The 72,089-nt window shown below is 43.4% G+C and overlaps 3 protein-coding genes across 12 annotated transcripts; all 3 read left to right on the top strand.

Moving 5' to 3' along the window:
* The first annotated feature begins 7,476 nt into the window (after positions 1–7,476).
* Positions 7,477–18,221, top strand: LOC109877181 (zinc finger protein 239-like). 7 transcript variants are annotated; one of them, XM_031811251.1, is made up of 3 exons: positions 7,477–7,591; positions 14,997–15,168; positions 16,487–18,221. In XM_031811251.1, exons 1-3 carry the CDS (start codon positions 7,583–7,585, stop codon positions 17,629–17,631), a joined length of 1,326 nt encoding a protein of 441 aa, XP_031667111.1. In that variant the 5' UTR covers positions 7,477–7,582; the 3' UTR covers positions 17,632–18,221. The 7 variants fall into 7 exon arrangements, with proteins under 7 accessions (XP_031667111.1, XP_031667114.1, XP_031667110.1 ...); XM_031811254.1 differs by having other exon boundaries at positions 7,478–7,591; positions 14,997–15,156; XM_031811250.1 differs by lacking the exon at positions 7,477–7,591 and adding an exon at positions 12,835–12,981.
* Positions 18,222–26,397: 8,176 nt separating this feature from the next.
* Positions 26,398–36,821, top strand: LOC116358902 (B-cell receptor CD22-like). 3 transcript variants are annotated; one of them, XM_031811245.1, is made up of 10 exons: positions 26,398–26,461; positions 32,118–32,188; positions 32,375–32,626; positions 32,770–33,135; positions 33,527–33,781; positions 34,495–34,755; positions 34,951–35,041; positions 35,115–35,169; positions 35,301–35,537; positions 35,728–36,821. In XM_031811245.1, the coding sequence occupies exons 2-10, from the start codon at positions 32,134–32,136 to the stop codon at positions 35,734–35,736; spliced, it is 1,581 nt and encodes a 526-aa protein (XP_031667105.1). In that variant the 5' UTR covers positions 26,398–26,461; positions 32,118–32,133; the 3' UTR covers positions 35,737–36,821. The 3 variants fall into 3 exon arrangements, with proteins under 3 accessions (XP_031667105.1, XP_031667104.1, XP_031667103.1); XM_031811244.1 differs by having other exon boundaries at positions 36,332–36,821; XM_031811243.1 differs by having other exon boundaries at positions 35,301–36,821.
* Positions 36,822–57,029: 20,208 nt separating this feature from the next.
* Positions 57,030–59,635, top strand: LOC116358904 (sialic acid-binding Ig-like lectin 12). 2 transcript variants are annotated; one of them, XR_004206519.1, is made up of 6 exons: positions 57,030–57,134; positions 57,273–57,613; positions 57,743–58,073; positions 58,171–58,237; positions 58,352–59,399; positions 59,436–59,635. XR_004206519.1 is itself a non-coding variant. In XM_031811256.1 (5 exons), coding segments are annotated over exons 1-5 (969 nt in total). In that variant the 5' UTR covers positions 57,030–57,132; the 3' UTR covers positions 58,580–59,635. The 2 variants fall into 2 exon arrangements, 1 of the variants encoding a protein (XP_031667116.1); XM_031811256.1 differs by having other exon boundaries at positions 58,352–59,635.
* Positions 59,636–72,089: the final 12,454 nt, after the last annotated feature.

A 72,089-nucleotide genomic window follows, 5' to 3' on the forward strand; every position in this document is an offset into this window, starting at 1 on the left:
TATCAAATTAAATGTGAGTCTTTTGTACATGTTCATATTTTCAATGTATTTATTGTTGACGCTTTTACTAATGAGTTTGCTCAGAGCGTGATGAGGAGAGGCAAATATACTTGTATGGGAGTCCAGACGGCAGCATTAACGTTTGCCTTGTATTTGTATCCATTCCATGCAGTCATTAAAAGAGAGACAACCGGCAGAATTGTGTCCAGAGCCTCGTCTTCCACCTACACCTTACAAGAACACAATGCAGAACGGTACTGGTACAGAACCGGTTACAACTAGTTTTCATAGTCTTTGATCCACCACATTCCTGTGGACTGTTAATGGCTGGACAAAGAAATCCCAACCAGTTTTACCGTCATGTTTTTTCTTCCAACCGCAAAGTAACTTACTACTTTATTAAGTGTAGGAATCTGTGTCTCTTACTTAATTATCTCTCATTCCTCGTAAAGTGTGTACTTATTCACCTCCACTGATTTGAAAGTCAGATTATCCATTACATGACCAGACACTAACGATGAAAATACGTCTTCTGTGGGGTTTATCAGCGGTAGGCAACCAACATTATGATGCATTAAGCCATCTCCTGTGCTGGAGTGTGGGCCAGCGACAGGGATCGAGGAACTAAATCCTTTCTTGCCTGCCCTGTTTCTCTTAAAAAATACAAATATTTGTGACTGTATCTAACAATGTTCTACTCAGTATGCTTATCAAACTCAATTCCTCTACCCCTTTCTCCCTCATACTGGATCAATCTCTGTTTCCCTATCATACTGCCCACACTGTATCAGTACATTCTCCACTGTCTCTGTTTCCCTATCATACTGCCCACACTGTATCAGTACATTCTCCACTGTCTCTGTTTCCCTATCATACTGTCCACACTGTATCAGTACATTCTCCACTGTCTCTGTTTCCCTATCATACTGCCCACACTGTATCAGTACATTCTCCACTGTCTCTGTTTCCCGATCATACTGCCCACACTGTATCAGTACATTCTCCACTGTCTCTGTTTCCCTATCATACTGCCCACACTGTATCAGTACATTCTCCACTGTCTCTGTTTCCCTATCATACTGCCCACACTGTATCAGTACATTCTCCACTGTCTCTGTTTCCTGGAGGTAATCACATCTTCCTGTTGAATGATTTCCTATCACATTTAATAACTTATGCAGCTGGCTGTGTCCTACTCTTAGCCTTGTAAGGAAAGCCTCCTCTCTTATGTCCATTCCTACCATCCTCCCCTACTTTACTCTGTACCTGGAGTAGGGGTGGCAGGTAGCCTAGTGGTTTATAGCGTTGGGCCAGTAACCTGAGCCGACTAGGTGAAAAATCTGTCAATGTACCTTAGAGCAACTTAACCCTAATTGATCCTGTAAGTCGCTCTAGATAAGAGTTTCTGCTAAATGACTAAAATATAAACAATGAATAGAGGCCTGCCCTTATTGTCACTGCTCCACTGCTCCTGCCATCTCTGCACCACCACTGCCCATATAATTCCCTCAGCTTCTGCTTTTCTCATGGCACCTCCACTTCCTGTCTCCTATGGGCCTGTTTAGCTAGCACATCTACTTCCTCATTCCCTTCCACCCCCACATGGGCCGGGATCCAAGCAAAACTTATATGGACACCCATCTGTCTCACCCGGGCATGAATTTGAATTCCTTCATATAGCAGGCCTTGTCTGCTATGTGAGCTAAATGATTGCAGACTCATCAACACAGCACATCAGTCAGAACATATAACTATGCTTGACTTCCTCCAACCACTGCAAGGCCAACAGTACGACCATCAGCTCAGCCAGGTGGTCTGTAATACGTCTCCTGACAGCCACCTCACTTTCCTGTTCATCAAAGGCTGGTCCAGTCTGACCTGTCCTTGGGTCTTTTGATCCATCTGTATTTATGGGCAAAAAATACTGATTTCCAGTTTCCAGTTGCCTTTTAAAGAACTGTCATGGATCAACCCCCTCCCTGTCTTTCTGTACTCTCTCCAACACGTGTAAATCAACTACTGGAGGTGGGAGGAGCCATGGTGGACTCACAGTGATAGGTACCGTGGGGCTTAAGTCCCTGCCATACAATCCCATCTGCCTCGCCTGGTTCTCACCCACCCATCCAAAGCTATTATTCTGTCCACGTTCATTCTCCTAACTTTTCTGTAGCATCTCTTGTGGGGTGAGACATATCATGTTCCTATAAATTAGCCCAATAATTAATTCCCAGCGATTGCCTTCTAATATGTAATGGCAGTGAAAATGCATTTCTTAAATGTAAGGCAGTCGTTACCACAGCCACAAAGTCAAACATGTATGTCGTGGAAGTTCACGGAAACAAACATTCACTTTTTTATTTTAAGGTTAGGGTGAGTCATAAGGTTAACAGTGTGGTTAGGTTTAAGATGACATTTTAAGTAGATACATTTTTGAAATAGTCGTGGTTCAAGACTTTGTGGCTGTCGTAACTAATGTCAACCTGGCAATACTGTTGTTTTTTTCTCCAAGTTGCTGGCATGTCACGTGTCCTACTTTTATCAGTACAATCGTAACAACCTAATAATTACGAAATGTATATTCAATCATTTACGTCACAAGTCGCCTCTTCCTCTGTTTTGAAAGGAAATTACTGGTATAATAAATATGGTGGAAACTCTTGACTAGCCCATGCCTCCACCAACCCAATGCTATTAGATTTGGGGGAAGTAGGTAACAATTGAACATTTGAGGAAAAAAGAGATTCTAGGGATTCCCAAATAGACTAAATGAATACAATATTTGGTTTAATGATAAACTATGTTTAATATTTCTTGCCACCAACAGGACAAATCTAGGCCGTTCCCCTCGACCCTCCCGTAGTCCCCAGGTCAAACATCTCCTGGTACCGCTTAATGCTGGTTCTGGTCGACTGCAGGAAAACACTGGGGCAGAGTGGAACTGAGAGAGGAGGAGAAGATAAGGAAGATGGAGATTTGATTTCATTAAGTAAGAACCATGGTGTGTAGATTAGACTACAGTCTGCTTCTGAAACGATAGCGGAGGTGCATAAGGATGGCGGCCTGCATTACTTACCACAAATTACTAATTTTGCTGAGTTCGCTGTATTCTACATTTCTCTCCTGTGTCTACGCGTCATCAGGGATGTGTTCGTTCCGCCAATTCTGTTAAAATGTTTCTTGAACAGAAGTAAACAAAAAGAAATTGGGATGAACATACCTGAAATTGTTGGCAAATGTTGGACTAAGTATTACACCCTATAGATAATTAGCAGTAGAGTGTTAACTGTCCTGTTGCGTAATAATCACATTTTGGAACAGTGAGTGCATTCTGACATCACGTGCATAAAACTCACGCTGGTGGCGACCGTTAGATATATTTTAAATGTTTCATTCCACTCATTTTTAAAAGTGTAACTTGGTCCAAAAATATTTTTCACCTAATTTTAACATTCTGTCAACTTAAGAAAACATGTTTTTTATTAAGACATTGAATTCAAATATTCCTATACTATGTGCCAAATAAAGTAACAGGGTTGACAGTAACAGGGGACTACTAAAAACAACAAAACAAAGGTGTTACCATGGTTATGTACGCTATATGGATATGTCCAATATATTGGTATCACTCCGCTGCGGAGGTGAGGACTTACAGATTCACACCCGTGTACACCTGTGTCATGACAGGGGTCCGCCCCAATATATAGAACCCATGGCCGCGACACACGTTCTCTACATTATTTTTGAGGAGCCTCTAGCACCGTGATCCATGGCGTGGAATGGCGTGATCCATATAGCTCCCATGACCGCGGTTACATACGTTACCTTCATTATGTTTCACTATATTGGATCACTCCAATATACTGGTATACCCGTACCAGATTTAGTCGGTGCTAGAGGGACCCTGCCAGCCAACGGCGAATTCCCAGCGCGGGAACGAGACGCAGGGGCCGTCAATGTGGAAGGTGGGTTCCGGCACAGTCCCCGGAAGGGGAGGCGATGGCCAGGACCACTGAACCAACTGCAGAGAGAGGTGCCACATTTAGCCGATATTACCTAGCAAAGGTGCAAGAGGAAGCCCAGCTGGCTGCAGAAACGATATCAGCGAGCGGCCCTCCTCTCAGTAGAGCCCAGGATGCAGCCACACCTCTTATTGAATGTGCCACCACAGATCCCAGCACTGGCCTGCCAGCCAGGCGGTATGCTGTCGTAATCGTGTCCACGATCCAGTGAGAGAGCCTCTGCTTTGATAACCCAGTCCCCAGGACTCTCACCATAGCAGAAAAAGAGCTGGTCTGTTGTTCTCACTGCCCGTGTCCACTCCACATAGGCAGCCAGAGCCCGCGCAGGGCACAGCATGCCGGAGGGAGGGCCAGGCTCTTCCGCCACTCCCGGGGGGTCGTAAGCAGACAGGATAAAAGGGATGTCCATCTGGTAGCACTCAGAACATACTGAAAGAGCTTGGAGCTCTCTTCATGGAAGTTATTGCTACCATGAAAGCCACCTTCGTAGAGATGTGTTTCAGGGAGGCAGACTCCAATGGTTCGAAAGACGACTTTGCCAAAGCTGCCAAGACCACATCCAGATCCCAGCTCGCCATTGAGCGCGTCCTAGCTGGACGCAGGCATAAACCTGGAGACCAAGGGATGGCGCCCCACTGGCCTGTCTATCCACCACACATGGCAGGCAGATATAGCGGCCAAATACCCTCAGTGTAGAGGCTGCTAAGCCCTCATCCAAGCGAGGCTGCAGGTATTGGAGGACATACTGCACCCCGCGTGATCTCAGTAGCATAGTCGCGTTGGTAAGGCGGTCAAGAGAGCAGAGGTACCCATATGTGGCTTTCAAGTCCGCATCAAAGATCCTGGGGGGTCCCGGCTTCTGTCGCGGGTTCCGCTCTATAATCTCCTGGTCCGGGAGGACCATGGCAGCTATCATGGTGTGGTACTCCCAGAGGCAGAGGGACAGTACGCCCGCAACAACTCCATGGTCCAGTCTCTGCTGTGAGTCAGAGAGCCCCCTGGAGAGGGGGCAAGGCCTTGCGGAACTCAGCAGAGATGGGGACAGATGGAAAGTCATCACTGGCCACCAGTTTGATGTCCAGTGCAGTGGCTACCTGAGTGAATAGGCTTCGTGATGAAGCCCTGCTGAAGGCTTCTGATGGCCTGTCAGCCTGGTAGCCCTGCCCACTGTGGTTAGGAGTACCAGCATCGTCGTCCAGGAACAGCCTATCACTGGCCAAAAGGTAAAAGCTGTCGTCGAAATCGACGCTATCAACCTCCTGACGCAGGGCATTCACCCTCTGTTCAAGGTGGCCCCAGTGGTCCGACTCCTGCCCCCATCCAGGCCTGGCAGCAGATGGGCACTGCCTGCGGTGGCTCCGGCCACACTTCCTGGGAGGGTTACTGGACCCAGTAGAGGGACTAACAGCTCGCTGGCACACCACTCCTGAGGGAGCTCGTCCCCAGCCTGAGACCGAGCCTGGCCGACGCACTCGTGCATGTCCTCCAATCGCGCCAGGCGTAGGCGTTCTGAGAACACACAAAACAGGCACCCAGTAGGGTGCTCCACCGCCCTCTCCTTGTGGCTCAAACCCAGGTAGTGCATATACTAGTGCTCCTACAATGAGTGTGTTTACATGCACACTTATCATTTGACGTTAAACTAGTTGTGGCAGTAGGCCGAGTATGGCATTAGTCACCTAAACACCTTACTCTGCTTATCTTAATTGGCTTAAGTTGACAATCGAAGTGACGCTGTTCAAAACACCTGGTTTTCTGAGCAATTTTTCTATATATTAGGCCACGTAAAGGCCTTCATCAGATTCATAGAGGCATATTTAATCTGCACATGTTCTAGTACAAGCAGCGCAAGCTTCCTCCTTTTGCTCGAGTGCAGTGAGTTCAGGGAAACTGAAAGTATACATCTTAGAAATAGTTTTCACATACAAACTTAATATGTCTGAAATCAGAATCAAATATGGTAATCAAAAATAACATGGACGCTGTGGTAGTACGTTTATTTTGATGGGACATTGATAAATGTCGATGTTGTTACCCTGTGTCCCAATACTCAGTGTTATAGTCCTGGTCCTGAGAATAGAGACCAGGATATGTTGTTACCCTGGGTCCCAATACTCAGTGTTATAGTCCTGGTCCTGAGAATAGAGACCAGGATATGTTGTTACCCTGGGTCCCAATACTCAGTGTTGTAGTCCTGGTCCTGAGAATAGAGACCAGGATATGTTGTTACCCTGTGTCCCAATACTCAGTGTTATAGTCCTGGTCCTGAGAATAGAGACCAGGATATGTTGTTACCCTGGGTCCCAATACTCAGTGTTGTAGTCCTGGTCCTGAGAATAGAGACCAGGATATGTTGTTACCCTGTGTCCCAATACTCAGTGTTATAGTCCTGGTCCTGAGAATAGAGACCAGGATATGTTGTTACCCTGTGTCCCAATACTCAGTGTTGTAGTCATGGTCCTGAGAATAGAGACCAGGATATGTTGTTACCCTGTGTCCCAATACTCAGTGTTGTAGTCATGGTCCTGAGAATAGAGACCAGGATATGTTGTTACCCTGTGTCCCAATACTCAGTGTTATAGTCCTGGTCCTGAGAATAGAGACCAGGATATGTTGTTACCCTGTGTCCCAATACTCAGTGTTATAGTCCTGGTCCTGAGAATAGAGACCAGGATATGTTGTTACCCTGTGTCCCAATACTCAGTGTTGTAGTCATGGTCCTGAGAATAGAGACCAGGATATGTTGTTACCCTGTGTCCCAATACTCAGTGTTATAGTCCTGGTCCTGAGAATAAAACAGGTTTAAAACAACAACAGAGAAACACGTGTCTTGCAGTGCTCCACATCTGTTATGATAGAGACTTTTTCCTGCTTAATGGAAGTATCAGGTGTAGTTTTTCACCAGTTATAAAGTGTGTTTGTTGTCTCTCTTTATGATTCCAGGCTGCATGGAGGGAGATGCAACAACAGCCTTGAGAACATCTGGACTCAAATTGAACTCTGTTCCAAGTTGCTGTCAGGTAAAAGCAGACGATAGCAGACATACAGGATACTTTTGGAAGGGGGTGTTGTTGAACATTTTCTTGACTTTACTCAATCTGTATAGTTTTGGTAAAATCTTATCGAGGAACTTTCTGAAGTAAGATTAGCCTGGGGCAGCAGGTAGCCTAGTGGTTAGACCGTTGGGCCAGTAACCGAAAGGTTGCTAAATCGAATCCCGAGCCGACAAGGTAAACAACTTCAGTTCTGCCCTTGAACAAGGCAGTTATCCCACTGTTCCTCTGCCGTCATTGTAAATAAAAATGTGTTCTTATCTGACTTGCCTAGTTAAATAAAGATGTGAGACGTTATGCTGTCATAACGTAATCAAGCTTGGATATTTCAATAGATGTTTGATTGCTCTGGTCTAGGGGTGCATCAGTTGCAGACTTGAGACAGGAATTCTCCCCCTGCAACCCCCTAATCCTTATCTGAACTCTGTGAGAACATAGTAACTGTACTGTATGTAGCCTACCCATTTCTTGGCTTAGTAAGAAACACTGAAGAAAACAATAGCTTCCACGATGGATCCGGTAAGTCTGGTTTACTTTTAACAGTATAGGCCTGCTGTGCTGTGCTTTGCTTTTGGTTATTTATTGTATACAAGTTATATACATAGACAGAAGGGTGTTAGTTATAAATACAGTATATTTGACTGTAGTTTAGTTAAGAAGAAAGACTTACACAGTGGTGTGAAGTACTTAATTAAACAATATTTTAAAGTACCACATAATTCGTTTTTTGGGGTATCTGTACTTTACTATTTATATATTTGAAAACTTTTACTTTACTACATTCCTGTAGAAAATGATGTACTTTTTACTCCTTAAATGTACTCGTTACATTTCGAATGCTTAGCAGGACCGGAAAATGGTTCAATTCACACACTTATCAAGAGAACATCCCTGGTCCTCCCTACTGCCTCTGATCTAGTGGACTCACTAAATACAAATACTTTTTTGTAAATTATGTCTGAGTGTTGGAGTGTGCCCCTGCCTATCCGTAAATAATTTAAAAAACAATACATTTGTGCCTTCCGGTTTGCTTTGTATAAAGACATTTGAATTATTCATACTTATACTTGAACAATTACATTTACCTTTGATACTTAAGTATATTTCAAACCAAATACTTTTACAAATACTTTTACTCAAGTAGCTTTAACTGTGTGACTTTTACTTGAGTCATTTTCTATTATGGTATCTTTACTTTGACTCAAGTATGACTATTGGGTACTTTTTCCACCACTGGACTTACGTTTATTTTTGACCGGAGAATTACTTGTGAATTAGGTTTGATGCACCCATTGCAAAGACTTGCATAAATAGCTATTTTTTCCTATTTGTGCTGGTAGTGAACAGCAGCTGCCATTGTATCAGCAGCGAAAGACCGGAACATTTCATTCCCAGACACTCCCTCACGAGAGAGAGGCCTGTTGAGATCCTCCCTCTTTGTGCATCTGTTCCAAGTGGCTGCCAGGTAAAAGTAGACGATAACAGACAACAGGATTCTTAGTGAAAGGGGTGTTGTTGAACATTTTCTTAACTTTACTCGACTTTTATTGATCACGTAAAATGTTATCCAGGAACTTTCTGAAGTAATACTAGGCTACACGTTTATTTGTTCTAACTTACGTTTGGATATTTAAATAGATGTTTGATTGCTCTGGTCTAGGGGCGCATCAGTTGCAGTCTTGAGAATCGAATTTTCTCTCGGCAACTCATTACTAGCTGTCATTAGCAGAACACTACAACAAAGTTGTCAAACTGTACCCTACAACATTTCATGCCATACAAAGAAACAATGGCTTCCGCAATGGATCAGGTAAATCTGGTTTTAACATATGCCCGCTGTGTTGTATAAAATGTATAGGACTAGTTTTCATCACCTTTTATCCTCCACATTCCTGTGTTCGGTTTAAACTGCTGGACAAAAATAAACATGATTGTAAAACTTGTTAGGATATTTTTTCCCTCAGCAAAGTAACGTTAATCTACAGCTATATCATGTTTGGAAATCTGTCATATTACCTAATATATCTCTACTTCCTCCCAAAATGTGCACTTGTTCACCTCCACTGATTTGAAAGTCAGATTATCCATTATATGACTAGATACTCACTCTGACAATGAAAATACATATTCTTCTTTGGGGTTTATCGGTGGTTGGCATCCAACTTTATGGTACATTACACCACCTACTGTACTGGAGTGTGGGCCAGCAACTAAATCCTATCAACTTTATGGTACATTACACCACCTACTGTACTGGAGTGTGGGCCAACAACTAAATCCTATCAACTTTATGGTACATTACACAACCTACTGTACTGGAGTGTGGGCCAGCAACAAAATCCTATCAACTTTATGGTACATTACACCACCTACTGTACTGGAGTGTGGGCCAGCAACAAAATCCTATCAACTTTATGGTACATTACACCACCTACTGTACTGGAGTGTGGGCCAGCAACTAAATCCTATCATCTTTATGGTACATTACACCACCTACTGTACTGGAGTGTGGGCCAGCAACTAAATCCTATCAACTTTATGGTACATTACACCACCTACTGTACTGGAGTGTGGGTCAGCAACTAAATCCTATCAACTTTATGGTACATTACACCACCTACTGTACTGGAGGGTGGGCCAGCAACTAAATCCTATCAACTTTATGGTACATTACACCACCTACTGTACTGGAGTGTGGGCCAGCAACTAAATCCTATCAACTTTATGGTACATTACACCACCTACTGTACTGGAGTGTGGGCCAGCAACTAAATCCTATCAACTTTATGGTACATTACACCACCTACTGTACTGGAGTGTGGGCCAGCAACTAAATCCTATCAACTTTATGGTACATTACACCACCTACTGTACTGGAGTGTGGGCCAGCAACTAAATCCTATCAACTTTATGGTACATTACACCACCTACTGTACTGGAGTGTGGGCCAGCAACTAAATCCTATCAACTTTATGGTACATTACACCACCTACTGTACTGGAGGGTGGGCCAGCAACTAAATCCTATCAACTTTATGGTACATTACACCACCTACTGTACTGGAGTGTGGGCCAGCAACAAAATCCTATCAACTTTATGGTACATTACACCACCTACTGTACTGGAGGGTGGGCCAGCAACTAAATCCTATCAACTTTATGGTACATTACACCACCTACTGTACTGGAGTGTGGGCCAGCAACTAAATCCTATCAACTTTATGGTACATTACACCACCTACTGTACTGGAGTGTGGGCCAGCAACTAAATCCTATCAACTTTATGGTACATTACACCACCTACTGTACTGGAGGGTGGGCCAGCAACTAAATCCTATCAACTTTATGGTACATTACACCACCTACTGTACTGGAGGGTGGGCCAGCAACTAAATCCTATCAACTTTATGGTACATTACACCACCTACTGTACTGGAGGGTGGGCCAGCAACTAAATCCTATCTCCCAGCCCCGTTCTCTTAAAAGTATCAATATTTACGACTGTATCTAACAATGTTCTTCTTATTAAACTCAATTCCTGCTTGCACACGCTGGAGAGAATCCTTACTCCTGTCTTTGTGGTGTCAGAGAAATGCTATAGGAAGAGAGACTTTTCAAACAATATATTTATTGTAAGATATGCAAAAATGAAGCAATCAACCATCACTAAGAATAGTCCGTGTTGAAAACTCAATGAACAGAGCTGTCTTTTGCCTTTTTTTGAAAGTACATCCTTTTTTATCTTTGACAGTTAGCAGATGTTCAGAAACAGGCACTGGAAACAGATTTGTATGAAGTAATTTAGCTGGTCTGTGTAGATCATGATGGCAGATATCGCCACCACTCACTCTTCCTCCCTGCACTTCCCACATAGCTACATTCCTGCTGATTGTAAACAGCGGAGGTCACATACTGTGGTAGCACCCAAACAGCTCATACATCTGTACGCTCAGAGTTATGACTAAGTCACACAAGACAAGCCTGTATCAGCAAAGAATATTAGCATATAACAATAGACAATTCCCTCAGTAATATAGTAACATATAACAATAGACAATTATCTAAGTAAAAACAGTATAGTATGTCTAATTTAACAGTATAGTAGAATAATATAAAACTATAATATTAAAATGTCCACCACAGTGGAAGGAGTCAGTGATAAAACACCAGAAAGCACACGTGTGTCACAACTTCCACCGACGTTGGTCCCCTCTTGTTCGGGTGGCGTTTGGCGTTCGACGTCACCGACCTTCTAGCCATCGCCAATCCACTTTTAATTTAGTCTTGTCTTCCATCAGTGATGACTCTTGCACTGAGATGCTGAACCTTAGAACGCTACGCCACTCAGGACCAATCTATTACACCATCCATCCACCAGACTAGAATAGACCTACACATAGTCTGTCTGAAATGGCATCCTATTACCTATATACTGTCAGGTGACATTTCAGATGCAGCCATCCCCTCTAACAGTTAGAAGTCAAACAAATGATGTCAGGAACTCCAAATGTCATTAAGTCGCTATTGTGGATTGTCCATGCAATGACGTCTCACAAATCATCATCGCCATGGTGATGCTCCATGACATCATTTATTTGGTCGGTTGAAGTGTTGTAGAGGAGTGGGTGTAGCAGTACTACACTCTTAGAAAGAAAGGTGCTATCTAGAACCTGAAAGGGTTCTTCGGCTGTCCCCATAGGAGAACCCTTTGAAGAACCCTTTTGTGTTTCAGTTAGAACCTCTTTGGTTCCAGGTAGAACTCTTTAGGATTCCATGTAGAACCCTTTCAACAGACCAGATGCTTTTTAACTTTCTGTGGAGAAACCGAACTCGTCACATTAGGAAACTGTTGCATTGAACACATGAGTATGGTGGGCTGAATTTTCTGGACATTCCTACCTTAAATAATACTTTTAAGATCAATTTGATAAAACACTACATAAGAAGACCTACTTCTATGTGAAACTTTATTCCTCATCATGCCTTTTCTACTTTTGGTGGCCTTAACTTCATGTTGGTTTGCTATTGACAAAGTTCCAGTGAAGCTCTGCTTTTCATCAGCAGGTTTTCTAGTCATGAACCGTCATTTAGAAGCATAATTTCTCTCCACACGTATATTATATCTGGAATAATCAGCACATATTGTGTAACAATAAATCTTTGTTTTTAGAATATTGGTTCAGAAATAATATCCTATCCTTATCACTTGACAAGATCCCTATTTATATAGAGTCTCAATTCCCTCAGGTGTTGCTTTATTATTCAGGAACATGTTAAGACCCTCAGAACCTTCCTTCGATTACAGCTGTTGACTCAATAGTAGTAAAGATTCGTTTTTGTTTTGGTCTGTTCAACAACAGAGTGATACTTGCCTTGTATCAACAGGATTTTGTATCTATCTATCACCCTATGTAATTCCTTATTGGAATTGTTTTATTGATCATATTTGTTGTCTCACACAAACGTACTGACTAACACAATTAAGGACGTTTATTATAAAAATCAATTTATATTATCCTGCCAACCACTATATGAAGAAGTTTTAAAAAAGAAACACATTCAAATTGTACCGTTTGAAATGACCAGAAACCGTGTTGAATCTTTTTTTTATGGTATTCAAGTAAAGAATGTGGCAAGACATCAGTAGATTTATAATGGAACATATTCATGAAGATTTTACACAATTATGGAGAGATGTACTGCATGAATTCTTCACCGACGATATAAATAATTTGGATAGATATTTTTCTTCTTCGTTCACTCGCCTTACAGTAGGTGGCGGTAATACTCCAATAGGTGTAGTCTGCCATAAAACCTTAAAGCACAAGACAACAGGAAATTGTTGACGAGAACAGCTAGGGTCGAACAGTTCATATCATACAAGAAACAGTAGCTTCCACAATGGATCGGGTAAGTCTGGTTTTAACATTATATGTCCGCTGTGTTGTATAAAATGTCTAGGCCTAGTTTATCATCATATTTGAACCTCCACATTGCTGTGTTCTGTTTGGAGCGGCAGGTAGCCTAGTGGTTAGAGCGTTGGGTCAGTAACCTAATCCCCGAGCTGACCAGATAAACACCTGTCGTTCTGTCCCTGAACAAGGCAGTTAACCAAGTTTGTATGTATTATGGATCCCCATTAGCTACAAAGGCAGCAGCTACTCTTCCTGGGGTCCAGCAAAATTAAGGCAGTAAATACAATCATGTTTAGCCAGTTATGGTAAACTGTAGCTAGTGTCGTGGAAATATTTGGGCAATCATATTTCACAAATCCTGGAGCCTGTGAGTTTAAGTAGATTTTTTTATTACTTCATAATTGTTGGTAAAATTATGATTAAATGACTGAACACATCATTTTAAATGGAACTGTAACTAAGTAAACTTATACTCTGTTTTATTATATCTGATTAACAATATGAGATCATAAGAAGGGATTGTGTGACACAGACAAGGAGTAATTAAAGTTAATGAACACCATTCCAACTAGGAAGAAAGAAGTGAACTGTGTAAACAGATAAGGTCGTTAACCTATGGTTGAACCGACGAAACGGACCTCTGGGGTTTTTAGAGAAGACCGTGAGTGCATTCCTAGGTTTTCTGTTAATTAGAACTGTCATCTAAGTGGTGATTGATAATGTTGAGGGGTCTAAATGTAACAGTACTCGTCTTGCGTTGTGTACAATCAGTCATCGACACGGAACTCCAACATGTAGCACCAGTCATGTAGCTTTATTCTGATAAGAACGACACAAAATTGCACGTCATGCAATGCACGTCTCACCATCCAACTCTGCACTCACGCACTGTACAAAATATTGGTGTAACAGTATAACTTTAGACCGTCCACTCGCCCATACCCGGGCGCGAACCAGGGACCCTCTGCACACATCAACAAAAGTCACCCACGAAGCATCGTTACCCATCGCTCCACAAAACCCGCGGCCCTACACCTGAAAAGGGCAGTTAACCCACTGTTCCTAGGCCGCCGTTGTAAATACGAATATGTGACTTGCCTAGTTAAATTAAGATTACATAAAGAAATGGACCAGCTTGGCTTTGTGCCAAGCCATGTAATAAAGTCTATATAAATGTAATGTTCCGGTATGCTCGACGCTAGCTGGGTACGTTAGCTTACTAGGTACATTGATAGCTTTAGGTTGGTTGTTTTTATGTTAAACTTCAAGATTTACACCAAGGACGTTGCCTCTCGGATCATCACTCTCCCTCGCTTGGGCAAGGGACATTTAAGGCACTCGGATGTAAAACGCAATTCAAGGGTTGAGGGTTTAGCCGAAGGCTGTTGAGTTTGAAACGCAGCTGGAAGGCAATCGGGAAGATGCAAGATCAGGTGGGACCATTATAGGCAATGAGAGGGCAGATATGCGTGTTGCCACAAAGTCAAACGTCTATATCGTATTTGTATTAAGTTTAGGCATAAAGGTAGTGTTTTCAATGTTAGGGTTAAAATCTATTTAAAAAATATCAGTTGTAGAAATGGGTGTGTTCTATGGCTTTGTTTGTGGTAACTAGTGACAACCAGGCACTACTTCCATACAAAGTGTTTTTTTCCTCAAAGTTGCCTGGATGTGACGTGTCCTACTTTTACCAATACACTCCTAACAACCTACTCGTTACGAAAATGTATATATGATCAAATAAGCCAGAAGCCAGATTTTGGGCCCAGTTATCCCTCTTGCTTCTCCTCTTCCGTGCTGTTCGATAGGAAATGACTGCTATAAAGAAATATGGTGGAAACTAGCCTATACCCACCAATCCAATGCTCTTAGATTTGTGGTTTATAGTGAACGATTGAACATTTCAGGTAAAAGGGGATATTCCAGGGATGCACCCAAATCAGAGGTTTAGACTGAATTAATACAATATTTGGTTTAATGATCAACTGTAAAACTTCTTGTGGCCAACAGGACAAAGTTAGCCCGTCCCCCTCCACCCTCCAGGAGTCCCCAGGTCGACCCCCTCTCCGAACTTTACTGCTGGTTCTGGTCGACTGCAGGAAAACACCGGGACAGAGTGGAACTGAGAGACTAGAAGGGCAAGAGGAACATGGAGATATGATTTCATTAAGTAAGAACCATGGTGTGTGGATTAGTTAGTTCCACCCAATTTTGAAAAGTATAATTTGGTCCCCCCCCAAATTTTTTTGGATTTCACCTCATTTGAACATTTTTTAATGAAGAGCACATGTTCGATTTCATAAAAACATGTTTTCCCATCTCGAGGTTATATGGAAATGCATACTGTGTTAAGTGCTAAATAAAGTAACAGGGGACAACTGAAAACAACAAAACCACTAGTTTACATTGGTAGAATAGTCCTTTAAATCAGCCACAAATGTGCTTATGACAGGGCTAATGGAAGCTACTTTTGTTCCATGGGGAGTGAAAATTGAATGCTAGCTTCACAAAAAAATATATTCTACCATTTTACTTTATGGGTAAAATGGTTCACTTGCTCAGTTTTCTACAAAAAAAACAGAGAATAATTTATTTTGCCCAAAAAATGTAAGGAACAGTTTCACCATATTAAAAACAGGTTGATCTTAAAATGAGGGACAGATGTAAATGTTCAGAAATGACTGTCAAAGTAACCAAATAACTAGGACTTTACATGCACACTAATCATTTGCTATTAAACTGATTATGGCAGTAGGATGAGTGTGGCATTAGTCATGTAAACACCTTACTCTGCTTATGTTAATTGGTGTAAGGTCATAACCAGTGGCCTGGGGCCTGGGCCTTCAGTGAGGTCCTACACTTTAATCTGTGTATGTGCTACTACAAGCAGCGCCAGCTAACTTCTTTTTGACCGAGTGCAGTGAGTTTAGGAAAAACAAAGTACTAATCTTAGAAATAGTTTTCACATACAAACGTTATACTGCTTAAAAACAACATAGTCGCTGTGGAAGAGCGTTTATTTTGATTGACAATTTTCAGCGTTTATCGAAGTCCCGTCAGGCAGCCTGATTTCAGATGTGTCCATGTAAACAGGATTAGTAGGGAAATTGTTATTTCAAAGCATGTCAACGTTTAAATCAAACTCTTGTACTAATTGGCTTCACAATAATCGTATTATTCTGCACTTGTACATTTACTCAACGATGGTAAAACTTGGAGAAATGATTGTGTTAGTTGGGTTAAAATCTTAATAGAAGTGACACAGGGTTGATGTGACACAGGGATGATGTGACACAGGGTTGATGTGACACAGGGTTGATGTGACACAGGGTTGATGTGACACAGGGTTGATGGAAGAACTTGTTAAAATGTAATACTGATGTACAATTTCTACTGGAAAATATGAAAGGGACCCAAAAGGCCTTAATTTCATGGAAGGACCCATCTGTTTATGGACCCATACTTGCAAAACCTAACTATTCAATGTCTTTGTTTCACAGGGGACATCCCTAATCGTTGCTCTCTAAGTGGGAGGGGCTTATCATCTGGGGAGCCTCAAAAACATCATGATGCTGACAAGAAAGAGAAGAGTCTCTCCAGATCAGAACACCTCAAACACCAGCATAGAGGTACAGGGAAAAAACCTCACCACTGCTGCTCTGACTGTGGGAAGAGTTTTGCTAAACAGGACTTGACAAATCATGAGCAAATTCACACTCTAGAGCATGCATCTAATACCTTAAAATCTCAGAGAATTCATTCAGGGGAGGGACCTTATACCTGCTTTGATTGTGGGAAATACTTAAATCAGTCAGGAGCCCAGACTAACCACAAACACACAGGAGAGAAGCCTTATAGCTGTGATCAGTGTGGGAAGAGCTTCAATCATTCAGGATCCCTGACTCTACACCAACGCATACACACAGGAGAGAAGCCTTATAGCTGTGATCAGTGTGGGAAGAGCTTCAATCAATCAGGATCCCTGACTAAACACCAACGCATACACACAGGAGAGAAGCCTTATAGCTGTGATCAGTGTGGAAAGAGCTTCAGTCGATTAGGAGACCTGACTAGACACCAACGCATACACACAGGAGCGAAGCCTTATAGCTGTGATCAGTGTGGGAAGAGCTTCAATCATTCAGGATCCCTGACTCTACACCAACGCATACACACAGGAGAGAAGCCTTATAGCTGTGATCAGTGTGGAAAGAGCTTCAGTCGATCAGGAGACCTGATCAAACACCAACGCATACACACAGGAGAGAAGCCTTATAGCTGTGATCAGTGTGAGAAGAGTTTCAGGACGTCAGATCACCTGACTGCACACCAACGCATACACACAGGAGAGAAGCCTTATAGCTGTGATCAATGTGCGAAGAGCTTCAGTCGATCAGGATCCCTGACTCTACACCAACGCATACACACAGGAGAGAAGCCTTATAGCTGTGATCAGTGTGGGAAGAGCTTCAATCAATCAGGATCCCTGACTCTACACCAACGCATACACACAGGAGAGAAGCCTTATAGCTGTGATCCGTGTGGGAAGAGTTTTGCTCGTTCAGGGTCACTGATAAAACACCAGAAAGCACAAACATGTTTTCTTTCATCTCCCTTCTCTCTGGCACCGGTTCCAGATCCCTAAATAAAGTTTACATAGAAAACATCTTGTAAACAGTCATCCAGCTCCCATTCTCTAACACTTTAGTATGTCTGATTGCCATGGTAACATATGTAGCATAATATGCAGCTCTGGATCCATATGTTACAAGCGTCTTGGAGTAGAAGTGCTGTGTGTGTGGTGGGGTGGGGGAGGAGGTGTTCAGAGCTATCTTTTAATTTATGAACTCATATTATCCATTAAATAATGTATAATAAAAATGTTTCACCAATGGTAGGTGTATATTCATGTGTGGGGGAAATGTTATCGCAAGAGAGAGTCTTGAATTGTACATCATGTCTCATACAGTCATTGGTTCCTGTAGGTGCTGGGTAGAGATATGAGGGGGAGACAGTCATGACCCCCTCAGACCTTTTGGCAGAACTCTCAGAATATGTTCTATAATTTACATGCAGGAACCAAATGTTAATGATGAATAATGTAAATCATGCAAATATAACCTGTCTGTGTTACCAGTATATAAGAGGACTAACGGGACTGCCCCGAAAGAGCTCCTGACCGTAAGTTTGTTGGAATCTCTCCAGCTGGCTGATAATAAATCATTATTAATTTAAGTTTGACTGAGTCCTCGGTAGTAATTTCCACGACACATGTATTCAATACAAAAACACATTAAATCCTTTATCTTATGTCACACTGCATGAGGCAAATGGTGGTCACACCAGATACTGACTACTGTTTTTTTTAAGGTATCTGTGACCAACAGATGCATACAGTTGAAGTCGGAAGTTTACATACACCTTAGCCAAATACATTTAAACTCAGTTTTTCACAAATCATGACATTTAATCCTAGTACAAATTCCCTGTTTTAGGTCAGTTAGGATCACCACTTTATTTTAAGAATGTGAAATGTCAGAATAATAGTGGAGTGTGATTTATTTCAGCTTTTATTTCTTTCATCACATACCCAGTGGGTCAGAAGTTTAGATACACTCAATTAGTATTTGGTAGTCCAGAGCTTCCGGCGACGGTTCCCAGTCCGGAGCTTCCTGCGACGGTTCACAGTCCGGAACCTCCTGCGACGGTCAACGGTCTGGAACCTCCAGCGACGGTCAACGGTCTGGAACCTCCAGCGACGGTCAACGGTCCGGAAACCTCCAGCGACGGTCAACGGTCCGGAAACCTCCAGCGACGGTCAACGGTCCGGAAACCTCCAGCGACGGTCAACGGTCCGGAAACCTCCAGCGACGGTCAACGGTCCGGAAACCTCCAGCGACGGTCAACGGTCCGGAAACCTCCAGCGACGGTCAACGGTCCGGAAACCTCCTGCGACGGTCAACGGTCTGGAGAGCCAGGCACGGCGCCGATGCCCAGTCCGAGCACGGCATTCTACCCATGGCCTGACCCGTGGTCTGGGCGGGGGCAAAGACCTGCACCAGAGCCGACACTTGTCACCCCCTTACCCTCCCCAGTTGTTTTCAGGTTTTGCGGCCGGAGTCCGCAACTTTGGGGGGAGGTTACTGTCACGCCCTGAACGTAGAGAGCCTTTTTATTCTCTATTTTGGTTAGGCAGCCATTTCCCCACTGTATTGTGGGTTCTTATTTATGTGTAGTTGCCTGTCAGCAATTCATCTACTTCACGTTCCGTTCGTCCTTTATTGTTTTTGTGCGTTTCATTTAATTAACATGTGGAACCCATATCACAACGACGAACGTGACACCAAGCTGTTTAAAGACACAGTCAACTTAGTGTATGTAAACTTCTGACCCACTGGAATTGTGATATAGTGAATTATAAGTGACATAATCTGTCTGTAAACAATTGTTGGAAAAATTACTTGTGTCATGTACAAAGTAGATGTCCTAACCGACTTGCAAACACTATAGTTTGTTAACAAGAAATTTGTGGAGTGGTTGAAAAACAAGTTTTAATGACTCCAACCTAAGTGTTTGTAAACTTCTGACTTTAATCATATCTGTATTCCCAGTCATGTGAAATCCATAGATTAGGGTCTAATTCATTTAGAACAGTTGACTGATTTCTTTATATGAACTGTGACTCAGTCAAATCGTACAAATTGAGGTTTTGTTGAGTGAAAAGAAATCACAGACCTGAGAGAGATTCAGCTGAGTACATGTTCAGATTTACAACACAGTATGCAGAATGGGGGTACAGCTTCCCTGGAACAACTCTGACTGACACAGGTAATATATAATATATATAGGTAATATATAATATCTACAGGTAATATATAATATCTACTGGGAATATCTACAGGTAATATATAATATCTAATTCTAATAATTAATTAGAATCATTCAGAGCTGCAGGTGAAGGTGTCTTCCTCCACAGAGGAATAGAAGAGAACACTGACCTGTAGCACCACCTGTCTTCTGACTGACAACCTCACCTACATCTGGTACAAGAACGGGCAACATCTCCATGACCCTACTTCCCAACAATACTCCTGTAATACTCTAGTGGTCGGGTGTTACTCTACAGACAGTTACTCCTGTGCTGTAAAAGACCATGAGGATTTTCTCGCTCCTACATTGTGTGAGTCTGAACTCACCTATAATAATCATCTTAAGTATCAATCATTAAGGCTTGTGGACCAATAGTAGAACATGTGGGGAAAACAGACAAATTGGTGCACTCTTGGATAGTAACACTAGTAGGAACTATACAGTATAATATACAAGGTAGAAAATGGCTGATGGAATGTTATCTTGTTATATCGTTTTAGAATTTACATTTTTGGAATGAATTTTAGAATAAGACTGTAATGTAACAACATGAAAATGTCAAGGGTTCTGAATACTTTCTGAATGCACTGTGTGTGTCTATATATTTTATTCATTTTAAATGAACCAGTCCTATACATCTAAAACACTTGAAAATAGTCTCATTATCATTTGAGGAATTGATCAGATACATTTAGTTTCAGGTGTTCATGGTCTGAGCTGTTTGAATGTGACTTACACCAAGAGGATATCTGTGCCTTGAAGGGGTCAACAGTGGACATTACCTGCACGTATAGACATCCCAGCTGGCATAACGTCACAGAAGTATCCTGGTTCAACAAATGGGAGTCTGGAGTTACTGCAGATCTAAGCCAGGACCCAGAATATGCAGGTAGTGTGAAGTACCATCCAACTACACACAAGGACTCCACCCTGAGAATCACAGACCTGAGAGAGAGTGACTCTGCTGAATATAAGTTTAGATTTACAACAACGGAGGTAAAATGGGGAAACGGCTTCCCTGGAATAACTCTGTCACAGGTAATACTGTCCTTACAGTATTATATCATCTAGTCATTATATTATTGGTGGAAATAATGATGATTGTGCTATTTTGTCTTCATTTCCCCCTTTTCAGACCTGCAGGTGAAGGAGACTCCTGGCACAGAGGAAGGGAAGGTGACACTGACCTGTAGCACCACCTGTACTCTAACTGACAACCCCACCTACATCTGGTACAAGAACGGACAACTTCTCACCAACCCAAACACCCAAGATAACTTCCTGATCCTAGACCCAGTCAGCAGTGAGGATACAGGCAGCTACTCCTGTGCTGTTGAAGACTACGAGAATTGCCTGTTACGTTAGTCTTTGAAGAATGATGTTGTAGGAATCATAGTTGTTGTTCTGATTCGAATACTCTGTGTCTTTGGGTTCAGGTTAGTGAGATGAATTTATCCTTTTTCAAATTATATTTTATAATGATCAAAATCATTTATATTGCTTGATTGATTGTTGATTGATTTATTAATTGATACATTCATTCACAAAACAGGAAGAAGGCCTCCAATTCCACCTCTGACACAAGAGACAGAAGAGACACAGCAGAGAACGGACAGGTGAGTCTTCTGGAATCAGTTGACTAAGAGCTACAGTGATCTGTATTTAGATGGACTCAATGACTGTGGTAATATCTTTCACCCCTCATGTTGTCTGTCTTCTCTCCCCATCAGAGAGACTCTAATCCAGTGTATGACAACATCTCAGGCATGGCCATGGCCCCTATTGCAGCACAGAGAGCGATCACAGACGAGCAGGATGACTTTACCTACCCCAGCATCTAACACAGAAACCAGGAAGTGCCTCTGGACTCCACCGTCCCACCGTCTCACCCCCAAAAACAGGACGAGGATTTCCAGTACACTACTTTGAAATTCAACAGCCCCAGTGCTGCTCAATAGACATTGGGAGGGATTCAATCCAATCATAGAGGGGGGATCTTTTTTTTTTACAGCAACTTCCTTGTTGTTGTAATATCTCAAACGGGGAGTTTCAGCATTAAGGATTCCAGCTTTAAATAACACAATATAACCAACTTTATTCATGGGGTCTTATAGTAAATGTACTATAAATCACAGTGATTTAAACATCCCATCCATACACCACACTAAACCTACACATAGTCTGTGTCTGGAAAGGCATCCTATTCCCTACATACTGTCAGGTGACATTTCAGACACAGATTTCCTCTTTAACTGTTAAGGGCCAAACAAATGATACCAGTTCAACAGGTTGAAGGTTGTAGCTGCTATGCCACCTTGTTTAATGAGGTGAGGTCCTCAATAAATGACTAAATACAACTAAACACAGGTTCTTTTCATCAGGGGTGGGGCATGGAAATGACACAGTGAGACGCTGCAATTGACAGCTTCTGTTTATCTTTTGTATCTAAGCAACAATATATAGCAGCCATAAATCATTAACCAATGGAGTGCTCCACACAAACAAAACAATCTTTGGTGCTGTCGCTCATACAACAAGCTGTCCAATGAAAATATTAGTGTATCTTAGTGTTCCAATAATTACAGAAGTGTATAGTTGAGGAAGGTGTGCTCAGGAAGACAGAGAGGATCTGGAGGGAGATGGGAACACTTACAAAGTTCCACTGAATTTAGATAAGGCCACACTCTCCCCTCTCTTCCAGAGCACGCCAACCTGTACATGGATAAGAGGGATCTCTGGACACCGGGAAACAACAGACATCTAAACACAAAACCCCACCCCACACACAGACAGCACCTGGAACTAATCTAAATTCATTGATGCAGTGGGTTCATTGTAACAGTGGGTTAACTTCCTTGTTCAGGGGCAGAATGACAGATGTTTACCTTGTCAGCTCGGGGATTGTTTTATGACGGATTTTTTAAACGATTCATAACTATTTCCACATATTTATTTATACCATAGCTGGCCCAGAAGCAATCAAACAATCAAGCCCTGAGGTGTTGCCAGTCCTCTTCTGGCTCAGTGGAGATTATAAGAGTACGTGGCCGTTAAGGGCAGATTGTTCTACAAAATGTTCAAATGTTCAGAGATGACCAGCAGGGTCAAATAATAATCACAGTGGTTATAGAGGGTGCAACAGGTCAGCAACTCATGTCAGCGGGAGAGAGGGAGAGAAAAAGGGAGAGAGGGGGGGGGGGGGGGGGGGGGGGAGAGAGACAGAGGGAGATGAAGGGAGAGAGAGAGAGAGAAAAAGGGAGAGGGTGAGAGGGGGGAAGGGAGAGAGAAAGAGGGGGGAAGGGAGAGAGAGAGAGAGAGAAAAAGAAACAGCAGTCAAACAGCAGCAGCAGGAAGCAAGGTAGCACGTCCAGTGAACAGGTCAGAGTTCCAGGATACCAGATAAGACAGGGGAATTGACTGACCCTAGCCCTCCGGCACATAGACTATTGCAGAATAGATACTGGAGACTGAGACAGGGGGGTCAGGGGACACTGTGGCCCCGTCCGACGATACCCCCGGACAGGGCCACACCATCAAAGGGATATCAACAGACCACCAACTAACTACCTTGAGACAAGGTGGAGTATAGCCCATGAAGATCTCCTCCACTGCACAAGCCCAAATACAGCAGAACCAGACAGGAAGATCATGTCAGTGACTCAACTCACTCAATTAGAGCATAGCGAAAAAAGCCTGGCACGGTGTGATGCACCTCTCCTAGGGAAGGCATGGGAGAGCACTAGCAAGCCAGTGATTCAGCCCCCGCAATAGGGTCAGAGGCAGAGAATCCCAAATGGAGAGAGGGGAGCCAGGCAGAGACAGCAAGGGTGGTTTGTCACTCCAGTGCCTTGCCGTTCACCTTCGCACCCCTGGGACACTCAATCATAGGACCAACTGAAGAGATGAGTCTTCAGTACAGACTTAACCTTTTACTGCAGTGGGCTAAATCAGGGTCACACAGAGTGTTTCTTGGTAGCCAAACAAATCTACTTTGAAACAAAAGTATTCACCTCAAACACATGGTTATGGGCTTACAAAAAAGAAGACACCTGTACCATGTCAGCTACAGAGTTTAAATTGATTCCATTTAGAGTTTCCATCCCAATATTACACTTTATATACATTACATTACAAAAAATATGTTTATTAATTATGAAATTATGAAAAATATTAATATCATTCCACCCATGAGGCCACTAGGTCATTTGACTGCAGGAAAAGGCTACAGGTTGATGCCAAGTCTGCGTGTATCACATGGATTGACAGACCATTCCATCAAAATGTTTCTCTGTAGGAGAAAGCCCTACCTCCAGGTTAGAAATTCTAGGAAAAGTAAGGTGACCTGCATGTTGTGACCGTTGCGTACATGCAGGTATATACGGCAGGACCATATCAGAGGGAAGATAGGAGCAAGTACATGTAATGCTTTGTAGGTTAGCAGTAAAACCTTAACAGGAAGCCAGTGTAGAGAGGCTAGCACTGGAGCAACATTTTATGGTTCTAGTCAAGATTCTAGTAGCCGTATTTATCCCTAGCTGAAGTTTATTTAGTTATTTATCCGAGTAGCTGGAGAGTAGAGCATTGCAGAAGTCTAATCTTGATGTGCAAAAGCATGGATAAGCTTTTCTGCATCATTTTTGGAGAAAAGGTTTCAGATATTTTAGATGTTACCAAGATGGAAAAACTGCTCTTGAAAATGTTTTGTCAAAGAGAAATCAGTGATCCTTCAGCTTTATTTGAAATGAATGTATAACCATTGAGATTAATTGTCAGGTCAAACAGCAGATATATTTGTTTCTTAGGACCTAGAACTAGCATCTCTGTTTTGTCTGAATTTAAAACCAAAACATTTGCTGCCATCCATTTCCTTATGTCTGAAACACAGACTCCAGGGTAGGCAATTTTGGGGCTTCGGTTTCATTGAAACGTACAGCTGTGTGTCGTCTGCAAAGCATTGAAAGCTGACATTGTGTTTCCGAATGACATAACCAAGAGGTAGAATATATAGTGAACACAATAGTGGTCCTAAAACTGAACTTTGAGGAACACCGAAACTTACCATTGATTTCTCAGAGGACAAACCATCCACAACTTTTGGAGCGGCAGGTAGCCTAGTGGTTAGAGCATTGGGCCAGTAATCAAAAGGTTGCTGGATGAAATCCCCGAGCTGACAAGGTTAAAATCTGTAATTCTGCCCCTGAACAAGCCACTTATTCCACTGTTCCCTGTAAAATAAAATTTTAACCAGGCAAATATCTTCAACATTTGGACCGCATCTGGCCCATAGGATGCTTTACACTGAGTCATATGTGTGACCAAACAGCCGGATCGTGTCTATACATTGGGCCTGAAACAGGATATTGGTATTTGGCCATTGGCCCAATTTTACTGCAAGGAATTATATTTGGTCAACCACAGGCTAGGCTTGGGTATAACTATATCCTGTCTCTTTGTTCAGTGGAGAAAACACTGAAGACAGGGAAGAATAAACATCTACCATCTACTTCCCAGCATAACAACTATGATTTATTCTCTTTGAAAAAATATATCTTTCTCCCACGGATTTGCTTTGGGGTTATTGAAGAATAACAGCTAACAAAATCATCCTAAAATATGTAGAAATACAATTTTATTTTAAATTATTAGTAGTTAGTAGTTATTTATAGATGAGAAACCAATATGTCATTTTTGTCTCATGTACCGTAGAAGGCTACAATAATCTCCACACTCCTGTATTGTCTGTTGGGGAACAATCATATTTGAAGGAAGCAGCTGCGTCAGCCCCAGAAACAGGACCAGGATGTCCAGTACGCTGCTGTGAAATTCAACCACCCCAGGGTGTCACGCCCTGACCTTTAGAGAGCCTTTTAATGTCTCTATTTGGTTTGGTCAGGGTGTGATTTGGGGTGGGCATTCTATGTTTTGTTATCTATGATTTTGTATTTCTATGTTTTGGCCGGACATGGTTCTCAATCAGGGACAGCTGTCTATCGGTGTCTCTGATTGGGAACCATACTTAGGTAGCCTTTCCCTCCTTTCTGTGTGGGAAGTTGTCTTTGTTTCTTGGTACTATTGCCTTAAGCTTCACGGTTGGTTTTGGATTGGTTTTTGTTTTTGCCGGCATCATCCTGAATAAAAAGGGAATATGAACGCCCTCCACGTTGCACCTTGGTCCTCCTCCTTCAACAGCTGTGACACAGTGCTACTCAATAGACTTTCAGTCAGATTGATGGTTGTTTTGTTGAGCTGCCAGTAGAGAGCCCTGTGGTACAGTACACTGAAAACACCAGGTTTTAGTGTAGCTGGTTGGACATACAGAACTACAGAGAAACCATAGGCTTATTAGTATGGTCAAATTATGTTAACATTTAAAATAATTTTAATAGGGTTATTTTCCAACATTCCTCCTTTTCTAATAAGTGTGCTCCAAAAAGATGTTCACATATTGTTTATAAGCCATTTACTAATGTGTTGGTTGTCAGGATGAAGCTTTGTGAGGACAGGAAGCCCTTCAGTACATCTAGTTGGTGTCAACCACAGAACTCACACTCTTCTGTTTCACACAGCCAGTATAAGGTCTCCTACCAAACTCCTCTCTTCACTCTGTAAGTACCTGTTACATTACCATTCTACTTGTTCTTGGTGGTTTGTTCCCGGCTGTATCTAATAACACTTGAGATTTTCTGAGCTAACAATGTAAGAAATAATACATTTAAAAAAATGACTGCATAGTTTTCTAAGGACCTGAAGCGAGGCGACCATCTCTATCGGCGCCATCTTTTGGGGCTTCACCATGTTTCATCGCCATGTACAGCTGTGTGTCGTCCGCATAGCAGTAAAAGTTTAACATTATGTTTCCGAATGACATCACCAAGAGGTCAAATATATAGTGAAAACGATAGTGGTCCTAAAATGGAGCCAATTAATGAAATGCCTGATACCGCTTAATTGCATTCAGTAATTAGCATTATCAGTAATTAAATAGGTTGTCTTTATTCAAACGATAGCATAACTTGACATAGGTGTAATCTACATAATAATGACAATTTTTTCTCCTCTCTGTTGCTGTTCAATATATAGTCATCTACTCTGTTAACTGGGGCACAGATCTGTAGGCCCATGTGACATCATTAGTCATGTTGCATCAAGTGTCTTTAGGTCTTTGAAAAGCACTCTGTAAATGCCATGTCTCATTATAATAGTAATAAGTAGACTGCGTCATGCAGGCTAAGGACTTATAGAGGAAGTTCTGTATCAGCCACTTTTGTCCTGACTATTTCAAATATATGTCAACCACAGAACTCGCACTACCTGTTTCTATTCACTGCCAGTAAGTTGAGACACCCCCCCCCCCCCCCCTCTCTTCACTCTAAGTACACTTGACTTGTATATCTTGTAGTATTGTGTTTGATAATGATAGGGCCCCAGGTATCAGTACTATAGTCAGGATTATGAGAATATTACACATCTGAAGCTATAAATGAATCATGTATACAGTGTAAACAGTGCTACTGACAGATCTATTCAATAAGTCAGTGTTTCCTCACCCTGGTCCTCCAACACCCCCAACAGTAGTCATGTTAATTATAGCCCTGGACAAACACCTCACTCAACTCATTGAGGGCTTGACGATTAGTTGGCAAGTTGAATCAGGTGTGCTTGACCAGTTACAATTCAAATGTATGTTGGGGGAACTGGAGGACCAGGGTTGGGAAACACTGCAATAAGTGATTGTTCACCTCTGTAAGGGAATTTTGCCCTATGTTATACAAGAGACCACAGGAAACCTATTTGATCAGAGATTAGTTTGTTCATTAAGGATTGCAAGACGGAGTATACACTTACAGTAATTTGCAAGTAACACACTCAGTACAAAATTTAGTGTTTTCCCTTTTTATCCCCTACTAAGGATCACACCGCCCAGGGTGATGTCCCTTCACTTTAATACCATAAGCTCATAATTAATAGTTGCTAATACAAAGATGTCTCTGCTAGGCGGAGTTCAGCTTATTGTTATTTGCAGTTAGTTACCAATCATTCTTCCTCCTATTGCTATCAGGTGCCAGCAGAAGTAAGACTGGAACATAGTATCAACAGGAACTGAAAGTATAGTTTAAACACACAGACATCTGACTTCTGTACAGTTGATCTCTTCATATACTTAAAGTCTCTAGCACTGATTCTCAATCTCAAGCTAAAGCAAAACATGAATCATTGTACTTTTGTAATTACAGGTGTTCCTATAATGTACAGATTTTATAGAATTCCTTTCACCTCTCATTTGATGTATAAGGTGTATTTATTCACCAGCTATAGTTAGTTATGTTGCAAAGATTGCAGGATGAGAGATGGTTTGAGTCACATTGATGGCTGTTGTGTTGAGATGCCAGTAGAATGCTGTGGTACAGTACATTGGGTGCCACAGGGTTCAATTCTTGGACCGACTCTCTTCTCTGTATACATCAATGAGGTCGCTCTTGCTGCTGGTGAGTCCCTGATCCACCTCTACGCAGACGACACCATTCTGTATACTTCCGGCCCTTCTTTGGACACTGTGTTAACAACCCTCCAGGCAAGCTTCAATGCCATACAACTCTCCTTCCGTGGCCTCCAATTGCTCTTAAATACAAGTAAAACTAAATGCATGCTCTTCAACCGATCGCTACCTGCACCTACCCGCCTGTCCAACATCACTACTCTGGACGGCTCTGACTTAGAATACGTGGACAACTACAAATACTTAGGTGTCTGGTTAGACTGTAAACTCTCCTTCCAGACCCATATCAAACATCTCCAATCCAAAGTTAAATCTAGAATTGGCTTCCTATTTCGCAACAAAGCATCCTTCACTCATGCTGCCAAACATACCCTTGTAAAACTGACCATCCTACCAATCCTCGACTTTGGCGATGTCATTTACAAAATAGCCTCCAATACCCTACTCAACAAATTGGATGCAGTCTATCACAGTGCAATCCGTTTTATCACCAAAGCCCCATATACTACCCACCATTGCGACCTGTACGCTCTCGTTGGCTGGCCCTCGCTTCATACTCGTCGCCAAACCCACTGGCTCCATGTCATCTACAAGACCCTGCTAGGTAAAGTCCCCCCTTATCTCAGCTCGCTGGTCACCATGGCATCTCCCACCTGTAGCACGCGCTCCAGCAGGTATATCTCTCTAGTCACCCCCAAAACCAATTATTTCTTTGGCCGCCTCTCCTTCCAGTTCTCTGCTGCCAATGACTGGAACGAACTACAAAAATCTCTGAAACTGGAAACACTTATCTCCCTCACTAGCTTTAAGCACCAACTGTCAGAGCAGCTCACAGATTACTGCACCTGTACATAGACCACCTATAATTTAGCCCAAACAACTACCTCTTTCCCAACTGTATTTAATTTATTTATTTATTTTGCTCCTTTGCACCCCATTATTTTTATTTCTACTTTGCACATTCTTCCATTGCAAAACTACCATTCCAGTATTTTACTTGCTATATTGTATTTACTTTGCCATCATGGCCTTTTTTGCCTTTACCTCCCTTCTCACCTCATTTGCTCACATTGTATATAGACTTGTTTATACTGCATTATTGACTGTATGTTTGATTTTACTCCATGTGTAACTCTGTGTCGTTTTATCTGTCGATCTGCTATGCTTTATCTTGGCCAGGTCGCAATTGTAAATGAGAACTTGTTCTCAACTTGCCTACCTGGTTAAATAAATAAATAAAATAAAACATTACCAGTAGAGTGCTGTGGTACAGTACATTGCCAGTAGAGTGCTGTGGTACAGTACATTGCCAGTAGAGTGCTGTGGTACAGTACATTGCCAGTAGAGTGCTGTGGTACAGTACATTGCCAGTAGAGTGCTGTGGTACAGTACATTGCCAGTAGAGTGCTGTGGTACAGTACATTGCCAGTAGAGTGCTGTGGTACAGTACATTGCCAGTAGAGTGCTGTGGTACAGTACATTGCCAGTAGAGTGCTGTGGTACAGTACATTGCCAGTAGAGTGCTGTGGTACAGTACATTGCCAGTAGAGTGCTGTGGTACAGTACATTGCCAGTAGAGTGCTGTGGTACAGTACATTGCCAGTAGAGTGCTGTGGTACAGTACATTGCCAGTAGAGTGCTGTGGTACAGTACATTGCCAGTAGAGTGCTGTGGTACAGTACATTGCCAGTAGAGTGCTGTGGTACAGTACATTGCCAGTAGAGTGCTGTGGTACAGTACATTGCCAGTAGAGTGCTGTGGTACAGTACATTGCCAGTAGAGTGCTGTGGTACAGTACATTGCCAGTAGAGTGCTGTGGTACAGTACATTGCCAGTAGAGTGCTGTGGTACAGTACATTGCCAGTAGAGTGCTGTGGTACAGTACATTGCCAGTAGAGTGCTGTGGTACAGTACATTGCCAGTAGAGTGCTGTGGTACAGTACATTGCCAGTAGAGTGCTGTGGTACAGTACATTGCCAGTAGAGTGCTGTGGTACAGTACATTGCCAGTAGAGTGCTGTGGTACAGTACATTGCCAGTAGAGTGCTGTGGTACAGTACATTGCCAGTAGAGTGCTGTGGTACAGTACATTGCCAGTAGAGTGCTGTGGTACAGTACATTGCCAGTAGAGTGCTGTGGTACAGTACATTGCCAGTAGAGTGCTGTGGTACAGTACATTGCCAGTAGAGTGCTGTGGTACAGTACATTGCCAGTAGAGTGCTGTGGTACAGTACATTGCCAGTAGAGTGCTGTGGTACAGTACATTGCCAGTAGAGTGCTGTGGTACAGTACATTGCCAGTAGAGTGCTGTGGTACAGTACATTGCCAGTAGAGTGCTGTGGTACAGTACATTGCCAGTAGAGTGCTGTGGTACAGTACATTGCCAGTAGAGTGCTGTGGTACAGTACATTGCCAGTAGAGTGCTGTGGTACAGTACATTGCCAGTAGAGTGCTGTGGTACAGTACATTGCCAGTAGAGTGCTGTGGTACAGTACATTGCCAGTAGAGTGCTGTGGTACAGTACATTGCCAGTAGAGTGCTGTGGTACAGTACATTGCCAGTAGAGTGCTGTGGTACAGTACATTGCCAGTAGAGTGCTGTGGTACAGTACATTGCCAGTAGAGTGCTGTGGTACAGTACATTGCCAGTAGAGTGCTGTGGTACAGTACATTGCCAGTAGAGTGCTGTGGTACAGTACATTGCCAGTAGAGTGTAATTGCCAGTAGATTGGTGGTACAGTACATTGGCCAGTAGAGTGCTGTGGTACAGTACATTGCCAGTAGAGTGCTGTGGTACAGTACATTGCCAGTAGAGTGCTGTGGTACAGTACATTGCCAGTAGAGTGCTGTGGTACAGTACATTGCCAGTAGAGTGCTGTGGTACAGTACATTGCCAGTAGAGTGCTGTGGTACAGTACATTGCCAGTAGGAGTGCTGTGGTACAGTACATTGCCAGTAGAGTGCTGTGGTACAGTACATTGCCAGTAGAGTGCTGTGGTACAGTACATTGCCAGTAGAGTGCTGTGGTACAGTACATTGCCAGTAGAGTGCTGTGGTACAGTACATTGCCAGTAGAGTGCTGTGGTACAGTACATTGCCAGTAGAGTGCTGTGGTACAGTACATTGCCAGTAGAGTGCTGTGGTACAGTACATTGCCAGTAGAGTGCTGTGGTACAGTACATTGCCAGTAGAGTGCTGTGGTACAGTACATTGCCAGTAGAGTGCTGTGGTACAGTACATTGCCAGTAGAGTGCTGTGGTACAGTACATTGCCAGTAGAGTGCTGTGGTACAGTACATTGCCAGTAGAGTGCTGTGGTACAGTACATTGCCAGTAGAGTGCTGTGGTACAGTACATTGCCAGTAGAGTGCTGTGGTACAGTACATTGCCAGTAGAGTGCTGTGGTACAGTACATTGCCAGTAGAGTGCTGTGGTACAGTACATTGCCAGTAGAGTGCTGTGGTACAGTACATTGCCAGTAGAGTGCTGTGGTACAGTACATTGCCAGTAGAGTGCTGTGGTACAGTACATTGCCAGTAGAGTGCTGTGGTACAGTACATTGCCAGTAGAGTGCTGTGGTACAGTACATTGCCAGTAGAGTGCTGTGGTACAGTACATTGCCAGTAGAGTGCTGTGGTACAGTACATTGCCAGTAGAGTGCTGTGGTACAGTACATTGCCAGTAGAGTGCTGTGGTACATGTACTGTATACTTGAAACACCAGGTTTTAGTGCAGCTGGTGGGTCCTTTATGTTTCTAATACTGCAGGGAGGGAGATGCAACAATGGCCTTGAGAACAGCAGGAAGTGTGTTGGTGGTCCTTCTCTTGTCTGTGGCAGGTATGGACTCATTCATTTCTTACCCTCTTTCTTTATTGTTCAATCAACATACAATCCAAGATGCTACTTCATGTTATTCTGGTGTGTTCAGTGGAATTGTCTGTTAGGCGTCTCCATGTCACTTTAGTAGTTGTCTCTCACATCTCTCTGACACTTCTCTATGGTTTCCATTCACACTCAACTCAGCAACTACGGCAACACAGTGTGGACAGAAAATCCAAGTGATGGTGTTTCCCACCAATGCAGTGTGGGGACAGAAGGTGACAGTAACCTGTAACACCACCTGTACTCTGACTGATAACCCCACCTACATTTGGTACAAGAACGGACAACGTCTATCATCGTCATCCAAGTCCACATTGTCAGCTACCAGTTATCATTCAGACATCTACTCCTGTGCTGTAAAAGGCTTTGAGGATCTCCTCTCTCCTGCAGTGTGTGAGTATCGATTCAACCACAGTACATTTTTAAAATCTAAGATTAACTAATGCAAGGATACCACGACAGATAACTTTAGTCAGTGCTTATTTACAGTACCATGAAACTATTGTATCCAATTGATGGACATCCAATCGTTTTAGGTGTTTTCGGTCATTACTGTTTCAACGTGACTTACACCCATCAGAGTATCTGTGCTTTGAAGGGCTCAACAGTGGAACTGCCCTGCACATATAGACACCCAAATAGTCACAACGTTTTAGAAGCAAACTGGTATATCCAAGAGAAACGTGATGAAGTGCTAAAAGTCCTGAACTTGGACCCAGAGCACGCAGACCGTGCTGAGTACCTTAAGACCCACCCAAAATACCTTGTGATTCAAGAGAAAGACTGCACCCTGAAAATCACAGACCTGAGAAAGAGAGATTCAGCTGAGTACAAGTTCAGATTTAAAACACAGCACACAGAATGGGGGTACAGCTTCCCTGGAACAACTCTGACTGTCACAGGTAATATATTATTTCAACTACTAATACAGGTAATATATAATATCTACTACTACAACTACTAATACAGGTAATATATAATATCTACTACTATAACTATTAATACAGGTAATATATAATATCTACTACTATAACTACTAATACAGGTAATATATAATATCTACTACTACAACTACTGATACAGGTAATATATAATATCTACTACTATAACTACTAATACAGGTAATATATAATATCTACTACTACAACTACTGATACAGGTAATATATAATATCTTCTACTTTTACTAGTACAACTACTAATACAGGTAATATTACACAAACAGTTTAAGATATGGAGTCTTGGTCTATGGCACAGAGTATTGACAAAGTGATGCATCTACACCTAATTTCAGGTCTGCAGGTGAAGGTGACTCCTGCCACAGAGAAAGGGAATCTGACACTGACCTGTAGCACCACCTGTACTCTGACTGAGAACCCCAAACCCACCTACATCTGGTACAAGAACGGACAACATCTCACCAACTCAAAGACTCTAGATAACTCCCTGATCCTAGACCCAGTCAGCAGTGAAGGTGCAGGCAGATACTCCTGTGCTGTAAAAGGCCACAATAATCTCTACACTCCTGAAGAGACTCTGACTGTCATTTGTAAGTATTTGTAAAAAATGACAGTTTAAACTTCATTGTACTGTGTGTGCTCTTTAAACTCCCTCCTGAACTGGAAATACCCCCAAACTGCATCATGCTCGCTTTTTGGTGACAGATGGTTAATAGTTTAAGAGGGATGTCACATGTGTTTGCAAGACAGAGAATCTGAGATCTAATCTCCTTGCGAGCTTGTGAGGAAGGAAGCAGCAGAGTGATGCTGGTTACACTCTTCTTACCATTTTACCAGCAGCATACCACCCTGCATCCCACTGCTGGCTTGCTTCTGAAGCTAAACAGGGTTGTCCCTGGATGGGAGACCAGATGCAGTTGGAAGTGGTGTTGGAGTGCCAGTAGGAGGGACTTCTCCCTCTGGTCTGAAAAAAATATCCCAATGCCCCAGGGCAGTGATTGGGGACATTGCCCTGTGTAAGGTGGTGTCTGTCGGATGGAAGATAAATGGGTGTCCTGACTCTCTGTGGTCATTAAAGATCTAATGGCACTTATTGTAAGAGTAGGGGTGGTAACCCCAGCGTCCTGTCTAAATTCCCATTCTGGCCCTCATACCATGTCCACCTAATCTCCATCTTCCAATTGACTCATATATCTCCCCTGTAACTACTCCCCAGGTCGTTGCTATACAAGAGAATGTGTTCTCAGTCAACTTCCGTGCTAAAATAAAACAAATAAAACCCTTCTTTCATCCTCAACACCAGATCCTCCAAGGAACACCTCAGTGTCAGTCAGTCCCTCTGGTGAAATAGTGGAGGGCAGTTCAGTGACTCTGACCTGCAGCAGTGATGCCAACCCACCTGTGGACAAATACACCTGGTACTTTCAAAATGAGACTTTAATAAATGGATTCGAACAGATCTACAACATCACCAACTTCAGGTCTGAAGACAGTGGACATTACCACTGTGAGGCCTGGAATAAAATGACATCTAAGAACTCTACAGATCTGATTATTATAACAGGTAAAGTTTCATCTTCAATGGTCTGCCTTTACATAAAAATACACATTTCATGCTCATTATTTCCCCATAGTCACTACATGTAAAGCTCATTGAGAAACATTTTAAGCAAAGTATTTATTGGCTTACAGCAATATTATTTTTTCTTGTTTTAAGTTAGAACATCTATGTATTAATTTCCTCCACATTTTTGTTTAGTGAAACACACCTCACTTATGACTGCAGCTGTAGGAATCATTGTTGTTGTTCTGGTTCTCATCCTCTGTCTCTCTGGCTTCATGTGGTTCAGGTGAGAATCTTGGTAAGATTTTCCTTTCACTTTATCATGTTCATTCATTCATCCATTAATTAATGTAAAACAGGAAGAAGGCCTCCAAACCCATCGCTGACACAAGGGACACATTAGACAATAGACAGGTGAGTTCAGGTCAAACAGTACTTGTTTTATTTTCAGAGTTCTTTCACTGCTTGATTAATCTTGCCTGGCACAACAGAACCAATGTAATAGTCCCCAGGTCTGCTTATCTTGTCTGTCCTCTCTCCATCAGGGAAACTCTAGTCCCATGAATGACAACATATCGGGCATGCCCATGACCCCTACTTCAGTACAGAGAGCAGACACAGACAACCAGGATGACGTTCACTACACCAGCATCCACTTCTCTGGCTCCAATAACCAGGAAGTGCCTCTGTACTCCACTGCCCAACTGCCTCAAACCCAGAAAGAGGATGAGGATGTCCAATACGCTGTTGTAAAATTCAACCGCCCCAGTGCTGCCCCCCCGGTGAGCAAGTTGAGCATTACAACACCCCAGATATTTTCAAAATTAGATGGCCCTTGTACTTGGCAGTTAAAAATGCATACAACACTTATATGTTAAGCAGATCAGCAGTTGTTTGGTTTAAATGTATTAAGATTTACAATGACTTCAAAGCAGTTTATTTGAAATGTATTAACATCTATACGGACTATAGGGTGCCTGAGGAAGGCCCCCAGCATCAAGGACCCCACACACCCCAGCCACGAGCTGTTCACACCCTTACCGTCAGGCTGACGGTATCGGAGCATGAGGTCTGATACCAACAGGCTCAGAGACAGTTTATATCTACAAGCCATCAGACTGCTTAACACTTGAACTGGACTGACCACCTGCAATGTTTCCTCGCACCTTAGCACACATGAACTCACACACACAAACATACACATTCATGCTACACATCACAACTGCTGCTACCAGACTCTTATTATGATTGGTAAATAGTGCACAATTGAAACACTTGCCCCCCCCCCCCCCCTTTTCCCCAGAACACATGTAAATATCGGACTATAAAGTGTCTTGCTGTGTTATACTTAAGCTACAATGTTTATTCTATTCTACTGAGACATTTTCTTTATGTTCGTATTGTTATCTTTTATTATGTCTTGTTGCATTATAGAGAAGGAACCTGCCAGTAAGCATTTAGTTGGACGCTGTGTACCATGAGTATCCTGTACATACGACTAATAAAACTTTACACTTTAAATGAGACCCCAGAAGTGAGGATGAATGATGACATGTTGCATCTTCTTTCTCATCAGACCTTTCTCACAGGAGGACCTTTCTCACAGGAGGACCTTTCTCACAGGAGGACCTCTCTCACAGGAAGCTGAGGAGGTCTCCTCTGTGTTCTATAGAACAGTCAACGAACCAAGAACTAAGAAGACCTGAACACAAGACGATCTTTGTTGCATCCCAAATGGTACTTTGTTCACTCTAGTGCACTATGTAGGGAATAGGGTGCCATTTTGGATGCACCCTGAACACCAGGCGACCTGAACATAAGATGACTCTGCCTGGGATTCAATCAAATTATGGACAAGCATACCGCACTTTAATTTTAAAGTTAATTTAAACCAACATCCGCAGCATTTAGCGCAAGTGTGATCTCTGCAAACGTCAGGAAAATTGTCTTTAAAAGACTTATTGTCGGCAGAAGACTATCAACAAACATTTCACTACACCAACACACCCGCAATAACAATGCAAAATATGTGTGACCAATAAACTTTGAATTGATTTCATATTTAATTCATTTTTGTCTTTTTATTCTAAATATTGGTCTACTATATGGTTTAATATAGTATACGATAGGGCTTAATATAGTATACTATAGGGTCTACTATAGGGTTTAATATAGTATACTATAGGGTTTAATATAGTATACTATAGGCTCTACTATAGGGTTTAATATAGTATACTATAGGGTCTACTATAGGGTTTAATATAGTATACTATAGGGTTTAATATAGTATACTATAGGCTCTACTATAGGGTTTAATATAGTATACTATAGGGTTTAATATAGGATACTGTAGGGTTTAATATAGTATACTATAGGGTCTACTATAGGGTTTAATATAGTATACTATAGGGTTTAATATGGTATACTATAGGCTCTACTATAGGGTTTAATATAGTATACTATAGGCTCTACTATAGGGTTTAATATAGTATACTATAGGGTTTAATATAGTATACTATAGGGTTTAATATAGTATACTATAGGCTCTACTATAGGGTTTAATATAGTATACTATAGGGTTTAATATAGTATACTATAGGGTTTAATATAGGATACTATAGGGTTTAATATAGTATAATATAGGGTTTAATATAGGATACTATAGGGTTTAATATAGTCTACTATAGGGTTTAATATAGTATACTATAGGCTCTACTATAGGGTTTAATATAGTATACTATAGGGTTTAATATAGTATACTATAGGGTTTAATATAGGATACTATAGGGTTTAATATAGTATAATATAGGGTTTAATATAGGATACTATAGGGTTTAATATAGTATACTATAGGGTTTAATATAGGATACTATAGGGTTTAATATAGTCTACTATAGGGTTTAATATAGGATACTATAGGCTCTACTATAGGGTTTAATATAGTATACTATAGGGTTTAATATAGTATACTATAGGGTTTAATATAGTATACTATAGGGTTTAATATAGTTTACTATAGGGTTTAATATAGTATACTGTGTGGCTTTCACAAGGGTGCTAGTAGTGCTGGGCTTTGGTAGGTAGGCATACTGATTTGTGCACTCAGATAAAACTGTTGGCATTTTTTATTTATTTTTTATTATAATTTTATTATGTGATTTTCTGGATTTTTCTGTTATTTTTCATTGTCTTTTTACTGTTTTTATTTCTATACTTACCTATTGTTCATCTCATACCTTTTTTGCACTGTTGGTTAGAGCCTGTAAGTAAGCATTTCACTGTAAGGTTGTATTCGCGCACGTGACAAGTAAACTTTGATTTGATATGATTTGGGTATAATTGAGGAAGGCGTACTCAGGAAGACAGAGAGGATCTGGAGGGAGATGGGAACACTTACAAAGTTCCACTGAATTTAGATAAGGCCACACTCTCCCCTCTCATCCTTCCAGAGCACGCCAACCTGTACATGGATAAGAGGGATCTCTGGACACCGGGAAACAACAGACATCTAAACACAAAACCCCACCCCACACACAGGCAGCATCTGGAACTAATCAAAATTCATTGATACATGTCACACCAGGAACTCCAAATGTCATTTAAAAGATGTTGTGGATTGGCTATGCGAGCGAGCCAATGTGTGGGGGCACTGGTGTCTTGGGCATGGCCATGCTACCCCTGCAGCGGTAACAGGTGTAACCGGGAGAGAGAGACAGAGACAGAGAGACAGAGACAGGGATAGAGACCGAGATAGAGAGACAGAGAGACAGACAGGGACCGAGACTGAGACAGAGACAGAGATAGAGAGACAGGGACAGGGACCGAGACAGAGACAGAGATAGAGAGACAGAGACAGGGACCGAGACAGAGACAGAGACAGAGAGTAAAAGGAGGATCATTGTTTTACCTGCAGCATTGCTCCAGAGGTGTCAGGATAGAGGGCTCTCTGCAGAGTGGTGTCTGTTTCTCTAACTAGACAAATGTTGTATACAACAAAGTTAAAAGTCACACACAATGTAAGCTACAAACGTATCACAACTGTAGCAGGCCAATCCTTCTCCTGAAGGTATGCTGGGTGTGCAGACTTCTGTTCCAGCCCAGCACTAACATACACATACACTACATGGCCAAAAGTATGTGGACACCTGCTCGTCAAACATCTCATTCCAAAACCATGGGCATTAATATGGAGCTGGTCCCCCCTTTGTTGCTATTACAGCCTATAATTTTCCTGGGAAGTCTTTCCACTAGATGTTGAAACATTGCTGCAGTGTCTTGCTTCTATTTAGCCACGAGCAATAGTGACGTCGGGCACTGGTGTTGGGTGATTAGGCCTGGCTCGCAGTCTGTGTTCTATGGGGCCTAGCAGGAACCATGAGAAACAGCCCCATACCATTATTCCTCCTCCACCGAACTTTACAGTTGGCATCCAGATTAGTCTGTCGGACTGCCAGATGGTGAAGCGTGATTCATCACTCCAGAGAACACATTTCCACTGCCCCAGAGTCCAATGGCGGCGAGCTTTACACCACTCCAGCCAACACTTATTATTGCGTATAATGATGTCAGAATTGTGTGCGGATGGTTGGCCATGGAAACCCATTTCATGAAGCTCCCAACAAACATTTCCTGTGCTGACTTTGCTTCCAGAGGCAGTTTGGAACTTGGTAGTGAGTGTTGCTACCGAGGAAAGACTATTTTTACGCTCTATTTGTTTCAGCACTCAGCGGTCCCGTTCTGTGAGCTTGTGTGACCTACCACTTCCTGGCAGAGCCATTGATTCTCTTAGATGTTTCCACTTCACAATAACAGCACTTACAGTTGACTGGGGCAGCTCTAGCAGGACAGAAATTTGACAAATTGACTTGTTTGAAAGGTGGCATCCTATGATGGTACCACATTGAAATGCACTGATTTCTTCAGTAATGTAATTCTACTGCCAATATTTGTCTATGGAAATTGCATGGCTGTGTGCTCAATTTTTCAGTACATTGAGAAGGTATTCAGACCCCTTGACTTTTTCCACATTTTGTTATGTTAAAGCATTATTCTAAAATGGAATTTTAAAAAATAAGAAAAATCCTTCATCTAATTACAATACCCCATAATCACAAGGTGAATAGTTCTTTAGAAATAGTAGAAAATTAATTTAAAAAATATAAACAGAAATAATTTATTTACATTGGTATTCAGACCCTTTGCTACGAGACTGAACATTTTTCTCAGGTTCATCCTGTTTCCATTGATTGGAGTCCACCTGTGGTAAATTCAATTGATTGGACAAGATTTGGAAAGGCACACACCTGTCTATATAAGGTCCCACAGTTGACAGTGCATGTCAGAGCAAAAACCAAGCCATGAGGCTTTATAATTATGGGATATTATGTGTAGATTGATGAGGGAAAAAAGCAATTTAATCCATTTTAGAACAAGGATGTAACAAAATGTGGAAATGTCAAGGGGTCTGAATACTTTCCTGAATGCACTGTATACACCTCTCAGCAACGGATGTGGATAAATCCACTCATTTGAAGGGGTGTCCACATGCTTTTGTGTGTATATATAGTGTATATGTGACCAACAGATGCACATTTGCATTCCCAGTCATGTAAAATCCATAGATGAGGGCTAAAATAATTGTCTTTCAATTGACTGATTTCCATTATATGAACTGTAACTCAGTAAAGTTGTTGAAATTGTTGCATGAGGTGTTTATATTTGTGTTCAGTATATTTAAATGCATATCAAATAGGATATATATTAAATGAATACAGCATGGGAATATTATTGAGGCCTTTCTTCTGTTGATTTCTCAAAACCAAAACACGTGAAGGCATCACTTGCAATTTGGAATAAATGTTACACTTTTATAGTTGTTTCTGTACCTGTGCACGAGTCCTTAATACACAGTCCATTGTACAAAATAAGTCATTCCCACGTGAGTCTCCAGGAGATTAACCTCCAACGTTCATAAGATTGTTCACTACATGATTTTGTCATGACCGCCACAGGATTTGTTTTATACACAGGACAGGAGTTTACACGTTTCTGTTCCAGCCCTTTACTAACACCTCATTTAAATAATTGTGATCTAAATTGAAGATGTGCACATAGTGCAATTCCCTGGGACAGAAATTAATGTCTGTATTTAAGAATGAGTTTCATAAATTATGATGTTCAGACAAATCTGCATGATAAACAATAGCTGGTGAATCCATTCCTAACATTGTGATATTGCACAGTCCTTAATAAAATCCTTGGATATGGGGATCATCCTGGTGGCTGGGAGGTTCACAACAAGTTCCTTAGATCTGCAGGGTGACAGGGTCAGGTGTCCTTCAAGGTGGAACAAGCAGAGACAAGGGGGGTAGAAATTAACCTCACTGACCAAATCTCAGTGCTGATTCATGTTTCTGAAGCCTCAACTACCTTTATTAGAAGTGCAATAGTTTTGTTAACAGTTTTTCATAGGCTTGGTCAGTTTAGAATGAGAGTAGAAAAACAATCTTTCATTTGAACTGGTAACACCAAACCCAATCAGACACTGCATGCTGCTAGCTAGCAAAGTAGCTAAACAGACTCATCAACAGAGAATGCACAAATAACTTGGCTGGCTTGCAAGCCTAGATCTAATAAAATAGTTGGCTGCATTTGCCACTATTTCATCAGATGGCATTTATTTTTTAACATGTCTTACCTGCAAACAAGACGGGCACGACTGTTTTCTCCTGCCAAGCCACTGCAATGGAGTGAAACGCGATCAGGTGCCCACTTTAGTCCCTGGGAACAAATGTATTTAGCTGGCTAGCATGTTCCCCAATTAATGATTTTAAAACTGTCTGGGTCTTCACAACTGATGCATTACTGAATCTACAACTAGACCTTGTTAGTTGAGTTGTTGATCTCTAAACACCTGATAAGCAGGACGAGGTTGCCTACTAGCATTAGCTTATCAGCCCATTAGCAATGGGCTGATAAACAACAGTTAATCAACATTTTAATTCAAAATTCATATGAAAGTAAATTGTTTAACATTTGAACATAATTTAGTAAATAAATAATCATTATACATTTTGCAAATTCTTCTGCAAATTTCTCTCTCAAGCGTGTACTTCTGTCTGTCTGGACTGATGTGTTATCATGCTTACTAAATAAATAAAGGAGGACAGTGGAGTGCGCTCCTTGACCTTTGTGGGTTGTGCCCAAACCTCGCGACCTGCGATTTCAATTAATCTGATTGGTCAAGACATACAAAGAGCCTGCAGCAGCAATCTTCATGTGTGAGTTGACAAAATCATGAGGCAAATCGGTTTAAAAAACAGCAGTTTGTCCCCTTTGCGTCTATTTTATTAAACAGAATCTAATGTGCTGGGGCAGATGCCGCCATGCAACACGTTTTTTGGTCAGCCGTGATGCAACTTCTGAAATGTGTTCTGCCTGTAAACCGTCCACAAGTAGTTGTCTTTTTGCATGAAAAGGAAGGAAATTACAGCAACTTGTGCCCTCATGTGTCAACCACTCACTTACTTCTTGTTTTCATACTGCCAGTGAGTTGTCTTACAAAACCTCTCCACTTTTCTCTGTAAGTACACTTGAAGATATCTTATAAAATTGTGTTTGGTAGTATGTTTTTAGTGATTAACCATATTATTCTGGCTAATGATAATACTAGGGACCCATGTCTCAATGCTATAGGATTGTAAGAATAAAACAGCTTTTGAGCAATAAAATGATTATTATGTGTATACAGTGCTATAGACAACTCTTAATTCATTTCTAAGGAGTAGTTATTCACCAGGTATAGAGTGAGTTGTTGTTTATGTTTCTAACACTACAGGGTGGGTGATGCAACAATGGCCTTGAGAAAACCAGGAAGTGTGTTTGTGGTCTTTCTCTTGTCAATGGCAGGTACTGTATGGTCACGTTTGTTAGTAATTGGATATGTAGACGGACGAGTCGGTCAAGGATCGATTCAGACAAGGTGGTAAATTGTATGACAAGCTACAGTTTATTCAGAGTGAAGATATCTAGAACAGCGTAATTACGGCTCTCCCGCTGGTTCGTACGGAAGCGCAGACGAAGAAGAGACCGTTACAATCAGTACACCACTATTATATAGGAAAGAATGTAGGTTGATTCTGGAAGATCGGATCTTTGGATTGGTTCATCTGGGGTGTAGTCTGTAGTCTTCCGCCATTGGCTCAGTTGTCTGTCCGTCATCGTAGAATCCTCTTCGGGCATTCAACGTTCAGCTACAACGGAGATCATGTGTGTGTGCGCTGGTTTTGGCCATTAGTGTAATGCGGGAGCTATCCTGTAGGGGACCCCACAGGCTCAACTCTGAGTTGTAGCCCTTTATCAACAATAGTTTGGTCACCTACATAAGAATTAGCATTTCTCTACAAAACCCTCTCTTCACGTCTCACCAGAGACGTGACACAACCTAACTGGATCCAGACACAAAGAGAAACTTCTCCCAAGGGGACTTATGAAATAAGGCACGGTTTTAAACAGAAATAGATATATATGTATTACATCATGTTCTCCATTCAATCCCACTATGTACTAAGTTGGCTACCAGCCACCTAGGAACTTACAACCCTCATTTTACAGAGCGGAGAACAACAGCTCAAAATAAAAGTAAATGCTTGTCTACATAAGCCAACTTTTTTCCCGCAGGAAAAAGTTGTAATTCCCTCTCTTCACATCTCCAAAGAGATGTGACTTAAACTAGGCAAGTCAGGCGGAATGATCCACTTGCATAACACATACATACCCATAAGGCAACAGCAGATATAATGTAAATCTAATAGGCACTCTCCTCCTCATCCTCGAATTCAAGTAGGTCTTTATCCAGCAGAGGAAACATCAAACGCACTCATCCAGGAGTCCCACATCGAGGTATCCATCCCAGAATGAGATTTCATTTTACCATTGAGCGTCCTCAAATCTTCTAGGGCCATGGTCAAGCTACCATCGGAGGCTGCGTTATTAGGGATGAAAGTGCAACACTGTTCACCACACATAGTACAAGCTCCACCTTTCTCCGCCAGTAGCATATCTACTGCAATGCGATTCTGGAATGTCATAAGAGAAGTTGCAGCCAGGCTCTCATGCTCCATACCGTTATCATGCACCTGGCTCCTGTTATCTAACAACAAAAAAAAAACGCTTGTTCTCGCAACCCCACGCTCTGAATGTGCCCTCCCTTCTGTATTTTTTCAGCATGAAAGTCCCCTGGCCCTGACACTTTTAACAATGTTTCAAGTCAGCTATGTTGCATAACACTTGCATACATCAACACAAGCCAACAGCAGATAATATTCAATCATATATATGGTAATGGCTATAATGTAAAACACAGGAACCAATAATCCCTCTTTTTCACACCCCCCAGGGTGTGAACAAAAATTCAGCAATGAATCACATAACAGTCACAGAGTTTAAAATACCTTCATGTCAAAAGAGAACAGCTCATTCAAAAACAGAACATTAAAAGAAATTTGTGTGAAATTTAAGTCCCCCTTTTGACACCCACAAGGGTGTCACTTAGCAAAAACAGGATAACACTTTATTGTTTATTGACATGTAAGATACCGGATAAAACTTTGGTCATGGAAAACAGAGTAAAACAAAGCAAAGCATTATTATAAACCATCTGGTCCTCTCAGCTACTCCTATCCTGCACCAGTTGGGCTTCATGCCACCCAGGGACTCAAAACCTTCACAACAGGGAGAACAAACATACTGGAAAGAAAACCCATCATAAAGATGTATAACAAGGAACTGTGGTGGTGTAAGATTTATTCTACTACCTCACCCACAGCATACCATGGGTCATCCTCAGTCAGTCTCATCCTCCCCTGAAAGCATGCTTCAGTATCAGCATCTCCAACTGGAGCATCAAGCAAAGGCATCATCATGCCTGAAGCCTTCACCACATCTGTAACAGACTTCTTAAAACACGGTATGATGCAAGCAGCACAACACGTCAATAACAAAAATTAGGGTCAGAAATCCAGTAACCACCATTCTAGTTTACTTACCAAAACCAGGCTCCCACTCAAGAGAACAGGCCAGACTCCTCCACCCCCGCCATGGTCCTCATCTCAGCAGATAGTGCATCAAGCCCACTAAGGGCCTTAGATATACTACTATCTGGACTGGTGTTATTAGGAATATACGTGCAACATTGTTCACCGTACATCTTGCATACGCCCCCCTGACTGGCAAGAAGCATATCCAAAGCAAGTCTATTCTGTCTGGCAACCCTAGATGTGGCCTCAAACTGTTCAGACATACCAGTGAGTGCATCACGGGGGTAATTAACAAAACGCTGTTGATCATAGTAGATGTAATGAATCCATGCAGTCTGTCTTGCATCCACTATGGCTGGACCTATAATCCCTCATTCCTGCCCAAGGCCTGAAGCTCATGAGGAACCCCCACCGGCACTCCCAACAGGTTAGTGTGTATGTCAACTACATCCTCTGTCCATGGAGCACTACTTCTATGTCTCCCATGGGATGGAATGTTTTCAGGTCCCCTGGATACAGAACCCAACAGCTGTTCAGCAGTAACATCAACAATGGTCAGTGGAATTTATCAAACTGGTCAGAGCACACGTACCTTGCCAGTCTCCTCTAAGAATGGGTCTCAGCACTCTTTTGGGTCCACAGATCCACCACACATCAGCCAGACCACTAGTTTGGTTTAGGCCTGTAACTGGCCAAGTGGAATTAATGGTTATGTTACTACTGCAATCAGCTTCAGGCAATCTCCCATAATCAATGCCATTACCTGTACCCGTGATGCAACTGTAATTGCCCCCATATGCCTCAACACCCCAAGGGGCCCGATGAGGAGGTACTGTAGGAAACACAAGGCTCAGAGGAACAGAGAGTTGAATTGGCCTCAACCAGGTAAAAACCTCTCAGAATACACAACCACCCCTCCTTTTCTCCTATAGCAAATGGGTGTGTAGCCAGAACAGGTCCATCATGACCAATGTTTCATGTAACTCATGTAGTCCTTTCTTTTCAGGGTCTTAACTGTACCTCATAAGAAAGCCACAAATTGTCCCTACCAATAACACCAGTCTCAGTGCCTAATTGATCAATAGCTGAATAGTCTAACATTAATTACCTGAATGGGATTTTTAACACAGTGGTGGCAGGTTCGGTCCAGGGGTGGTAGAGGAGTGTGTCTGGCCCTGGTTCATCTGGGACCTCTGGTTTTGGCAGCACCTTAATAGAAAACACACCCATCGTGTCTGTCCCGGTCCTTTGTAGTCCGAGGGTGTAAGTGCCTGCATCAGAGAGCTTAATAGTTTTGATGGTTAGCAAGATTTCATCACCTTTACAAAGTTCAACAGTGCTCCCAGGTTTTCCCATATCATGAAAAGCCTATCCACCTTTGTGGGATCCCCTATGCTATAAGGATACCCTCTCTTCCAATCCCAGAACTGTCCCAAGTCGGTTATCCTGTAATCCCCATACGGACACCCTCCTAATTTAATATAATTTCATTTATAATTTTCGTCCACTTGTTCTGTAGACATACATTCAGCATTCCACGGGTCAGAACCTGGAATCCGCTGGTACATCACCATCTATTTCCATCGATTTCTCCAGAGTCCTGGAAATAAGGCCTCATAGACAGCAGCCCCATAAAACTAAAACAGTCACACAGGTGAATGTAGCCCATAGTACAGTGATCATAATATTTTCCCCATTTTCTAAACATACTATCAAAACCCAATTAATCAGAGAAGTATCCACCCCAGATTTCTGTCAACCCGTGAGCCAGGGTGGTCAAACCAGCTGAGGCTTCGGGCACTGATTCGTCCGGAGCTGTGTTATTTGGGATGTCACCCACGATAAGACCGCTCAGACAAACAGCTTCCATGTGAAGCCCCACCCTTTCCCCGAGAACACATCACTTAGCAAGAGCCAGATACATCTTCACTTCTATGAACAAAAACAGGGGTGACAGGACAGGGAGGATTTTCTTCATTCGAGAGATGGCCCCCGGAATTCTGTTAATTCCAGTTCTCCTCTCGAACACTGTTTATTGTTCGATAGTGTCAGTGTGTCTTACCCTCCCACCGTGCGATATGAATCCGGGTAGCTCTTTCAGCTAGCTGCCACCAGGAGACCTTGGTATGGTCCCCCCAACAAGCCTCTGGGACTGGATTGAGTGACTTCACCTGCAGTTCACCTATAATGCATAAAATGCTGGACATACAGGCTTGGTTAACAAACAGTTTCTCATGTTTGATCTGATTCTATCTTTAACTTCTATGCCCATTTGTTAACTACATTTAAAAAAATATTAGTTTCTTATCCAATAGGCCCCATCCTATCCTAGACCACAATTTACCTATCCCCCTTTTGATACCTAGCTTTGCCCAGGTAACAACTTTACCTGCTCTAAATAATGACTTAGGTAAGATTAGTATATTATCCGTCTGTTCTGACATTATCATGTAGGAGCGCCCCTTTAATTTTCCACATGTCCAATTCTCCCTTTTGTCTCCACTCAGTGACTGTTATCTACACACTCCGTTATCCTTGCTCGTCCTGGCTCCCTTCTAAAACTTCTCCTCTCTGCTCTCCAACCGTCAAGGTCTCTGCAGTGCGGGGGAGGGCTCATCTGTCTGCCTTTTCCCATGTTTCCACATTTTAACTAAATGTCCCACTGTTTGGCTTTATCTAAACTCATGGATTTTTAGAAAAACATGTCTATGGTGGCAATTTCTAAAGTCTTTATATAGGTTAAGTAAACTCCACTATAATTAAGTTACCTTAAAAAATTAAATTTCAAAAAAACTTTAATTATTATTATTTTATTTTTTTTAAACAGTATTACCCATGACCACAAATGTATTATTCAAATGGCACCCCCTTGTGGCTGATCAGACCACCCGAGAGAGCCATGAAATCCGGTCACGGGTTACACCATCCCCCCACATTCGTGTTCCATACCATATTAGACATATTAAAGAACCCTTTATCCTTAAAATAAAATAAAAATTACTTGTGTAATTAAAACTCATAAAATAAAAAACTCATAAAGGTTCCATATGTGAGCGTGCCTCTTTAAAATATCATGTCTCTGGGAACATGGAAATCCCCTTAACCCAAACATTTACTACAAAAACAAAACCTAATAATTATGATAATCCCCTCAAACTCAAATAATTTGTCTCGATGTTTCATGTCTTATTCGTGTTTCTCCAAATTTTCTCCCAAAAATACTTCTTAAATACCCAGCCATTAGACAGACACACACAACTGTGATAAATGTGCACTGTCCCTTTAACATAAAAACCTCAGCCTGCAATCCACTCTGCGGGCCTTTCATAGTTCTCCATAATGAAAACAGATTCTAATGTTAGTATACCTTGACCTCCTGTTTAATTTCAATGATGTTATCTGAACAATCAAACCAAAATCAATACCCGGGAAGTACTTGTGTAAATGAATTAAAATAACTAAATAATTTGGTTAGAACACCACTCCCGTCTTACATCGACCACACCCTTCGCCCCGTACCTAGTGTACAGCTTATCTATTACTCAGTGGCTCAATTAATGTTTAACGTAAGTATGTTCAGATGTTGATTATGTAATTCTACAACATTAGTATAGTTCAAACCTCATAATATAAATCCGCAAAAAGAATTTTGCGTTAATAGAGTTTAACACTCTTTCCAACAGTCATGCACCCCCCTCAATATTCTATGATATAACTCTCATCAGCAAGCCTGCGACTTTTTCAACATTCTCACCGGTTCCAGCTCCAACTGAAACACCTCATGTACCACACTCGCTTTGTCCCCGACCTCATTCATATCGATATTAGTCCCCGACTGAATATCAAGCGTGTTTCATGCACAGGATTTGATTCTTACAAATCTTCATTTACGCCAGTAAGCAGACCAGTGGGAGACGCAATGGCCCCGCCTTCTGTTCATTCTCTGTTTGGTCCCTTGGTTCTTAAATACATGGCTTTTATTTCTTTCAACTTCCTTGTCTCTGGCCTCCTGCTACGTCCCTCTCAACTCACATTCCATTGTTTTCAGCTGGGCCCCTGTTGGCGGCCACCCCCCTAGATAACCTGCTTGTGTCCATCTTAACTTCAATCCCTCCCAAACTTTCTTTATAGGCGTCCATTGTTCCTGTCCCCCTGATCTATATTAAATTTTTTGTTCTAGGAACTCATTAAACCTCAGCTTTGGAGTATTGGGGTTCGCCATTGTGAATTTGCTTTAAACGTAATTTAATTTAATTCAATCGGAATTTAATCGTAGTTTTAATCGAAATTCTCTCCTTCTATCAGAATATAGTTAGCATATACTTCGCCCGACGTTGATTAATGCCCACGAGGTATTCGAAGAGACACTATTGCTCGTGCTCTGCCTTATCTCAGAGCTTCTCCTTCGTATATTCAGGTTGAGAAAAAACGCATGGGTTTGTATAGCATTATGGAGCGCACAACCAAGGGATCTATTCGACTATTTAGTCTCAATATTTACATATTATATTCAGATATTATTTCAATTATACATCAGTCATTTCATTCCTGATTATACATTTATACATGTACCTATTAACATAGGTACATACAATATAGAAGTTTCGGATTTATCCAATATCCCTTATTATAATTCTCTCTCTCTCCCTCTATCTAACCACCAACAATCTTAATGGAAACAATTACAACCACATTGCATTTTAACATAACATAACATAAACAGTTACAAATAGACAAAACAAGACAAAACAGCACGTTATATCTCTGACCCCTGAAAGCCGATCCTTATCAGTGAATTTCTATCAGACTGAGCCGTACCGGACCACAGGATAAAATTACAACTTATCCCCATCGGCGCCAGATTTGAAGAATAGTAATTAGCTATCCCCTACTGATCTCTATTCCTGATCCCTATCGAGCTGACCCCTATCAGAATTATTACACATGTCCGACCCCTATCGGTGAATCTCTATCAGACTGAGCCGTACCGGGTCACGGGATAAAATTACAATTTATCCCCTTCGGCGCCAGATTTGAAGAATAGTAATTAGCTATCCCCTACTGATCTCTATTCCCGACCCCTATCGGAACTAACACACATGTCCGACCCCTATCGGTGAATCTCTATCAGACTGAGCCGTACCGGGCCACAGGATAAAATTACAATTTATCCCCCTCGGTGCCAGATTTGAAGAATAGTAATTAGCTATCCCCTACTGATCTCTATTCCCGACCCCTATCGGAACTAACAAAGACAAAACAGTGATCACTCATCATTGAAAGCTAGCAGACTGTGCTGACCGGACTGATATCTCATCAATGATTTAAATCACACCGGCCGTCGCCGGTTCGTTACTACATATGTTCACATACACTGTTATTTCGACTCGTCAGCAAATTATAAATTTACACAAGAATTCATACTTACTCGGAAAAACTGATAAAAATTTGGACAGACTATTCGACAATATGCAAAGTTTGATTTAACAGGCTTTTGCTTACCTTATTTTTATATGGTGCACCTTGAAATCAGTTTTCCGAGTTGAGCAGAATTGTTGCCCTCCCCCGAAAGTCTTCACCCGTCTTTCTTATTTATTTAATGAATCGTCCTTTCCCCAACTCGCCTTCTCCACACCCAAATCAACTCACTTCGACTGGATCGTTAGTAAACCATCCTCTGCTACCATTTCTGTTAGTAATTGGATATGTAGACGGACGAGTCGGTCAAGGATCGATTCAGACAAGGTGGTAAATTGTATGACAAGCTACAGTTTATTCAGAGTGAAGATATCTAGAACAGCGTAATTACGGCTCTCCCGCTGGTTCGTACGGAAGCGCAGACGAAGAAGAGACCGTTACAATCAGTACACCACTATTATATAGGAAAGAATGTAGGTTGATTCTGGAAGATCGGATCTTTGGATTGGTTCATCTGGGGTGTAGTCTGTAGTCTTCCGCCATTGGCTCAGTTGTCTGTCCGTCATCGTAGAATCCTCTTCGGGCATTCAACGTTCAGCTACAACGGAGATCATGTGTGTGTGCGCTGGTTTTGGCCATTAGTGTAATGCGGGAGCTATCCTGTAGGGGACCCCACAGGCTCAACTCTGAGTTGTAGCCCTTTATCAACAATAGTTTGGTCACCTACATAAGAATTAGCATTTCTCTACACGTTCTTAGATTTGTAATAGTCTTCTTATGATAGCTATCCTGGTTGCTATTACATCTACAGACAATTACAAAATGCCATGAGACAGTTCAGGACAACATGAATATGAATATTCTGGTGTGTTCAAGGGTATTTTAGGCATTCTCATTTCCCTTCAGAAGCTGGGTCGTTCCACCAATTCGGTGCCTTCTGAGAAGTGTATCTTGGTCAAAAGATTATTCAGATTTCATCTCATTTTGACATTCTGTCAAAGAGCACATGTTCAACTTAATAAAACATGTGTTTTCTCATCTCAAGAGATTCAATAAAAAATGACTACAGTAAGTGCCTCTTAAGTTCCAAATAAAGTTACAGGGTTGAACATAACAGGGTTGAACATAACAGGGTTGACGATTTCATCTTAAATCCGCCGTTAATCCCCTTGTGTGTCACGCCCTGGCCTTAGTATTTTGTGTGTTCTTTATTATTTTGGTCAGGCCAGGGTGTGACATGGGTTATTTATGTGGTGTGTTTTATCTAGGTTTTTTTTGTAGGTTATGGGATTGTGTTTTAGTGAAGTAGTCTAAGTAAGTCTATGGTTGCCTGGAGTGGTTCTCAATCAGAGGCAGGTTTATCGTTGTCTCTGATTGGGAACCATATTTAGGCAGCCATGTTCTTTGAGTGTTTGGTGGGTGATTGTTCCTGTCTCTGTGTTTGTTGCACCAGATAGGGCTGTTTAGGGATTTTCACGTTTCTTGTTTTTTTGTATATTGTTCATTTATCATCTTCATTAAAGATGTATAAAGATAACCACGCTGCATTTTGGTCCTCCGATCCTTCTCACCTCTCCTCTTCAGATGAAGAGGATGACGACCGTGACAGAATCACCCACCACAACAGGACCAAGCGGCGTGGTGACAGGCAGCAGCAGCAGGAGCAGCAAAATCCAGGTTTCTGGACATGGGAGGAAATCTTGGACGGTAAAGGACCCTGGGCACAGCCAGGAGAATATCGTCGCCCCAAAGAAGAGCTGGAGGCGGTGACGGCGGAGAGGCGCTGGTATGAGGAGCCAGCACGGCGACGCAGATGGAAGCCCGAGAGTCAGCCCCAAAAATGTCTTGGGGGGGCGGCACACAGGGAGTATGGCGAAGCCAGGTAGGAGACCTGCGCCAACTTTCTGTGCTTACCGGGGGGCTAGAGAGACCGGGCAGGCACCGTGTTATGCTGTGGAGCGCACGGTGTCTCCAGTGCGGGTGCATAGCCCGGTGTGGTACATACCAGCTCCTCGTATCGGCCGGGCTAGAGTGGGCATCGAGCCAAGTGTCATGAAGCCGGCTCTACGCATCTGGTCTCCAGTGTGTCTCCTTGGGCCGGCTTACATGGAACCAGCCTTGCGCACGGTGTCCCCGGCTCGCCTGCATAGCCCAATGCGGGCTATTCCACCTCGCCGCACTGGCAGGGCGACCGGGAGCATTCAATTAGGTAAGGTTGTGCAGGCTCGGTGCTCAAGCGCTCCACTGCGCCTGCACGGTCCGGTCTATCCAGTACCACCTCCACGCACCAGCCCTCCGGTGGCAGCTCCCCGCCCCAGGCTTCCTGTGCGTGTGCCCGGCCCAGTACCACCAGTGCCAGCACCACGCACCAGGCCTACAGTGCGCTTCGCCTGTCCAGCGCTGCCAGAGCCTTCCTCCTCTCCAGCGCAGCTGGAGTCTCCCACCTGTCCAGCGCTGCCAGAGTCTCCCGCCTGTCCAGCGCTGCCAGAGCTGCCAGTCTGCAAGGAGCTGCCAGAGCTGCCAGTCTGCAAGGAGCCGCCAGAGCTGCCAGTCTGCAAGGAGCCGCCAGAGTCGCCAGTCTGCAAGGAGCCGCCAGAGCCGCCAGTCAGCATGGAGCAGCCAGAGCCGCCAGTCAGCCAGGATCCGCCAGATCCGCCAGTCTACCAGGATCCGCCAGTCTGCCAGGATCCGCCAGTCTACCAGGATCCGCCAGTCTGCCAGGATCCGCCAGAGCCGCCAGTCTGCCAGGATCCGCCAGAGCCGCCAGTCAGCCAGGATCTTCCAGAGCTGCCAGTCTGCAAGGAGCCGCCAGAGCTGCCAGTCTGCAAGGAGTCGCCAGAGCCGCCAGTCAGCATGGAGCAGCCAGAGCCGCCAGTCAGCCAGGATCCGCAAGATCCGCCAGTCTGCCAGGATCTGCCAGGCTACCAGGATCCGCCAGTCAGCCAGGATCTGCCAGAGCCGCCAGTCTGCCAGGATCCGCCAGAGCCGCCAGTCTGCCAGGATCCGCCAGAGCCGCCAGTCTGCCAGGATCCGCCAGGGCCGCCAGTCTGCCAGGATCCGCCAGAGCCGCCAGTCAGCCAGGATCTTCCAGAGCCGCCAGTCAGCCAGGATCCGCCAGTCAGTCAGGATCCGCCAGTCATCCAGGATCCGCCAGAGCCACGCTGCATTTTGGTCCTCCGATCCTTCTCGCCTCTCCTCTTCAGATGAAGAGGAGGACGACCATGACATTGTGATAAGGAGAATGGAAGGTTGTTGTGTGCAAAAGGGAGTTGCATTCGAAAGCAAGCTTCACAAAAATGTTTTAATTGTTAAAACATATCTAGCCTGTCTATCTATGGGTAACAGGGTTGATGTGTTATTCTCGTCCCGCTCAGTTTTCCAAAACACCAGAAAATTTGTAGAGTAGAACCAGCTCACCTGCTTTTACACGATGATTTAACTATTAGATATTCAACTAAGTTACATGTAATTGTTTTAAGAAGGAATTCTAAGACTCCTTAAAGCACCCCCCCCCCCCCCCAAAATGAAATAAATCACTTACAGCTGTTAGCCCATACAATCACATTGATTAACAGATTCACTACATAGAACAGATTGTTTCAAAAACAAATCTAAAGGACGTTTGTTCTGAAGTATCAGACCTACAGTATCAGTCCAAAGTTTGGACCCACCTACTCATTCAAGGTTTTTTCTTTATTTCTACTATTTTCTACATAGTATAATTATAGTGAAGACATCAAAACTATGAAAAAACACATATGGAATCATGAAGTAACCAAAAAAAGTGTTAAACAAATACACATATAGTTTATATTTGAGATTCTTCAAAGTAGCCACCCTTTGCCTTGATGACAGCATTGTACACACAGTTTTGATGTCTTCACTATTATTCTACAATGTAGAAATGTTACTTCCGTCGTTAGTTGAATGAGACCAAAGCGCAGCGTGGAAAGTGTTCATGATTTTTAATACTGAATGCCGACAAAACAACAAAATACAAAAGCTATGCAAAAACAATGCAAAAACAAGTTCCCACAAACACAAGTGGAAAAAAGGCTACCTAAGTATGATCCCCAGATTGGGATCCATACCTGGCCAACAAAGAATCAAAAAAACTAGAATGCCCAAATCACACCCGACCTAACCAAATAGAGAAATAAAAAGGCTCTCTAAGGTCAGGGCGTGACCTGTTATTCGTCGCTGCATGCACCGGACCGGGGACCGTCGCTGCATGCTCCGGACGGGGACCGTCGCTGCATGCTCCCGACCGGGGACCGTCGCTGCATGCTCCCGAACCGGGGACCGTCGCTGCATGCTCCCGACCGGGACCGTCGCTGCATGCTCCCGACCGGGGACCGTCACTGCATGTTCCGGACGGGGGACCGTCGCTGCATGCTCCTTTACCGGGGACCGTCGCTGGTGGCTCCGTAACGAGGACCGTCGCTGCATGCTCCGGACCGGGGACCGTCGCTGCATGCTCCGGACCGGGGACCGTCGCTGCATGCTCCGGACCGGGGACCGTCGCTGCATGCTCCGGACCGGGGACCGTCGCTGGAGGCTCCGGACCGGGGACCGTCGCTGGAGGCTCCGGACCGGGGACCGTCGCTGCATGCTCCGGACGGGGACCGTCGCTGCATGCTCCTGACCGGGGACCGTCGCTGCATGCTCCGGACCGGGGACCGTCGCTGCATGCTCCGGACCGGGGACCGTCGCTGCATGCTCCGGACCGGGGACCGTCGCTGCATGCTCTGGACTGCAGACCGTCGCTGGAGGCTCTGGACTGCAGACCGTCGCTGGAGGGTCTGGACTGCAGACCGTCTCAGGAGGCTCCGGACATTGGATCGTCACTGGAGGCTTCGTGCCAAGGATCGTCACTGGAGGCTTCGTGCCAAGGATCGTCACTGGAGACTTTGTGCCACGGATCGTCACAGGAGGCCTGGTGCGTAGAGCTGGCACAGGGCTTACTAGGCTGGGAAAACGCACAGGAGACCGGGTGCGTGGAGCTGGCACAGGGTATACTGGGCCGTGGAGACGCACCGGAGGTCTGGAGCGCAGAGCTGGCACAACCCACCCTGGCTGGATGCTCACTCTAGCCTGGCAATTGCGGGGCACTGGCACAGAACGCACTGGGCTGTGAAGGTGCACCGGAGACACAGTGTGCAGAGCCGGCGCAGGATTTCCTGGGCCGAAGAGACGCACTGGAGACCATTAGCGCTGAGCCGGCACAATCCGTCCAGGCTGAATGCCCACTCTAGCATGGCAAATGCGGGGAGCTGGCACAGAGCGCACCGGGCTGTGGGTGTGTACCGGAGACACAGTACGTGTAACCTCAAAGCCTACAGTGAGGCCAGCGTGTGCCTGAAGGGTCACACGCTCCTCAAAGTGACTGTCTTGCTCCAGACTCCAACCCCTCCAAACTCTTTCGTCCCTCTCCACTGCCAACCACTCCTCGCTCAAACGGTCCAAGAATTCTTCCTTGGTCTCGGACTCACCCTTCAGCACCGACGCCCACGTCATCTGCCCCCCCCCCAAAAAAAATGTTTGGGGTTGCCTCTTGGGTTTCCATTGTGTCCTCTCCTCCTGACCACGCTGCTTGGTCCGTTTGTGGTGGGATCTTCTGTTACGTTAGATGAATGAGACCAAAGCGCAGCGTGGAAAGGGTTCATGATTTTTAATACTGAAGGCTGACAAAACAACAAAATACAAAACCGAACGTAAAGTTCTGCATGGCTAGACAGCAACTATGCAAAAACAAGTGGAAAAAAGGATACCTAAGTATGATCCCCAATCAGAGACAACGATAGACAGCTGCCTCTGATTGGGAACCATCCCCGGCCAACAAAGAAATAAAACAACTAGAATGCCCACCCAAATCACACCCCGACCTAACCAAATAAAAAGGCTCTCTAAGGTCAGGGCGTGACAAGAAAATAGTAAAAATTAAGAAAAATCCTTGAATGAGTAGGTGTGTCCAAACCTTTGACTGGTGCTGTACATCTGAGAGATCAGGATTATTATATATATATTTTCACATGTATTTAACTCCTTATTTTTGGCACTAATCAGTGTCCATATATACTTCCATTCACGTTTAACTGGTACGGGGGACCTTCAGACGAGTCTTGTGAGACCTCTGGACTTCCTAGACCGTTCGGACGCTTCAGATGATTTGGTGAGAAGACACCACTCTAGCTCGGTCACCTTTCACAGCAGATGCAGAAGTGCGAAATAGGCAGATACGGTGGATTGAGACTCATCCAATGCAAAAAAACATATCTCTATCTTAAATAGATGGATGTTTATGGGGATTTTTGTATTGTGCTAATTAGATTTCCGTGGGGCGCAGACATTGACCTTAGAGGGCAAGCAGATTAATTTAATTCTTCATGTTATCTATATTAAAGGGCACTTCATTTACTATAACAGGCTTTTAAAATTCAATATTGCTACACTAAGGGAAGCAAAAGGCAGTCTTTGTGGAATGACCCAGCTGTCTGTCACACATCACTAAATTATGCTAATCTACGGTTTTCATTTACACTCAACTCAGCAAATACAGCAACAAGGTGTGGACAACAAAGCCAGGTGATGGTGCCTCCCACCAACGTAGTAAAGGGACAGGAGGTGACACTGACCTGTAGCAACACCTGTACTCTGAGTGACAACCCCAACCCCACCTACATCTGGTACAAGAATGGACATCGTCTAGATAAGCACATTTCCCAACAATATCGTATCCACATTTACTCTTCAGACATTTACTCCTGTGCTGTAAAAGGCCATGAGGATCTCCTCTCTCCTGCAGTGTGTGAGTCTGGATTCAGCTACAGTTTTAAAGTTGATTAGATTATTACTAAAGTTGCATTGTTCAGTCCTAAATCAGCTGATAAGAAAATATACTGAACAACAATATAAACGCAACATGTAAGTGTTGGTCTCATGTTTCATGAGTTATATACATTTATATTTTATTCATTTTAAATTAACCAGTCCAATACATCTTAAACACTTGAAATCGTCTCATTATCGTTTGAGGAATTGATCAGATACATTTACTTTCAGGTGTTCATGGTCTGAGCTGTTTGAATGTGACTTACACCAAGAGGATATCTGTGCCTTGAAGGGGTCAACAGTGGACATTACCTGCACGTATAGACATCCCAGCTGGCATAACGTCACAGAAGTATCCTGGTTCAACAAATGGGAGTCTGGAGTTACTGCAGATCTAAGCCAGGACCCAGAATATGCAGGTCGTGTGAAGTACCAACCAACTACAGACAAGAACTCCACCCTGAGAATCACAGACCTGAGAGAGAGTGACTCTGCTGAATATAAGTTTAGATTTACAACAACTGCGGTAAAATGGGGATACAGCTTCCCTGGAATAACTCTGATTGTCACAGGTAATACTGTCAGTATTATATTATAGTATTATACAGTATTACAGTATTATATCATCTAGTCTAAGTCATTCTCTCATTGGTGGAAATAATGATGATTGTGCTATTTTGTCTTCATTTCCCCCTTTTCAGACCTGCAGGTGAAGGAGACTCCTGGCACAGAGGAAGGGAAGGTGACACTGACCTGTAGCACCACCTGTACTCTAACTGACAACCCCACCTACATCTGGTACAAGAACGGACAACTTCTCACCAACCCAAACACCCAAGATAACTACCTCTACCTAGACCAATTCAGCAGTGGGGACGCAGGCAGCTACTCCTGTAGTGTTGTAGGCTACGAGAATCTCCGTTCTCCTGTTATGTTCTTTGGGGAGCCAAAGTCTTTGAAGAATGCAGTTGTAGGAATCATAGTGGTTATTCTAATTCTCATACTCTGTCTTTTTGGGTTCATGTGGTTCAGGTGAGTGAGATGAATTTATCCCTTTTCACATTCTGTGGTATAATCGATCAAAATATGTATATTGCTCAATTAATTGATTAATTATTTCACAAAACAGGAAGAAGGCGTCCAAATCCACCTCTGACACAAGAGACAGCAGAGACACAGCAGAGAACTTAGGACAGGTACGTTTTTTGGAGTCAGTTGACTGAGAACTGCAATCATCTGTGTATAGATGGACTCAATGACTGTGGTAATATCTTTCACCCCTCATGTTGTCTGTCTTCTCTCCCCATCAGAGAGACTCTAATCCAGTGTATGACAACATCTCAGGCATGACCATGGCCCCTATTGCAGCACAGAGAGCGATCACAGACGAGCAGGATGACATTACCTACGCCAGCATCCAACACAGAAACCAGGAAGTGCCTCTGGACTCCACCGTCCCACCGTCTCAACCCCAGAAACAGGACGAGGATTTCCAGTACGCTACTGTGAAATTCAACAGCCCCAGTGCTGCTCAATAGACATTGGGAGGGATTCAATCCAATCATAGGTTATAGACATTGGGAGGGATTCAATCCAATCATAGGTTATAGACATTGGGAGGGATTCAATCCAATCATAGGTTATAGACATTGGGAGGGATTCAATCCAATCATAGGTTATAGACATTGGGAGGGATTCAATCCAATCATAGGTTATAGACATTGGGAAGGATTCAATCCAATCATAGGTTATAGACATTGGGAGGGATTCAATCCAATCATAGGTTATAGACATTGGAAGGGATTCAATCCAATCATAGGTTATAGACATTGGGAGGGATTCAATCCAATCATAGGTTATAGACATTGGGAGGGATTCAATCCAATCATAGGTTATAGACATTGGGAGGGATTCAATCCAATCATAGGTTATAGACATTGGAGGGATTCAATAAAATCATAGGTTATAGACATTGGGAGGGATCCAATCCAATCATAGGTTATAGACATTGGGAGGGATTCAATCCAATCATAGGTTATAGACATTGGGAGGGATTCAATCCAATCATAGGTTATAGACATTGGGAGGGATTCAATCCAATCATAGGTTATAGACATTGGGAGGGATTCAATCCAATCATAGGTTATAGACATTGGGAGGGATTCAATCCAATCATAGGTTATAGACATTGGAAGGGATTCAATCCAATCATAGGTTATAGACATTGGAAGGGATTCAATCCAATCATAGGTTATAGACATTGGGAGGGATTCAATCCAATAATAGGTTATAGACATTGGGAGGGATTCAATCCAATCATAGGTTATAGACATTGGGAGGGATTCAATCCAATCATAGGTTATAGACATTGGGAGGGATTCAATCCAATCATAGGTTATAGACATTGTGGCTTTAAATGTAATTCTTTTTTTTTAAATGCTTTTGGAAATTGCTATATAATTCCTCAATTCGAATGTCTTTGATTTCGACTTGAACTATCTATTTAAATTAAAGTACGGGCCAAACTGTTCAGTCCATATTCTACTGTTCTATTATGGTCAGAAGGGATAAAAATGGTTCATTTTTTACAGTAACTTTGTTGTTGTCATATCTCAAACAGACAGTTTCAGCATTAAAGATTCCAGGTTTAAATAACACAATATAACCAACGTTATTCATGAGATCTTATAGTAAATGTACTATAAATCAGTGATTTAAACATCCCATCCATACACCACACTAAACCTACACATAGTCTGTGTCTGGAAAGGCATCCTATTCCCTAACTACTGTGACACTGCAGACACAGCTATCCTCTCTTTAACAGTTAGGAGCCAAATGAATGATGCCAGGAACTCTAAATGTAATTACAGTGGGGAGAACAAGTATTTGATACACTGCCGATTTTGCAGGTTTTCCTACTTACAAAGCATGTAGAGGTCTGTAATTTTTATCATAGGAACACTTCAACTGTGAGAGACGGAATCTAAAACAAAAATCCAGAAAATCACATTGTATGATTTTTAAGAAATTAATTTTCATTTTATTGCATGACATAAGTATTTGATACATCAGAAAAGCAGAACTTAATATTTGGTAGAGAAACCTTTGTTTGCAATTACAGAGATCATACGTTTCCTGTAGTTCTTGACCAGGTTTGCACACACTGCAGCAGGGATTTTGGCCCCACAAACCACGGACCCAGCTTCCGGCCCCAATAGATCAACCAGTCACGAACAGCAGACTGGACGTACAGATGCCCAGCGGGACACTGGACGGGAGTGTGCTCTGCACGTAACGCCTGCTCAATGTCCGTGTCCAGCTCATCACACTACCGGCGTCACCAGGCAGGAGGCGGGGAGTATTGGAGTGGTATCCATGGACCGCTCCTCTGTGTCATACAGCCGAGACAATGCATCTGCCTTCACGTTCTGGGAGCCTGGTGTCGTGTCTTTACTATTGTAACGGCTGTCGTCGGTGGAAGAAGGTGAGGACCAAGGTGCAGCGTGGTAAGTGTTCATAATTTTTAATATAATATAATCAACACTGAACACTAAACAAAATAATAACTAGGAAGAACGAACAAACGAAACAGTCCTGTCTAGTGAATACACACCCATGAAACCCAGGTGGAAAAAGGCTACCTAAGTATGATTAGAGACAACTAACGACACCTGCCTCTGATTGAGAACCATACCAGGCCAAACTCAAAAACCAACATAGAAAAACAAACAGACTGCCCACCCCAACTCACTCCCTGACCAACTAAAACAAAGACAAAACAAAGGAACTAAGGTCAGAACACGACAGTACCCCCCCTCCCCCCCACCCCCCAAAGGTGCGGACTCCGGCCGCAAAACCTGAACCTATAGGGGAGGGTCTGGTTGGGCGTCTGTCCGCGGTGGCGGCTCTGGCGCGGGACGTGGACCCCACTTCACCACAGTTTTTCTCCGCCTCTTTATTCCCCTCCGTGGCCTCTTAAGAGCGGCGACCCTCGCCGCCGGCCTCGGTCTGGGGACCACAGCCACGGGTCCCGAATGGACGGGAGATTCCGGCAGCACCGGATGGAGGGGAGATTCCGGCAGCACCGGACGGACGGGAGACTCCGGCAGTGAAGGGCGATTCTGGCATCGCCGGCGTGACAGGCGATTCTGGCAGCTCCTGGCTGACCGGCGGCTCTGGCAGCTCCTGGCTGACCGGCGGCTCTGGCAGCTCCTGGCCGACCGGCGGCTCTGGCAGCTCCTGACTGGCGGGCGGCTCTGGCAGCTCCTGACTGGCGGGCAGTTTTGGCGGCTCAGGTCTGGCGGGCGGCTCTGGCAGCTCAGGACTGGCGGCCGGCTCAGGACAGACGGGAGACTGGCAGCTCAGGACAGACGGGAGACTCTGGCAGCTCAGGACAGACGGGAGACTCTGGCAGCTCAGGACAGACGGGAGACTCTGGCAGCTCAGGACTGGCGGGCGGCTCAGGACAGATGTACCCCGGCCCGAGGAGACGCACTGGAGACCAGATGCGCAGAGCCGGCTTCATGGCACCTGGCTCGATGCCCACTCTAGCCCAGCTGGGATGTAGCCCACCGGGCTAAGCACGCGTACTGGGGACACCGTGCTCTCCACCGCATAACACGGTGCCTGCCCGGTCCCTCTCTCCGGTAAGCATGGGAAGTTTGCACAGGTCTCCTACCTGACTTCGCCACACTCCCAGTGTGCGCACCCCCAATACATTTTTGGGGCTGTCTCTCGGGCTTCCAATCGCGCCGCCGTGCTGCCTTCTCATACCACCGCCTCTCGACATTCGCTGCCTCCAGCTCAGAAGTATGATTCTCAATCAGAGACAACTAACGACATCTGCCTCTGATTGAGAACCATACCAGGCCTCAAAAACCAACATAGAAAAACAAACAGACTGCCCACCCCAACTCACGCCCTGACCAACTAAAACAAAGACAAAACAAAGGAACTAAGGTCAGAACGTGACAACTATCATTAACTGAAGACTGATAGTTTTTATCAAAGATTCTCTGTAATTAGTTATTACGCGATCAACTGATTAAATCACGTAGCTAATTAACTAGGAAGTCGGGGCACCAAGGAAAAATATTCAGATTACAAAGTTATAATTTCCTAAAATAACTTTTCAGATATTTTATCTGATCAATTAGTTAGTCTAATTAGTCAAATTAATTAATTATTTACTTAACGTAAGTCTCGTCAAATTGTTGGTTATCTGCACGAACCCAGTCTTCACTATGAGTCATCCATACATAAATTGTCTTAAATAATTTATTTATTACTAACTAAGTAATTCACAGAAATGCATAAACAAACAAACAAGGTAAATGTAATGATAGGAGAATGTGCCCTAGTGGCTAAACCGGCATGGTGGCTTGTTAGATAAAAGGGGAAGTGGGGGTCGACTAAGAAGTCACTACAGTTAATGATTATAACAATTGAAATGCTAATCCTTTACACATGAACACTCACTCATTCGGGAACAATTGCAATCAATATATATATTTACGCTCAGTGTGTCGTCTTGATCGCTGGTGAAAGGTTTGTGTCTTTTGTGGAATTGTCCGTCTCTCTCCCGCTCTCTCTGTTGTGGTTAGAGAGGATAGTTCAAAGTGACATTCATTCATTTGTTATAGAATGGATGTTTCGGCGGTTGCCTTTCTTCGCGTTCAATGATACCGAATTCCTAGCTGCAGACTAGTAATCAATATCAAAGACTTGTTCTTATTCTGTCGGTATCGATAGTCTAAGAGTTTAACCACGTGGTATGGTTAAAAGATTCAACAATGGTCTACAACCTTTGTCCTCCTAATGGAGAAAAACATGGTCTGCAACCTTTAGCCATCTAGTAATTGAGGTAAGCTTGGTCTGCTGATCGAAAACCCGAGTGGGGGTTTTATTCGGAAGGGCCGAAGAGGGCTGTCCCAGGATGTCTAACCCTAACTGGGCTCAGGGGCGGTCCTCTGATTTAGTTCAAATCAAAAGGGAATTGTATTTTTATTCATTAAACAGTCCAAAATCATATTACACAATTATACAAACAGTATCATACTCACTCATTCATCTTATACAACAATTAGATGTAAACCTCATATCTGAGGCTATTATATAAACAGCGTTATGGTAATGTGGCCACACTGTCTCCCATGAGCTTCCCAAGTTGTGACAAACGGACCAGTTCGTAGCTGGATTCTTCACCGATCTTTTATATTTTCTCCGGAACATGAAATTTGTTCGTACCTCAAGTTCTGTGAGGTGGAAGAAATTTCTTTGTGCTCCAAGAAATGTCTTTGTGCTCCAATTCTACTCTCTCTCTACTATGTGTCCATGAGGAGATTCTCAGGAATTTACGACGTCTCTCTGACCACAGCAACCTAGTTAAAGGAGGAAAGGGGGAGGCAGGGAGAGGGGGGTGGGCTTGCTATACCCAAAGAGGCCAACGTCATGACACTGGTCTGTAGGAAAGGGTAAACACAAAACGGGTGAAAAACATGGCCCACCTTGCCTGGCGAGCGTTCAGTCTCCTCACCGCCCGGATGTACTCCAGATTACGGTGGTCAGTCCAGATGACAAAAGGGTGTCTAGACCCCTCAAGTCAATGTCTCCATGCCTTCAAGGTCTTGACGACAGCCAACAGCTCCCGGTCCCCCACGTCATAGTTTCGTTCCACCGGGCTAAGCTTCTTCGAGAAGAAGGCACAGGGGCGGAGCTTCGGTGGTGTACCCAAGCGCTGAGAGAGCACCGCTCCTAATCCAGCCTTGGACGCGTCAACCTCTACTATGAACGCCAAAGAGGGATTCAGATGGGCCAGCACCGGAGCCGAGGTAAACAGAGCCCTCAGGTGACTAAAAGCCCTGTCCGCCTCAGCTGACCACTGCAAGCGTACTGGGCCCCCCTTCAGCAGTGAGGAAATGGGAGCCGCTACCTGACCAAAACCCCGGATAAACCTCCAGTAGTAGTTGGTAAACCCTAAGAACCGCTGCACCTCCTTTACCGTGGTGGGAGTCGGCCAATTACGCACGGCTGAAATGCGGTCACTCTCCATCTCCACCCCTGAGGTGGAAATGCGATACCCTAGGAAGGAGATGGACTGTTGGAAGAACAGGCATTTCTCAGCCTTGACGTACAGGTCAGGCTCCAACAGGCGACCAAGCACCCTGCCCCCCAGGGACACATGCTCGACACGTGTAGCGGAGTATATCAAAATGTCATCAATATACACCACTACACCTAGCCCATGCAGGTCCCTGAAAATCTCATCTACAAAGGCTTGGAAGACTGATGGCGCATTCATCAACCCGTACCACATGACGAGGTACTCATAGTGCCCTGAGGTGGTACTGAAAGCCGTAGTCCACTCGTCTCCCTCCCGGATACGCAACAGGTTGTAAGCGCTCCTGAGATAGAGTTTGGTGAAGAAGCGCGCCCTGTGCATTGACTCAATCGCTGTGGCTATGAGCGGTAGCAGGTAATTATACCTCACAGTGATCTGGTTCAGGACCGAATGTACCCCTGATGCAGGGATTTGGAGACATATGTTTCCATAGCCTCCGTCTCCGCCTGTGAGAGGGGATACACGTGACTCCTGGGAAGTGCAGCGTCTGCCAGGAGATTTATCGCACAATCCCCCCGTCGATGGGGTGGTAATTGAATCGCCTTCTTTTTGGAGAAGGCGAGAGCCAAATCGGCATATTCAGGGGGAATGCGCAAGGTGGAGACCTGGTCTGGACTCTCCACCGTAATAGCACCAACAGAAACCCCTAAACACCTCCCCGAGCACTCTCGCGATCACCCCGTGAGAGCCTCTGTGGCCAAGAAACAGTGGGGTTATGACAAGCTAACCAGGGTAGGCCTGGGCCTCCCGGGTGGTGCAGTGGTTAAGGGCGCTGTACTGCAGCGCCAGCTGTGCCATCAGAGACTCTGGGTTCGCGCCCAGGCTCTGTCGTAACCGGCCGCGACCGGGAGGTCCGTGGGGCGACGCACAATTGGCTTAGCGTCGTCCGGGTTAGGGAGGGCTTGGTCGGTAGGGATGTCCTGGTCTCATCGCGCACCAGCGACTCCTGTGGCGGGACGGGCGCAGTGCGCACTAACCAAAGTTGCCAGGTAGACAGTGTTTCCTCCGGCACATTGGTGCGGCTGGCTTCCGGGTTGGATGTGCGCTGTGTTAAGAAGCAGTGCGGCTGGTTGGGTTGTGTATCGGAGGACGCATGACTTTCAACCTTTGTCTCTCCCGAGCCCGTATGGGAGTTGTAGCGATGAGACAAGATAGTAGCTACTACAACAATTGGATACCACGAAATTGGGGAGAAAAAAAACACACAAAAAAAACAGGTAGGCCTAGCACCACGGGAAACGCAGGAGAGTCAATAAGGAAGAGACTAATTCTCTTCTTGTGACCCCCCTTTGTCACCAAGCCCAGAGGAGCAGTGACCTCCCTAATCAACCCTGACCCTAACGGTCGACTATCTAATGCGTGAATGGGGAAGGGCACAGCCACAGGAACAATGGGGATCCCTAAACTATGGGCGAAAGCTCTATCAATAAAATTGTCATCACAAAACTTTCAGTCAGAACACTTGATAAAAGCAGTGTGAGAGTCATCATAGCTTCAACCTTACACACACAGTTTGCTCAAACACAAACATACATGTGCTTGCACACATGACTCACACTGGGTCACTCATCTGGTTGGTTTGCTTTCATCCTGCAGTTCTTCTTTTAATCCACTAGTGTTGTCCCTATACCTGACTCAAAACACCACAACTACAGTCTATTAATCCACTAGTGGTCTCCCTACACCTGACTCAAAACACCACAACTACAATCTATTAATCCACTAGTTGTCTCTCTACACCTGACTCAAAACACCGCAACTACAGTCTGTCCCAATTATCTCTCCTTCCTCCAAAAGTGTACACTTGTTCACTTCCCTTCAATGATTACAAATGAAATTACAGTTATAAGAAATATGGTGGAAACTCCCACTAATCCATGCATCCACCAATCCAATGCTTTTAGATTTGTGGGAAGTAGTGAAGGAGTGTACACTACAGGTGAAAATATTGGAACTCAAGCGGTGACTGTAACAGTAGAACAAGCATTGGCTCAGTGAACCACATGAAGTTCCAGGGTGCTACCCACCACATCTGACACTTCAGTCCTTCATCAATCAGGAGCCAAAGCCCCCTCCAGAACACACACACACACATCGCCAGACCTGCGCTGAAGATACAGTGAGTGCTAAGCTGCTGGGCAAGAGGTACCATGTTGGGTTCTCTGTGGGGGTAGAGCTGCCAACGGAAGATACCAATATGGAACCTCAGCCAGGGGGGGTGGCTCTCACTGCTGCTGTTCCAATAGGCTGGGTCAAAGTCGATGCCAGAGTATGCAGGTCGTGCTGAGTTCGGTGGGAAAAAAAGAGAATGTCTGCACCCTTAAAATCACAGACCTCAGAAAGATCGACTCAGCTAAGTACAAGTTTTGCTGATGACACTAGCTAGCCAAGTTAGCTAGCTAACCAAACCCATGATGATGGTTTGCTAGAATGCTAGCCATGACCCTCACGGAGACGTCCTTGCAAGACTGACAGCATAGCGCCCCTGGATGGCCCAGCCAGGGGGAGCCCTTGAGTGTATGTTGAACTAGATGCGGAAGTTAAACGAGCGAGACGTTCCCCTAGATGCGGATCGGCAATTGGCAGTTGCAGGAATAATATTTGATGCCCACGTCCTCCTCTTCCTCTGCCAAAGGAGGTGAATCTAAAAAGTCCTGCATCGCAACCTTCACAATATCCAAATGGGTCGCCAGTAGGAGGACAGGGATCGAAGCCCTCAACGTCACCAACCGCTCCATCGTCAGCCGTCTCCTAACTGCATCTAAAGCCTGTCTCCTCTATGCTCTGTTGAGCTCTGTGTGTGAGTCCATGTGCCGGTCCAGCCTGCTAAAACTGGGGGAGCATCCCGTCACTGGACGCAGCTCCTGCCTGATATTGACATGCCCTGACTGCCAATGACAAAGGAGCACCCTCTCCTCCGTGTTCCTCACATTGTGTGCCAGCAATGTTTCCATTGTGGTTGGAGTCCTGGATCTCTTCTAGTGTGGCCCGGGTCCTCTGTGGGTTGGCCCCATGTGGGCAAAATGAACCATACGCTATAGGTTAGTTATACTCATTCCACTTTCTTTCTCACGAGCTGTGGTCCTGGCAGAATTGTGTGATGCCATCAGGGCTGGATTAATGCAGGGGCCAGTCAATAGTATGGGCACACCTACTCATTCAAGGGGTTTTCTTTAATTGTACTATTTTCTACAATGTATAATAATAGTGAAGACATCAGAACTATGAAATAACACATTTGGAATCATGTAGTAACCCAAAAAGTGTTCAACAAATCAAAATATATTTTATATTTTTGATTCTTCGAAGTAGCCACCCTTTCCCTTGATGATACCTGAGCACATTCTTGGCCTTCTCTCAACCAGCTTCATGAGGAATGCTTTTCCAACAGTCTTGAAGGAGTTCCCACATATACTGAGCACTCTTTGGCTGCTTTTCCTTCACTCTGCAGTCCAACTCATCCCAAACCATCTCAATTGGGTTGAGGTTGGGTGATTGTGGAGGTCAGATCACCTGATGCAGCCCTCCATCACTCTCCTTCTTGGTCAAATAGCCCTTACACATTCTGGAGGCATGTTTTGAGTCATTGTTGAAAAACAAATTATAGTTCCACAAACAAGATGGGATGCACAAACAAGATGGGATGGAGTATCACTGCAGAATACTGTGGTAGCCATGCTGGTTAAATGTGCCTTGAATTCTAAATAAATAACTGACAGTGTCACCAGCAAAGCACACCCACACCATCACACCTCCTCCTCCATGCTTCACGGTGGGAACCACACATGCAGAGATCATCTGTTCACCTACTCTGCGTCTCACAAAGACACGTCAGTTGGAACAAAGAATCTCAAATTAGGACTCATCAGACAAAAGGACAGATTTCCAACGGTCTAATGTCCATTGCTCATCTTTCTTGGCCCAAGCAAGTCTCTTCTTATTATTAATGTCTTTTAGTAGTGGTTTCTTTGCAGCAATTTGACCAAGAATTCCGGATTCACGCAATCTCCCCTGAACAGGTGTGTTGAGATGTGTCTGTTGCTTGAACTCTGTGAAGCATTTATTTGGTCTGCAATCTGAGGTGCAGTTAACTAGAACAAGGAACCGAAACAGGCTGCGCCTGTGCACCATCGTGCATACATTCATTTTGTCCCCCCAAACCAATGGCGATAATGATACGCAGGTAAAAATATCAAAACAAACTCTGATCCAATTATATTAATTTGGGGACAGGTCGAAAGGCATTAAACATTTATAGCCATTTAGCTAGCTAGTTTGCACTTGCTAGCTAATTTGTCCTATTTAGCTAGCTTGCTGTTGCTAGCTAATTTGTCCTGGGATATAAACATTGAGTTGTTATTTTACCTGAAATGCACAAGGTCCTCTACTCCGCCAATTAATCCACACAAAACGGTCATCCGAATCGTTTCTAGTCATCTCTCCTCCTTCCAGACTTTTTGTCCTCTTGACTTTATATTGCGATTGGCAACTTTCATAAATTAGGTGCATTACCGCCACTGACCTCATTCTTCTTTCAATCACCCACGTCGGTATAAGCAATGAGGAAATGGCACGTGGGTACCTGCTTCTAAAAACCAATGAGGAGATGGGAGAGGCGGGACTTGCAGCACGATCTGCATCACAAATAGAACTGACTTCTATTTTAGCCCTTGGCAACGCAGACGCTCGTTGGCGCGAGCGAGCAGTGGGTATGCAATAATGAAATGATATAGATTTCTAAATGTATTTTGCAACGCTCACGCACGCAATGCGAACGGTGTGTTCAGCCTGTAATTAACTTATCCTCTGCAGCAGAGGTATCGCTGGGTCTTCCCTTCCTGTGATGGTCCTCATGAGAGACAGTTCCTTCATAGCGCTTGACGGTTTTTGCGACTGCACTTGAAGAAACGTTCAAAGTTCTTGACATTTTCCGTATTGACATGTCTTAAAGTAATGATGGACTGTCGTTTTCTTTCGCTTATTTGAGCTGTTCTTTCCAAAATATGGACTTGGTCTTTTACCAAATAGGGCTATCTTCTTTATACCACACCTACCTTGTCACAACACAACTGATTGGCTCAAACGCATTAAGAAATGAAATTACACAAATAACATTTTAGGAAAGCACACATGTTAATTGAAATGCATTCCAGGTGACTAAAGCTGGTTGAGAGAATGCCAAGAGTGTGAAAAGCAGTCATCAAGGCAAAGGGTGGAACAATCTCAAATGTAAAATATGTTTTGATTTGTTTAACACTTTGTTGGTTACCCAATGATTCCATGTTTTGTTTCATAGTGTTGGTGTCTTCACTATTATTCTACAATGTAGAAAATAGTAAAAACAAAGAAAAACCCTTGAATGAGCAGGTATGTAAACTTTTGACTGGTACTGTATATATATATATATATATATATATATGTATTTTTTTTACTGCAACCGCCAATGACAGGAGCACGAAGGAACCCGCTCTCAGTGTAGACAGTCTGCTGCTGCTGCCACTCTGCTAATCATTAGGAGTCAGAAAGCAGGTGTAGAAGGTGAGTTTTAACACTGAACAAATACAAAAGCACAAACACAGGGAGCGTACTGAACGTGAGAGGAAAAAACAATTACACCTAAGGACTGATGACAACAGAGGGCTAAATAAGGGAGAAGTAATCAGGGATGTGATTAAGTCCAGGTGTACCTAATGATGAGGCGGAGGTGTGCGTAATGAAAGTTGCCTGGTGTGCGTAATGAAGTTTGGCTGGTGTGCGTAATGATTGGTTGCCAGGACCGGTGGTTAGTAGACCGGAGACGTCAAGCATCAGAGAGGGGGAGTGGGAGTAGACATGACAATCGTAAGATTGGGAGAGGAGAAGAGGTAGGGTAACCACGTGGGTAACTGGGGGACAATGCCTTGATGGATAACTGATTAAGAAAAAATAAACAAATCAACTGCATTATAAATAAATGTTACTGGCCAATTGTGTGAGTCAGGTGCTGGGCCCAAGCCCAAGAGGCAAAAAAATATTATATATATATATTTTTTTATCCAACCACAGGAGCTCACTCTAAATTGTCAAAATACACCAGAGAGCATCATTTAGCCAAAGAGGATCAATAGTTTCAAAAAAAGAACTGTGGAAGTTGACATTTTATCACAAGCAAATAAAGGTAACTGCATAATGTTGAGATGGGATTGTCAATCCGTAACGCAGAAGCCAAGGGGTTAATAAAACAAATGGCAAGAGTTGTGGAACAAGGAGAGAAAGGGAAGACACCTGTATGAGATCCAGGAAAAGGTGGGGGCAGGGAGGTCCTTAGGCCGAGAGAGAAGGGAGGAAAGTGTTGTCACAAGACTGAGAAACACAAGGCTCAATAGTACATTGAAATTGGTTGGGAGACATCTGACTGGGAGGTGTGATCATTGCCAGAAATATGTGAGGGAAAGGGAGCGATTGTTATTAGTTTTGAGGAGTAATGGGGTTGATGAGCCAGGATTAAGTGAACTGCTGGAGAAATCTTCAGGGGATGAAGAAGGAAAAATAGAGCAAACTAGAAGCTATTAGGTCCTAAACAGAGAGGACACAGTGTCAGAATACCTGACCTCTGTGACTGACCCAGAATTAAGGAAGTCTTTGACTATGTACAGACTCAGTGCTATGTGCACACTGCCCACAAAATAAGGTGGAAACTGAGCTGCACTTGCTAACTTCCTGCCAAATGTATGACCATAATAGAGACACATATTTCCCTCAGATTAAACAGACCCGCAAAGAATTAGAAAACAAATACGATTTTGATGAACTCACATATCTATTAGGTGAAATACCACAGTGTGCAATCACAGCAGCAATGAAGAACAAACACCATTGTAAATGCAACCTATATTTATGTTTATTTTAATTTTATTTTGTACTTTAACTATTTGCACATCATAACAACACTGTATATAGACATAATATGACTTTTGAAATGTCTTCATTCAATTTGACCTTTTGTGAGTGCAATGTCTACTGTTCATTTTTTTATTGTTCATTTTCCTTTAGTTTATTATCTATTTTACTTGCTTTGGCAATGAAAACATATGTTTCCCATGCCAATAAAGCACCTTAAATTGAAATTGACATTTAATCCATTACAAATGATATGACCTTCCCCTGGACTGACTATAAAAACACTAAACCCTCTCCCTGACTGAAATTGAAAAAGCATGACCCTCCCCTGGACTGAATATAAAAAAACTAAACCCTCTCCCTGACTGAAATGGGAAAAGCATTACCCTCCCCTGGACTGAATATAAAAACACTAAACCCTCTCCCTGACTGAAATTGAAAAAGCATGACCCTCCCCTGGACTGAATATAAAAAAACTAAACCCTCTCCCTGACTGAAATGGGAAAAGCATTACCCTCCCCTGGACTGAATATAAAAACACTAAACCCTCTCCCTGACTGAAATTTAAAAAGCATGACCCTCCCCTGGACTGAATATAAAAACACTAAACCCTCTCCCTGACTGAAATGGAAAAAGCATGACCCTCCCCTGGACTGAATATAAAAACACTAAACCCTCTCCCTGACTGAAATGGAAAAAGCATGACCCTCCCCTGGACTGAATATAAAAACACTAAACCCTCTCCCTGACTGAAATGGAAAAAGCATGACCCTCCCCTGGACTGAATATAAAAACACTAAACCCTCTCCCTGACTGAAATGGAAAAAGCATGACCCTCCCCTGGACTGAATATAAAAACACTAAACCCTCTCCCTGACTGAAATGGAAAAAGCATGACCCTCCCCTGGACTGAATATAAAAACACTAAACCCTCTCCCTGACTGAAATGGAAAAAGCATGACCCTCCCCTGGACCGAATATAAAAACACTAAACCCTCTCCCTGACTGAAATGGAAAAAGCATGACCCTCCCCTGGACCGAATATA

The sequence above is a fragment of the Oncorhynchus kisutch genome, unplaced genomic scaffold (genome assembly GCF_002021735.2).
Source record: "Oncorhynchus kisutch isolate 150728-3 unplaced genomic scaffold, Okis_V2 Okis01b-Okis20b_hom, whole genome shotgun sequence".
Taxonomy (NCBI): Eukaryota; Metazoa; Chordata; class Actinopteri; order Salmoniformes; family Salmonidae; genus Oncorhynchus; species Oncorhynchus kisutch.

Bases quoted from the DNA above. Each gene is read 5' to 3' on its own strand.
- LOC116358904 (XM_031811256.1), top strand. The intron at 58,074-58,170 runs GTGAGTGAGATG...TTCACAAAACAG, and splicing joins TTTGGGTTCATGTGGTTCAG to GAAGAAGGCGTCCAAATCCA. The intron at 58,238-58,351 runs GTACGTTTTTTG...TCTCCCCATCAG, and splicing joins CAGCAGAGAACTTAGGACAG to AGAGACTCTAATCCAGTGTA.
- LOC116358902 (XM_031811243.1), top strand. From the start codon at position 32,134: ATGGCCTTGAGAACAGCAGGAAGTGTGTTGGTGGTCCTTCTCTTGTCT. The intron at 32,627-32,769 runs GTGAGTATCGAT...CAATCGTTTTAG, and splicing joins TCTCCTCTCTCCTGCAGTGT to GTGTTTTCGGTCATTACTGT. The intron at 35,170-35,300 runs GTGAGTTCAGGT...TCTCTCCATCAG, and splicing joins ACACATTAGACAATAGACAG to GGAAACTCTAGTCCCATGAA.
- LOC109877181 (XM_031811249.1), top strand. The intron at 15,169-16,486 runs GTGTGTGGATTA...TTTGTTTCACAG, and splicing joins TTCATTAAGTAAGAACCATG to GGGACATCCCTAATCGTTGC.